Genomic DNA, 61770 nt, shown 5'->3' on the forward strand with positions numbered 1-61770 from the left:
GAAAAGAGCTACCAGCTGAACTGTTCTGAGCAGCCAATCAGGGAGTAGACCAGTGTAAACAGACTAATGAAATGAGCTGCTTTTGACAAATCTGCAAATTAACAATATTATGAAACTAATCAAGACTGTTAATGGTGTAACTTGAATATAAAGTCCAGCATGGTTTTAATTTCAACAGACATATGAACAGTGACAATGTGATGACAGGCCTTCTTACAGTGTTATTTTCCATAAAACATTTTTAATCTCAGTTTTAAACAATTTAATAATCGACAAGCATCTTACCACTTAGCTTGTACAACACATAACAGACTTTATTTTCCCCGAACAGATCATATTTCACAGCTGGTTTAGTTACACCTTTAATAACACTCTAACATGCATCAAGACAGCTGTGATGGCCCCAGTAAATAACATCACTTTTACATGAGTAGAAGCTTGTTTAAAATGGTGGTAATCCAGACTTTCCTGAAGCTCCATTGAGGTTTGCATCACGCTGAACTGTTGCAGTGGAGACAGCAGAAGGCTTTCGACTGATCCGAGAAGAAGAAATCCTCTAAAAACGTGTCAGCCAGCCAAAACAGAAACAGTGCCTGACGAAACACCTTGTGTAATCCATGACAATAAAAATAGTCTGTTTAAACCAGGCAGGTTTATGATGTCCATTTATTTTGGTGCATTGTTAAATCGATCTGATCTTCCTCTTCTCAAAGAATAGGACGTGCTTGTTCACTGCAAAGACAGAGAGCAGATTTTAAAGACAACACCTGGATGAAATAAAAAGAGAACTGTTTTACATAAAAGCAACACAAAGGAGAAATGGGTGGCACAATAAGAGCTGGAGTTTGTAGCTGATGATTTAGACAGATGGCAATTTAGTGGAAGTGTTGTCAACAGTTCTCTTCTAACGAGTAACTCCCAGTGTTCATGTCACATCTGTCTGCCTTACTGCTGAAATATTTATTTAATTACATTTCGGTCTGTCTGACCTTCATCGGGTACATGTACAGCATGACAGCAATTCCATATATCTCTATCTTCTATCCATATATCTGAGCTGCCTCCATCATCCAGTCAGAGAAATGCAGATTGATTTGACTGAATTTTAAGCTAAAATTTATTAGTATCATCATATTGAGTCATTTTGTGTCTTTCTAGTGTTTTAATACCGCTGTCTGACTGGTGATGCATATACTTTGAGGGGTTCAAGGGGATCAGTCAAACTAGTCTCTGCTGTCCTCTGATTGGATGATTTTGGTAGCTCCTTTGTATAAATAATGGGATATGTGGTGATGGTGCCCATGTAAACACTGAAACACTGTAATCAAATAAATATTTCATCAGTAAGCAAGACAGTGTGCAGTTGTTTTTTCTCACTGGTTTCAAGGTACCTATACCAAAAAATTATAGACTCTCAGAACCTCTGTTATCATACATGGTAAAATGTTTGCAGCCACATCAGTCAATCTAGCTCCACCTTGTGCCTGATGTGAGCCAAGAGACAACAAATACGACGACAGAATTGTTTCATTTTAAATACTACTAGATTTTTGCTTCACGTGAGTGATTGTGTAGATGGAACACTGGATTATGTCGAAAAGCAAGAATCTTTCAAGAAGAATTCAAACATTTTCCTAACCTTGAAAACATAACAGATAAAATAAAGCATTTTACAAATTTTCAAGACTTAACCTCATTTAACATTTATCTAAGGTAGTGGCACAAAAATCATGGACAGGGGACCAAATCAGTGAAATCTGAGCAAGGAAACAAAATCAGCAGGGCAAAACGGTCTGTTGTAGAAGCACTTCTGAAACACTCCTGGTAGGGAATGCAGTTGTATGTTGACTGGATCAAAACTGTTGTGCAGACATGACAGTGGAATCAATGAGTGCATCATGATAGTTAAACTGGATTATTCTGAGTTTAGAACAAATATGTTTAAATACTTGTGTTCAATAACATTATAACCTGGTCTTACCAGATTCATGGTCCACTGGAGTGACTTTATGACTTGAAATTTGTGATTTAAGTTCTTAAATACTCTGTAGTATGACAGTTATTACATATAGTTATCTACTTCAGTGGTTTATAACAAATAAATGAATATGCATCAGTTTCGACACAGTGACCTGAATACAGTTATTACTCATGTATTCTTTCATGTCTGCCAGTTTAAAACGAGATATTTTTGATGAGTGTATTTTAAGTATTCACACTCCTGCAAAAATACAGATATATACAGTGGTGCTGATGTTGCCTCGCTGAGAATCTAGGTGGTAGTTTAGAGTGGCCAGTCAAGACATTAACACCTTGATATGGTTACCATAAACACGGATTTATCCTTTTATCTTGTTCAGCACAGACTGATGCTTAATACTTGTGTGCATGTTACAGGTGCACAGCACGAGCAGCTGCTCAGTCATATGTATCTTACCAAACGGATCGTGTTTTCGCAGCACCAGCTTGTCTCTGAGACGGTTCCTCTTTGTGTTGAAGAAGTAGCCTGTTCCTGCAGCGCTCACCATCTGCACCAGGATGGTCCTGATGGAGAAGAACATCAGGGATCATTGCAGTGACTGCACCTCACCCTGTACATGGTATTTGGTCCTGTTTGGCTAAAGTTTAACAACTTACTTTGATTTGGCCTTGGCCACTGATGAATGAAAAAGAGCAGAGGACTTGTATTAGAATCAGACACGTTAACACGATTAAGCTAATGCTTCACAAACTAGCCAAATAACGTGAATATGTACGTTTGTAGTTACGTAAACAAGTAAACGGGCTAACACTTGGTCAGCTAGTTACTAGCTAAAGCTAACCGTTATATCCACCACAGTAACAGCTAAATATGACAACAGCTGAAACTCACAACACTGTCACTAAATGCTGATAGTTAATACATGAATAGGTGGTTAAAGACAAACTTCTACACAATGTCACGTTGGGTTGTGTTGACACCGGAGAATTACCGCTAGCAGCTAACGTAGCTAACTCTAGCTGTGAGTTAGCTACGTGATTGGTTACTTTAGCTACGGCAGCCCTGCTTGTGCACGTAACCCACTCATACAATGATGAAAATACTCACAATTGACGGTGGTAAGAAACATTTTATACACTTTAAACTACAACCAGCAGACAGTATTAAAGCATAACAGTCTTAGCCAGGGTAAGTCACATTGAGAGGTCTGTACATCCGGTTTAACAAGCACTTCCGGGTCCTTTTAAAGGCGCAGTTCACCTGGAGTCAAAACCTAACGTTTTCAAAGTGGTGATACATTCAACAACAGCCAGGCTGAAACTAACAAATGTATTGTACACATGATGTCTGCAAATGACTCTGACCCCTTTTTTAAAACTTTATTCATGGATTTTAAATAATACAAAGCAGACATTTTCAATGCAGTCAAGTTAAGATGAAATAGTAGGGTAAACACAGGTGTTATCAATGATAATAATTAAGGTACCTTTCCATCTGATGCACCAGCCTGCACAACAGCAGCACCCTGACTCTGTCTGACCACAATCAAACAGGACCTGAATTAGTGTTATTGGTAACTCCTGTGTTTACTATTTCATGTCAAAATTGCTGCTGTGAAAAAGGACTGTTGTGCATTTAATGGATGCAAATTGCAAAATGCTCAAATTAGATGAGTTATTGCTACTATATTAAGGTGACACAAAACCCTCCAATGGTACAGAACACACTTGATAACACATCACTACCGAAATTACAAAATATTGATATTATAGTCTGTGAATGTATGTATTTATGTATGCGTGTAATACATTTCTGAGGCAATATTTATCAGATACCTTGGTTTAAGGAGGAGGTTTAATCTCAAAAAGTATGGAAAACCTGAGTATTGGCTATTAGATCAGAATTCCTAAAAATTCTCCTAAACAAAAATAAATACCTTTTAAAACTTTAAATGAAATTTATTCCTCATATGATTTAACACAAATATAGAAACAACTGAGCACCTATTTTATACTTGTGATACAGTCCAAAGCTCATCCTTGATCCTTGCATTATTGCGCTGCAAATCCATAAATATAAATTTCCTCTCTTTCAATCGATTCAGGATAATTACTAGTTAATCATCATAACCAAATACTGTATTGATAGTGTAATAGAAAGACCAAACACTCAGTCCAGGAAACTCTGTGTATTTAAGTCTGAATATTGTTTGCTCAATCATATTTTAGGGAATATTGAATTAGTCACTTGGCAGGACATCATATTCAGCAACATTTGTGTGTTAATCCATGTCAGTCTCTTTCTCCAGAATGTCCACAATTCACGTTTTTCTCACTCCAAAGTAGTGCACAATTTTCTATCATCTGGACCTACATTTCAACACAGTCGAGGTACATTTTAGGTGGACTGAATACATTCTTGCATTTGAAAGGGACTAAAGCAGGTTTAAGCAATCCTTTAATCTGATTATTCCAGAAGAGACACTGAAGCAAGTGATTGGTGTGACAGTGGAAAATTTCAGGCTCTTGTTTAAGAGAGAGAAAATAGCTTAAATTCACACCCTTTCTGACCAAAGTAAACTAGTCAGTTGCTCCTGTTCCTTTAAACTGGACTCAAGATTTTGCAGCTTGTGTGTGTTTAAACATTAAAGGCACTTAAAACTATAACGTAATATTTCCACATTAAAATGTCAACAAGACCTAAATGCTCCCAAATGTTCACAATAATGTTTAAATGCAGAGAAAACTGTTATTTTATTCAAGTGAACAGCACATTTTATTTGGTGACTCATTGCTGGTAGTGAATTTGGACATTGTGAAAACAAGCATGTAAGAGAACCTGCAGTGACTGCAAAACGCACAAAAAAACAGAAAAGGTCCGATCTAGAGCCCGTTTGGTTGGTTTTTATTTTTGACTTTACAGAAATGAAAACATACTAATAAATATCATATCCCATATCCAGCCAAAAAAATCACCATAAATGTTGGCCTTTAAAGGAAACATTCTGTGCTTTTCATGTGGATGTCCAGTCAGTGTTGATGGTAACTGTAGTCAATTGAAGCAAGAAATTCCTCAGTGCATGATATACTTGCAAAGAAAGCTGAGTTCTCCTGCTCACTGAGCCGCACGACAAAACAACAGTGGACATTTTAACCTACTTCACAAATAAGTAGTAATGCATTTAGATGGAGTTAACAGGCTCTTGTTTTTTCCCCTCATCAGTACATTAAAACACACGTTTTAAATGGTTTATAAAAGGTGTATTGCAGACACAACACAAATTTCAAACAATATTTCAACAAATATAATAATAATAATTATTAATTCCTACGACACTCCTGTGGGTCCCAACCCAGTCTTTGGGAATGACTTTAGACAGTCTCAAGCCACCAAAGAAATCGTTTGTTCCAAAGGTAATTAAACTGTTAAACTGTTTAAATAAATACACAATCAATTGTGCACTTGAATCATCAAATTATTTAAAATACAGTCAGTTGCACAGGACTGCCGACTATCTTTGCTGACTTTGTACAATTGCAGAATTTTGTACCCTTTGTAATAGGCTTAATGAACTGCACTTAAATTGCAGATCAAAGATTAAACTCCAGCTCTCCCACTTCACTGTTTTTCACTATTGTTTTTTTTTTTGTAATCTATGTTGAACATGGTGAAGCTAAATACTTTCCACATTGTGGATGATTAATTGTTTTTTAATATTGTTAACTGGACTTTTTTGTGCTACTCTCTTGTTTGTAACCCGCGCTGATTGTGGTTAAGCCAAAGACAATTTTCCACATCCTGGACAATAAAGTTCAACCTAACCTCATCTAGCAACGCACTGCATGCAAGCTTCCACGCACATGTTGCTGTATATCACCAACTTTGCCTACTTGTTGGCCAGAACATAATTCCAGGTGACAGAAATCCTCATCTAGACAACAGATTCTGTTGCACTGGAACTCTGTCTTCAAGATAATTGCTTCAATTGACTAAATTTACTACATGAAAAGTGCCAGATTTTCCCTTTAAGGTCTGAGCTGGGTGCATAAATGAAACTACTATGATGATTAAGAGGGGAGGGTTTTTTTGTTTTGTTGCACAGCCAGTTATACCTGAGCATCTCCATTTTTATCCTGTTTGCGTCTAATAAAACCGTATCTGTCCTTACTGGAAAAAGGGGAACTGAGTTCTTCTAGTTCATGTTCCTTGTGTTTCTGCAGTAAGACACTGGCAGCTGCCAGGAGAGCAAATGAGCATCTGCTAAGAATTTCTGACCAAAATGGGATTGTTAGATTCAGTTGTGGCGAATGTGTTCGTGTCATATTTTTTTCTTTTGATATCTAACAGAGAAAGTCTGTCCACAACTGCTGTTTCCTTCTGAAACAATGGTGCAAGTGCTGCAGCTATTTTCGTTCTTCGCACAAATTTCGCACTCGACTTAGCTTCATCTCATTTCACTTCAACTTAATTAAAATGGATTTAGTCCCGTGCATAAACAAAATGATTAAAACCGTCGTGGAAAAAGATGACAGTGTCGCTCGTTGTTGTTGCTGGTCATCATGTCTGTGGCCTCAGGGAAGCAGCAACTCATATTTCATGAATGGGCTGTGAGGAAAAAGATACACTGTGGAATGTCCCAAAACCTCAGTGAAGGCCTTTTATTCCTCTCAAAGTGCTCAGACAGACAGATGAATAGCTTAGATACCAATAATGTCACCATGGAAGTCCCCTTAACTCCTCACAAAGTAGAAATTTAATAGCCTTGTGTGCACTGGTGCAGTGAGAATTTATCCTTGACCAAATAGAAACGTTTTTTGTCTTTTTTTTTTTTTTTTTTACAACTATGTAGGAATGGAAGTAGTTTCCATAAAAGGGCATGTTCAGAGTTTCATTACTGATAACTGGTTTCACTCTCATGACGTTTTACCTCTCTGTGCACAATGCAGACAAAAAAACAGGACGTCTGGGTAGCTGGTGTCATGAACTGAGATAATATGAAAATTTGTAGTTAGCAGCGTCACACTTTTCATTTAATTCTACCCAAATCTTTTCTACAACTCAGTATGCCAGTACCACAATGTAAAGATATTTCATTACAAGTCCTGCATCAATATTTTTACTGAATATGTGTAAGTATTACCAGCAAAATGTAGTCAAAATATAAAATGAAAAGTATTCACTTTACAGGCAAAACAACCTCTGCCAGTGCCACGTTCAGGCTTGGGGAGTAACGGATTACATGTAGCAGGATTGTGTAATTAGGATACAAAAAAGGTAACTGTATTCCATTATAGTTACACAAAACAAGATGTAATCAGATTATAGATACACCTAGTGAAAATTGGGGTTATTTAGCAGGATTACGACTTTAAAATACATTTTAAATTGAAGAACAATAAACTTACGATAAACTGCAATAAGTTTATGGCAGTTTACTTGAAGTTTAAATGTGGAGTGTGAATTACATATTTAACAAATGGCATTTAAATGTGCATAATTATTGATGTTAATCTAAATATGTGTGTATCTGGCAGTGGTGGAGGTAATTTTACCAATTTTTTTACACAGTGTGATGGTTTTATTTACGTAACGATGCATTGTAATCCATATCATCATATCAATATTTAATTTGCTCCATATTTTGGTTTATTATTCTTGCAAAACGCTTTGTGTTGCTAATTAGCTAAAGTCAGTCAGCATGCTAACATGATCACAATAGCATTGTTACACAGTGACTGATCTTTAGCAGGTAAAGGCCCAATATTTACCACAATCACTGTCTTCTTTTAGCTTATTAGCATGCTAGCATTAGCTAATTGGCACTAAACACAAAGCTGAGGTTGATGAATTCTGTAAGAATTTCAACTTAATATCTTAAGGTTTTTGAACATGTTTTCTAAAGTACAACTAAATTAAATATCAAGTTTATTTGACTAAAAAATGTATTTGTTTTGAATCATTCCAAAATTACCTCAACTTGTCTTCACAAATTCAGTTAACTTAAAAATTTAAAGGCAGTCCAGACACTCACTTATTTAAGTTAAAACAAATATTTATATATTTGTACAGCACAGTCAGCCTCACAATGGCTGTAGTATTGCTTGCCTTAAACCTATATGATAATAATCTGCAGTCACAGAATGTAAATCATTCGTCATATCAGTAATAATTTCTCATAAATATTACGAGAACGTGACCACATTGTCTGATAACCCTATTCTTGTCAGTATTATTATTTGATCCATTGTAAGACACGGGGGTGGCTATTATCAAAAGAGGAGGTGGCTTGGCTCTGAATCCACTGAGGGCCCTCCAACTACCTCTCGAGTATCCGGTGTATTTCAGTCTGTATGTCGTCACTCAGGAAGAACAATGCCTGAGACCAGTGGAGTAACAATAATGGCTTATTTTTCTCCAGAGCCTCTTTTCATCCAGAAAAGGAGCTCCAGTGTGAATGCGACACCGAGGTCCCACTAGTGCACAGATTAGATGGAAACATAAAGTAGTAAATGAACATGCACTAATGAGCCTAAATGGAGCGGCATTGGTAAACCCAGAAGGGGAAAGCCATGCATTAAAGCGGAAATGAGCCTGAATGTTATTGGACAGGCCGAGGAGCGCTGTAACCAGGCAGGGAGCAGCTGTCAGGATGTGAGTGGAGGAGTTTGCGTCACTGAGGGATAATTCTGAGAAGGAGGCTGAGACCACTAGCTCCAGCTTCGGCTCTTCTCCTCCTCCTCCACCTCCTCCACCTCCTCCACCACCCCACCCACTCAGCGCTCTCCACAGCCACTCCGGACGTTAGCTACTCTTTCCTTCTCCCACTTCATCGCACTTATACTCTTCACTCCATCTCACATGCTCTTTCTTTTCATGTATGACCTATTATTTTCCAGATTCTCTATCACTTAGGCGCTAATTTCTATTTTAGACACTTGAGCTCAGGATCTTATCCAAAGCAGCTTACAGTAAGTGAACAGGTATGGCTCAGAGTCTTGTGGATTTTTGAGATTTGGCAGTTTATTGTTAGGAAAACAAGTCAAGGAGCACAAATCAGATCTGAGTGGTAGTTAATTTAAGATTTAAGGTTGAAGACATACAAGGACATACTTGTAAATGCAGAACAAGTTTTAAGAGCAATCCAGGCCAGAACTGTGCTCAATGGATGTTTTGAAGTGCCCTGTAAATCAAATGACAAAAATGAGCCTTGTTTCCTTTTCAACACTAGTTTGTACCTACTTTAAAGTTGCAATATGTGAGAATTTTAATTTGAAATATTCATAAATCAACTAAAATTATCAACAGAATGTGAAGAAATAACAGTTCTGACATTACATTAAAGACGTGTAAGTTTTTTGTTGCAGAGATATCTATTGAAGTTAGCATGCTAACCAGCTAGCCCCAGCCTGTCCTGCCTAGTAATGTCATGTTGTGCTTCATATCCCTGGTGCTCAAGCCTCTAGTCCAGGCAGACCCAGCCAACAGTACTGCTAGCTGCATGGATAACTGAGCTAATTGGCTAATGGCAGCTACAGTTAGCTGCACTTTGTTACTCCAGCAATATGTATATATATATGTATATATATATATATATATATATATATATATGTATATATGCTGCCCCTTATTTGAAGCATGAATTAGATACATAGCCAATTCTTCATATTGCTGAAAGTATTTACTGTCTTTTTGTATAGTGTTTAACGTAAGCAATGCTTGCCAGTTAGCATTGCCATCTTCAGTCAGTTTCAACAGATGCAAAATCAAACTCAGTAAAACCATTTTGGTTTTGTTTCCACTATTCCAACAATCAATGATCCCAGTTTGGACAAAATACACCACAAATTTGCGAAGTTTGATGTAAAAATATTCTGTCTCCGCTCCTCTCCCGCTTCACTCTTCTCCTGTCTCTGCCTACCTTGTACTGTACTTTTAGCCTTTAAATGTAAAAGAGGACACTTGCTGTGATAAGGACATGTCACTCTAAGCATCAACCCCACATACACTGACCTGGAGCTGTAAATGCCTGCCAGAACATCACAGACTGTAATTATCAATCCATGGATAATGCAGTACAGTGTTTACACCTGTTTGAGTCATGATTGATAATGACTACACTGGCTATCAGTTTTAGGAAATTACTCAGCCTGTAACATATATCTACATATCTGTGACCCGTTTTTTAAGATTTATGTCTTTAATAGGAATGATGGGGCTTGTGGGTGAAAAAACACTTACTCACTTACTCACTTGCTCAGTCTGTCTCTCTTACTCACTCATAGATTCACTTGGTCACTCATATATTTCTGTTATTTAACAGACTGCCGTACTGACCTATTTAATGTTTGCCTGAATAAAAAACTGAAAAAGAACATAAGCAATTCATTCATCCATCTACGCGTCTGTCTGGAAGTTATATGAAGCTGAAAAACAACCTAAGATTGGAAAATAAAAAGTTGAATTAGGATTGCTGAAACACTGTATGAATAAAGTTGACAATTACAATACAAAGATATACAACAACATACATTTATTATGTATATATTTTGAACAGTGTATGAAACTTCGTCATTACAAGAATCAACCAAATCACACTAAAGTGTCTGATGAACAAACAAACATAACAAATAAAATGCATCTGCCCTTAATGTGAAAAGAAAAAGGATTCACAAGAGCAAATTAGTATTTAGTAATATCTAGTTGATCATTTAGATTTTGTTAGAGCAAACAGAGAGCAACTGTAGCATTAATTTGAAATTATATTTATTTTTCTCTTTTCATATTGAGGTCTGACTTGGCAACAATCAGCCCACATGTTTCCATTTCAAATTATGAACAGAACCTCTTTTTTTCATAGATTTTGAAGTTTGAGTCAGGGACAGGAGCAGCTTTGCAACATAATGAAAAACCAAAACAAATTTAAAAAAAAATGTTTTGATGACTTCACTTATGTAAGTGCACTATAAACCCTTCTTTTAGCTCTATTCTGGTCTTATTAGAGTAGTTAGCTCTTTAGCAATTAAATGCTTAATACTTTCACCAGCTGGTCTCTAACTTTGTTTCTGTTCAGTGCGTTATTGAAAACAAATGCCATTAGCATCAAATAAAGTTAATGAGTGGTCAGAGTGAACTAAAACAGTAAAGTTTCTGGCTGTAAAACCAAAACAGTGAGCTGAAAGAGGCTAAAAATCTCTGTAGAGCTGAGAAGAACTGAGAGTTGGATGATGAGGATCTGTGGGTTTGTCAGTAGGAGTGCAACTGTTTGTATTATACGGTCATTTGATCCATTGTTAGAATAAAAATATTGAATAGTGCAGCTTTAAGACAATACTTTAGCCCAATGACTGTTGAGCTGTGTAACCACAATGAGAAAAGAAGGAAAAATCTAGACACTACTAACTTTACATACATCTGACGTACTCGTTAATGTCGTTTCTAAACTGAATGAAATCTATTTTATATAACAACCAAAGCACTTGCTGCTAAAGTGCCTGTTTCCTGTGTCCACCAGCTGATTATTATTAATAGTTTTAAGCAGCATGTGTGCAGCTCCACAGCCCCCCTACACACACACACACACACAGACACACACACACACACACAGACCACCTCCTCCAAACAAGCCTCAACTTGCATATTATTAACTGTCACAACAACGGTTTGCTGTTCTTTTGACCTACCAACCCGATCGCAGTAGGTGACACGATGACTCACACACACACACACCGAGTCAGAGGCACCAAACACCACACACTGGTTCACAACTCCCCAGCTTGCGTCAGCACTATGCCCTATTAGCTATTATATAAAAGAAAGGAATACATAACAAAAGGTGATTTCACCACGTCTGCTATCTTTTTGCCAGTTTATTTCTTCTCAGAGTGTGTGGTGCAGGGAAGGTATGACCTTTAAAGCCGGGGAGGAATACTCCGCCTACAGTTCAACATCACTTGTCACATCGAATGCACAGTGGTGTTTGGACATTATCATAAGTGTATATACAGTGGGTGCACATAATGGAGACATCTGGGAGAATATTCTGCAGTATGAAACAAACAAAATGCAAAAAAAAGAAAAAGTCTAAACAAAACTTGGAGATTTTCAGTGCACTCTACTGACTGGATCATGGTTTTGGTGTAGAACCAGCATGCTTTGCACCTCTATTATTCAACAACCCTCATAATACAGAGATCTCAAGACTAACAATCAATGTTTTAAATCTTTTTTTTTGTTTTTCCACAGGAATCATCATCATCATTAGACTTTGATATCAATGTTCAAAAAAAATGACGCAGAAGAAGAAGTATGTTTTGTTGCTGACTCTGTCCGCAGCAGTTCATTGCTTAGCTTAGCTTCCATCTATTGTAAGTAATACACAGACTATCAATGAGTACCTCATACAACCCCACTTAAAATAATCTGAACTACCCCTTTAAGTGGAGAGGGTCCTGACAGGACCCTGCTAAAGGAAAGCTCAGTGGGTCAACAGAAAATTATGAAATACTGCAAATTTCATGGAAATGAAGTGATTAGTTTCCATGATACAGCACCTTATCATGTACTTAAAGGGGAACTTTAACATGCAGTTCAATTTCATAAGTAGTCCAGCTCAGCCTGTGAAAACAGTTGTATAATTTCTTCTGTGGCTCTGCAGAGAGCTTTCCAAAGTTGGAAAAAAAGGCCTGGTGATGTCATCTGGCTTATTTCAAGTTGGGCTTCAGACAAGAGAAAGAAAGAAGGAAAACAAACCAGAGGTGTGGGGCTTAAAACGAATGAGCATTTAGGAGGCAGCGGGAGCAAAGACACCGCTGAGCTGTATTATGGGAAATGTATGATCCAGTGTTTTTCTGGAAGTTGACCCACAGAGACTAGACGCGCATGTCTCTGCTGCTTCAGTTTTGACCTTTGTTTCTTAAAGGTGCAGCAAGCGATTCTGCAGAAAGATGGTTGATTGTTATCTTCACTTTTTTATGTTTAGTCACGTTCACCATCTTCCTTCTTCAGTATCTGTATCTGGCATATTACATGTTTTCCCTGAAATTATGGCAACTAGCAACTAGCTAGCAACAGCTAGCAGGAAATGCACCATTACAGTACATAAATTTCAGATTTCTCTGTGTTTGAACATTATTAGAAATATACTCTACAAGGACTACAAATTCACAAAATATATAACATGTATTGCTTTTTTAGACATTTTAATGCAGAAATGTTACATATTATAGCTTCACTTTCGCAGGACATCAGATACAAACACTTTGTGTTGGGTTAATTTTTGAATATCATTGTTTTGTTGAGCAGCTTGAGCCTCCAACACAAAGCATTTTGTGACTCAACCGTCAGTTATCATTCTACAGAATCACTCACTCCACCTTAATGTGTCTCTTGCTTTACAGCAGAGCCCTACTAAATTGGTGGAGTTTATTGTTTTTCAAGAAAAAAAAAGAAAGAAAGAAAATATCAGAACAGAAATGGCACAATAAACAAGACAGCAGATTTTTTTACTGCCAAAGGAATCTTGCTCATCAACGGATCTATCATGTTTAGTACCCCAGACAGCTCCAACATCCCTGGTGGTGCCAAGATCAGCACCTTGGACAGCTGTCGTGACACACCTTTGTGCAGACTGTTGGAAGTGATTCAAGCTTTCGGTTCAGCACAGCCTTGTTGTGACTCAGAAGCCTCCGGACAGATAATGTCACATTAAATCGATCCCCTACGAAAAGATAAGATCACAGGAGAAAAAGTGATGATCTACCTTTGTGGGAAAATCTATTACCAAAACTGTGGTTCCCATGGGTTTGTACTGTGGTACTGGGAACTATGGATAATCAAGACAAGTTCTGTAACAATATATAGTAAAGTAAAACAGTTATAATACATCCTCAGGCAGCCTGTTCTCACTCCTAAAACACACACAGTATGGCAGGTTTTCAGTGCTCCTATGGGTCAAACAATGATCCTGTTGGTAATCCTCCAGCATTATGTTTTCACATGCAATCCATGTCAGGTGACAAAGAACAAGAAAGGTTGCATATGGAGGAAAAACACTGGATTTTAAGGAATCCATATGAATCCAAAGTTTAAAAAAAAGCAAACAAACAAAAGCAAACAAGAAAAATCAAAAAACAAAAACAAAAACAAGACTGAGAAGCTGAGGTTTTTTGGGGGTTATATGTCGGACTGTTTTTCGGTTATGTTCACAGGCCTGAGAAACTCATGGTCACCTAACAAGACTCCAGATTTTGTTGTCATAAGACAGAGTATTGCTCAAAGTTGTAACTATTTATTTATTCTAATAAGTATTTTCTTACCAAGTCAGGTTATATGGAGTCATAGGAGTGCCATAAAAAGAGAATAAAGCTGGAAAATAATAAGACAATCAATGCGGAAAGCAATTGGGAAAAGAAAAGAGATACAAATAAATAAACATTTTAGAAAAATAAATCAATAAAAACTGCAGAAGAAAATAGAGTAATTTATATGCAATAAGCAAATGTATTGTTAAAGATATATAAATAAATGAACAAATGTGGAAATAAATGAAAATGCTTATAATTATATTTTGTTATTTCTCTTTATATTTCCACTTTGTAATTTACTTATTTATTCTGTTTTTGTTTCTTTTTTATATTTCCACCACTATTTTGTTATTCTCATACAGAAGCTTTATTTTATTTTTTATGACACTCCTGTGACTCCATACCACCACACATGGGGAAAAATCACACCAAAAAAGTAGTAAATTGAAAAACACATGATTTCCTAAATGTCACATAAAACAGCTGTTTTGATTTTAGAACTGAATTATTTAAACTTTCTTAAACTTTCTGTACAAATTGGTGTTGATTTTCAAGATTGTATACGTACATTAATTGATTGCTTCTATATTTTGTGTTAAAACCCCACAGCTGGATATAATTACAGATTTGGTGTTGAAGATCTTGATCAGTTAATTTAGCAGCTCTCATGATGCTGAAATCAAGCTCCACTGTGGATCTGCACTCCTGACAAGTTGTAGGTGGTTGATTTTGTGGACTTTTAGAATGTTTCATTATGCTTTTACACCCACATCTTTACTTACATTGCAGCACTGATCCAAAAGACATTCTCGCTTACCCACAAAAAAAAAAACAAAAAAAAAAACACCCTGGGTACTGTCATCGTGTCCTCACATTCTGCCTCTAGTTCATTATCAGTGAGGCTGTTCCAGAAAATGCAGCTTGATCACATCACACACTGCTCTCCGCTCTCTCTGGAGCTTTGTGAGGCAACTTGTCTCCCGTCTGTGTATCTTAATCCAGCTGTCCGAGATCACTGGGAATTCTCTCCCAGGGTGGATTTCTGCCTTTTCAGCGTGACCCAGATTTGACTGTTCATGTTCTGCTCACGATGATCAGATCTAATCTCTTGTGTACGCGACGGTACAAATCTAATTATTGTTTTGTTCTTGTGTAAATCCAGTAAACAGCATTTGCATTTGAACATGCTGTGTTACCAGTATCCTCTGTGCCATTTATAAAACGCTTTTTATTATCACCACTTGCAACCAGAATCTTATGCAATGCTTGTTCAAAGTCATAGGCAGGAGCTGGTACGGGAGAAAACAATAATAGCAGAATGGTCTGAATTGTCTTTCCACTTGCGTAAATGGCTATGATTGTGTCAGTTATGATGTCACGCACTGATGTGCATCAGGTCGCTATGGTTACACCAATCTTGAGATAGTGAAGCCCTCAGATTGGATTTCCACGTAGGCAACAGGTCTGTGCGGGTGAGTTTATGGGCTGAGAAGCTGGATCCGATCAATAAAAAATAATAATAAAAAAAAAAGTCAAAATAAAAATGTTCCTCAGGCTTGTTAAAATCATTATGTGTGAAATAAAACACACATGAAAAGGTTAGAATTCTAATAAAGCACCTTGGATGTAGCTTTTCAGAATAATACATGCACCTTTTAACCTTTCCCATAGTGTGGGGACATTATTTCCTTTTCACACCAAAACTGTCAGTTCCTGCTCCTCTATATTCAGCTCAGTCCTATATTTAGCTCAGCTTGATGAGTCTACAATAGCCTGCTACTTTACATAGTCATACTGTTGACCACAGCGTTGTTAGGAGTAATGTTATAAAACAGGCAGCCAGTGTGTCCTCCTCCCATCTGTTCTCTCTCCTCTGTCTCTATTTCTCTGTGTTCCATGACGCAAAGCCTGAGTGGGAGTGGACAAACCTTCTGCTCCCTGAGAGGACTGAGTGGGCCGCCGCCATCCGCTGTGTGCGCACCAGAGATGGAGGCAGAGATGGAGGTATATGGTGGAAAAGAGGGAGAGGAGGGGGGGCAAGGGAGAGTGGAAGCCTGAGAGAAGAAGGAGACGGTGATTGATACAGGAAAGTAAATAATGGGGATGAATGGGGAGCAGGAAAGAGGAGAGAGTGAATGACAGTACGGATAGTAGCATGGGTTTTATTGGAGGGAGGGAGACGTAGCTGAGTGAGAAAATGCAGAGAGGGAAAAAAAAATATATAAATAAGAGGGGTGGGGAGGAGGAGATGAGGGGATGAGATGCTAATAATGGGGAGATAAGCAGAGAGGAGCGGAAGCGGGCGGAAGACGCAGACAAACCGGGAAAGGACCGGTTGAAAAGACAAATATAAGGAGTTGAATGATTGAATGACGTCTCGCAGGGAGATTATTCTCAGAACAAATGCTTTTCAAATGAACAGATCCAATAATCAAATTGGTGCCGCTGGTCAGGGTGTCCAGTCAATGGGATCATTTACAGTCACATCATAATATGATACAAACCTTACCAGTACTCAAAACAGTGCAGTTGAGTCATTTGTGTGATTAGTGAACTTACTTAGCATCTTTTCTGTCGTCCAGTCATTTCACACTATTTTCTCACTATTTTGTGTGAAACTTTTGAAATTATACTAAACATTCATGTTATAGGCTAGTATTTACTTCATTTACTTAAATCTGTAACATATTTACTGTAATAAATCATAAAATGATGCTGCGCTCTTTTGAAATGTCTATTCTGTAGCAAAATATCTGTTTTGTATGTTCATTTCACATTAATCAGAGTTCAAATTAAAGCCGAACCTGAAATCATTAATAATCTGGTAGACGGTGTAGCTGTTTAGAACTCTTAAATTGAGCAAAATGTTAACAGAGTTTGGCAGGCAGTGAGACAGGCAGCCACTTAACTCATAATCCAGACTGTATTATTTCAGATTCACAGACAACTGGCAGTTATAAACAGTTGATCAATTTACAGGGTAGGAGTAGTCATTGTTTGTTATCATTTTATGAGACTGTGCACATCCTGCAGAGCTCCTGCAGAGCTCCTGCAGCCTGCCTTTTCCTGCCATGTCCAGGAAGGAGGGGAAGCAACTCACTTCCACTGTAGATGGTATATTAAACAAGATTACAACCTATTAAATACACAGTCTATGGCTCCAAGTCAGAGCCCGACCAATATATTGGTTGAACGATATTATCGGCATGATATTGGCCTATTACAGCAGTTTTGGTCAATATCAGCATATATGTTGTCTGATATGCCCCAAAAATCCAGTATTGTCCTTATTTTGTCAGCCCTCTCAGATACATTTGTGGCAATAAAAATAAAATGGACTTGTCTTGACTTAAGCATTTGAAGGGAAAGTGAAGTTTTTTTTTTTTTTTTAATTCATGATAAACCGAGCATCGAGCTTATAGGGCAACTTAGCTCAGTTGTTAGCTACAGCTAGCTTACATTCTAAAAGCTGAATGTTAAATCATTTGTGCACGCTAGCTGAGGATAAACAATTTTTACTGTTCAAACAAAAATGTAACTACTGTAAACCTCTATCGCTCACATATTATGTCCTTATAGAGTTAATACGCTGAGCATATTAGCAAACAGTTACCTATTGTCTACTTGCACAACATGATGTATCCATTTTAGAAGCTGTCATCTGTTTATTTGCTGTCAACACTATAATAACGTTGCCTTCACCTGCAAACTTAGTGATTTTTTATTTTTAAATGAGTTATTTCACTTTTCACAGCTAGCTTGTGCATACTTATTGATAGTATTTACTGTTTGTTTTGTGCGTAGTGTTTAATGTTAGTAACTTTAACTTGCTAGCTAGCATTGTCATCTTCATTCAGGCTCGACAGGAACAGGAAAGTTAAACTCACCAAAAATATCTTGGCTTGTCTTTCCGCTGCTCCAACAATCACCAGCTTTGGTTTGGTCTAAATAAACATTTATATATACAAAAACAACATTAGCAGTCATTTTGATTCATGTGTTGAAAAGTCTTGGCACAGTAGTCACCTGGTCTATATAGATAACACAAATGCAAGATATTCAATTAAATAAAAACCCTTTTAGCTTACATGTTTTGTCATTTTGTGCCAAAAATCTCCACATTGTGTTAAGTACTGCAATAAAATCATATTACTTTACATAGTTGCTTTCTTAATAATAATAATCATAATAAAATCAATCTACAGTTGTATTTTTTTAGATGTGTCCAGTAAAACAGTTACAATGGTCCTCACAGTGACCCTTGTCTATTTTCTGATCCCTCCCTCTCCTCCTGCCGTCTGCTTCTTATCTTTAGTAATTCAATCTCCCTCATGATCCATCGGTGGCTATTTTACAATTTGGCTAAATCCAGCTCTGAGGTAACAAGTGACACCTTCTGTTTCCATGCTTCCGGTCGCTAGGCAACCTCAGCAATTATGCTACTGCCAAGAGAGGGAAGGGAGGAAGTAGCACCCCGAGGCCCCCTGCCTCTGTTAATCTTGGCCGTGGCTGGTCAGGCTTCATCCCCTCATCTAAGTGCAGTGCCTCCATACCAAGCCAGTGACGAGGGCCGCTGGAGCACGCTGTGTTTCCCACTGCTCTCATTAAATCAGCTCTCTTTCCTGTGCTACACAGATACAGTTGTCTCATAAGGACGTCTGTGAGGGGCTCACTGATTGCACCACGACACTCTGCTGCCATCTGTTGTTCTCTGCAGTTTAATCATCCAGAACTGAATTGTTGAATTGAAAATTATTCTTATAATAATGATCTTTATTTTCAGAGCACCTTTCAAAACCCAACTTACAAAGTGTTTCACACAATGCAACAAATTAAAATCAGCAAAGGGTGATAAAAGCATTAACTAATCAAATATGTCAAATAAATTCCAGCTCCCTCTAGTCAGCTGGGAACTAAAAGAGTATAAAGTGACCTGCTGGTCAGACAGTCATTGCAATTTCATGCTGTCAGGGTTGTGTCAGATTACTTTGAAATGTAATTAGTCACTGAATAAAAATTACATTGCAAGTTTTGTATTTAGAAATGTTACAAAAAATTTAACCTACTCTGAATTCTTTTGGATTACCTTGGGGAGTAGGAAATGATTTTTTTTTGTCTATTTGATGCAATGATGTGCCAGTTTGTAACATACTGTATGTTCATCTCATAAACACGGTGAACACGATCCCATTTGAACGCATCATTATATCATACTGTCAGCAGTGGTGAAAAATCATTCTGTAAAAGAAGCAGTACCACAGTATACAGATACTTTTATGAATAAAACGTCCTGCATTGGTAATTTTACTAAATGTACCAAAAGTATGATCAACAAAATTTACTGGTTATAATAATAAGTACTCATTATACAAAATGACACCTCAACATGTTATTATTAGTGTTATATTATTGGCAGAGGTGAAGAAATATTTTTATTATATATATATTTATATATATATATATTTTTTATTTTTATATTATATTATATATAATATTTTTATTATTTTTTCATTGTTGCTGTTCAGGAGGGAGAAAATTTTGTATAACGTATAGCAACATATATTCTATAAACCCATTGTGTGTTTTTATCTACAGCTGTTAGATACATGGAGTCATGGACAGATTATGAGACAATGGTCTGTTGGGCACAGACATGTAAAAATCCACCCACCACTCCTTTACAGGAGCACACAGAGACTGAACAAGACACAGCGTCCTTTTGTAGTCATGTTGTGTCTCTGTGATAGCTTTGTGTCCCTTTGTAGCTGTTTTGTGTCTCTTTGTGATACTTCTATGTCTCCTGTCATACTTTTGTGTCTCTGTAGCCGTTTTGTGCCACCTTGTGGTAATGTTGTGTCTCTTTGTAGTCATACAGGCCTACAGGTACATATGTAGAGGATCAAAACAGTCATTTTATATTGAATTCATTATTAAGAAAATAACTGGCTCCAATGCGGTATAATTTTACATCCAGTGCCAGAGCTTTTTCACAAAACAAGACTTCCACCAACAATCAAAAATCAATTGTACTCTTTCGGGTCATCATGACCCAGTGGAGGATACACATGCTGACACAATGATCCACTGTGTTGACGTAGTCAGACAGCAATTTCACATTGATTTGACTCTTGAATCCAGCTCGGACATAGATCAAGGTTGTGTTCCCAGAGAGAGATGCTGTATTTTCCATTCAGTGTTTCACCACGCTTTGTTCCACGAGAGTGACCATGACTGGAATAATACTCAAATAGAAACAGAGGAACGGAGGCGGAGGAAAATGTTCCTTTAAAGGCCAGCATGGTGTGGCTAACATCTTATGGAAAAGGTTGCACATGTATATTTAAATCCCCACCCCTGGAGAGATTCCTGCTGTACCAAGGTGTCACTCACTTCATGGGTTTTGCTCAGATAGCTATGGTTTTGCTGTATTACTGTAAAACTGGGGTAAAAGGTTGTTCCTCAGTGATGTCATGCGTTAAAAATAACATGGTTTAGAGCACATGACCAATTTGCGGTCAAAGAAGCTATCTTTAGCAACAGTGTCTGGATCAGCTGTTTAACCTGCAACTCACATCATTTCTTCTTTTTTCCTCTGTAGTCATCAAACATGTTGAGTCATGTAGTGTCTAAAATAGTTATTTCTTATCTTCATATGATACCGTCATGCATTTTTGTCATCACTGCAACCCTGAAAAAGCACATGTTGCATTTCTTTTTTTTTTTTTCTTTTCATGATCTATGATATCTGAGCATCTATTCTGGGTCAACACACACAGTTTTGATTCATAGTTTGCCAATTAATATGCTGTGCTTTAATGTACTATTCATACCATACTGTTGATTTAAAGTCTGCGTAAAGGAAAAAGAGAGGTTTTCTTCTAAACACATCATACATGTTAGAAAATATTGAAACTATCTTCCTCCCCTCACCGTCCTTAACACTCAGTTACAAAAGTACCTTCAGTGACTCTCTCAGTCCAAATCAGTCCAGCAGCTCACTTCAGTCCAACAACCTGACACAGAAGAAAAAAAAATACCATCCTGTCAGCGTCATCCTGTCTCCTGTGACTCTGGTGGATCAAATATGTCTGGACATGTCCAATAAAGCTGATAGACAGAGCGTCCATGTTTCAGGTCGTTTTCAGGTCATAGTGGTGTTTGACACTGAGACAGCAGTTACGCCCCCAGCTTTTCAGAGCAAAGAAAACTTCTCATTTTTCCACGATATTAAGACTTAATTTGATAGTACTTTAGTAGTTTTTTGTCATTTAATCATTCTAATTTGGCTGGGTGGATAATAACACCTTTCTGTGGTTTTTCAAACTCAGAACACACATTTGTTTTTGCTTTACATGATCTTTAAAATATCAGTTATCATTTTTGTTATCGCAGAACAGAAACAGAAATTTGTTGTGGCTTGAATAGCTTGACTTACACTTACACACTATTAACATATTGTGTCTGTGTCTGTTTTTTTAAATCTGTATACAACCAGAAATGTAGACACATAAATGCATGATTATGGTGGGGGGAGTTATAAGTATTTCCCAGCAAACTCTTACTGGGATCAGATTTTTCCAAAAAATTTTAAGGCTACATAAAAGAGAGAATGATATTGCCATGTATGTGCTAAACATTGTAAAACAACCCTTTAATGGCATCAGTTCAGAGCACATTATTTTACACACACATATGGTAGCAGTGTCCATATATTAACCTTCTCACAGTACACCATGAATTTCTTGTTTGAAATGTCATTGTGTCGCTAACTTTCAGATCTCTTCAGGGCATTTGTATGCATGCGTTGACCCTGTTCGGGTTAACTGCAGGTTGTACTGTTGTTGTTTTGATGGATTTTAATTATCATTTTTCTGGCCATGCAAGTGGTACAGCTCTAGGTATAACCATGGTGGTCATCAGTCATTCCACCACTTTGATCCTGACTGAAATATCTCAGGAAATATGAGATGGATTCCCATAAAATTTGGTGCAGGCAGGAATTTCAGTCCCCAGAGGATGAATCCCACTAATTTCGGTGATGCCCTGACTAATGCCATTAACATTTTTGTCTTTAAAGTCTTGATGATTATTGGATGCATTTCTATTAAAGTTGGCTCAGATATCCAGCAAAAGAAGCCATTCCTCTGACTTTTCCTCTAGCGCCACCAGCAGGTCAAACTTTTAAATTATCCAGTCAAACATCTCAACAGCTTGATGGATTCACACAAAATGTTGCTCATACATTCATGGTACCCAGACAGTGTATCCTAAAGACTGGTGATCCCCTGACTTTGAAAATTTGATTAAAACTGTTAATATGACTGAATATCTGCCGAACTAAAAAGGCCAAGCATTCCCATCAGCCTCAGCTGTACTTTCTGTGTGATGCTAGTTAGTAATTGATATCATGCTAATGTGTTGAAATAAGATGTTGAATACAATAAACATTATACCTGCTAAACATCGGCATTAAGCATTGTCAATGGTGAGCACCCAAATGAGGTCAACACAGAAGTGCTAAAAACTGCATTTCTGCAAGTGGCCACTTCAGGCTAAAATGCCCAACTTTACAGCAGAAATAAATCAGTTTAAGTTATATTAAGGGCGTGCCTCCTTTGCATGAGAGGTGCAACATCTCAGATGGTTAACTGCTATAGTAGCTGCTTCGTTCAGCCGCCTCAGCTCCACTCATGCGCCACCTCATGCTCCATTCCTGGATTATCCAGGAGTTAGACGCATTTTAGCACTGCCAAGATGGTGACCGCCAGAGCCACCATACTGTAGTCAGGACACTTTAGCAACCCAAGTCATCAGTATCTGATGACCTGGGAATGAGACTCAACAATAAACTGTCTTTCTAGTGCTTTTCCAAAGAGCAACTGACAAATTACTCTACCTTTAATTAGCATCATTGATGTAGTGACTAGGCCCTATACTTTAGCCGCTACTGGCTGCTAATTAGGCTACAATTGTTCAGACGTGTATTCGGAAAAACAATGTCCAGGCTCACCAGTTCGTTACCGTCGTCACACTGTGTTTATTTGTTGTTCTGTATTCAATAAAACTGCACTTTAATTACCTTAAAAACAATGATGTTGACTGAGCACAGTCAAAATCTGATTGCTTCCTCACAATTGCCAACACCTGTTATTGATGACATTACCTCAAATCTACTCTGGCATACAGCTTATCCAATACACCCCCCAGTGTTTGGAGGAATTATTACACATTAAACAAAAATTGAGTACATTAAACAGAAATCAAATACATGGCTCCTACAATTGGTAATACCTTATTTCCCATCAATGTGGATGCAGTCAAAAAAGTGTATTAATAAAACTGAACTGAAACAGGTTTAGTGGTAATCATAGGTCGGACTCAGAATAAATCATTACATTTAAGTTCTTCACAAGTCCGAATATCATGACATCCACTAGTTTTTTGGTGTATTGTTGCACATAAAATGTAAAATTAAATAACTTAAAAGTTGAACAAATTTGGAGAATTCTACTGGGATACAATACAGCTCAAGTTTGTCCAACAAAATACATGACGTTCTTTGGCAACAGTTGGTAAAGATGGCACAAGACAGACAAGGGTGGACACTGTTCACAGTTCAGTGGCCTATGTTCTGAAAGGAATACAGAAGCCTATGTTAGTAGGTATATGGTACTATGCCGCACGCTATATGAAATACAGTCACCTTTTTGTGGGATAAGACAGGATTTACATGGGTTTACGTGGTTTACATGTTTGAACTGGAGTTTATGGTTTTATATATTCCTTGGAAATGGATAAAATGTGATGATTTGATTGTGTTCCCTTCTTTATATTACCTGTGATTTCAAACCATTTATTCCTTCATTCAGCTGAAAAATTCCACCTCATGTCTACATTCGACATTCTTCCTGTAAGGGTGTGTTGCCACGGGCCAGGTGGACTGTTGTGTAAACAAGACCTGTGAAGCAATGGGAGAGCGAACCAGAGAGTGAGACGAGTATTGCATAAGTGAGCCTGTGTGTGCCTTTATGTGTTTTTTTAAAAAAACAGTGAGGAGAAAATAGCAGGCTGGGAGACTAAAAGTAACCTCTCCAGCACAGATGGTCCCCACGCTTTCCGCCAGTGGGTCAGTGGGTGAGGGAAGAGTGGAGGGGAGTGGAGGCGAGAGGAGAGGCTGTGGCCGTACGCCGCTATCCAGGGGAGAGTGTGGGCGACGCGGGCAGCAGGAAAGAGAAAGACAAGGACTTCCAAGGCCAAGTGGGCCGAGGTTTGCAGGATAGACTGCTAAAAACAGACGTGATGACGCTCAGAGGTCAGCCGGCCGATTTGTCATCAGCTATTTCAGCAATGTTAAACAACTGACGAGGGAGAGGGAAAAATGTTGACATCACTGCTGCGCGCTCACATCACTTCTTGCCCCCACATTCTTCCGCTTGTGCAATCATCAAGGCACAGGAATCAAACACTGTTTCCTGGATTTCAGATTGAGCCATATTTGGTAACCAGCAGGACCATACTGGGTGAAAACCAGTGTCATAGCATCACCTTTAGGTGGTCTCTGGTCCTGCTTCTCTTCTCTTCTCTTCTCTTCTCTTCTCTTCTCTTCTCTTCTCTTCTCTTCTCTTCTCTTCTCTTCTCTTTAATAGATTGCTGAATCATTTCCCTCTCAGTGTAGAGCTGTAGTCAATGGCAGGAGACAAATTGTTTTTTGTTTTTTTTAGTGCCACAAATCAATGTAAAAGAATTTTACAAATTAAAGAAGTTGCCGTTTGTTGTAAAACTGCTCAAATATCAGTATCAGACAATGAAGATTCGTAATGTGTAAATAAACTATAACACTATTTAGTTAAATGAATTATTTTTATGTACTTTTTTGTACATACTTTTTTTTTGTAATGCATGTGATGCTGATTGCTTTGTAATATATATTCTGATGTTGCCCAGTGTCAAGTGTCTATTAAATCATGTGATAACTTTGACCGGCAGAGCTCTATCTATGGTTTTCATAGCTTTCTCCTTGACTTCTCTGCTTTCTTAGTACAATATGGCTGGTAATTAATTTGACTGTAAAATCCAACACATTGTTAGTCAAATATGTGCCTAATGTGTGTGTGTGTGTGTGTGTGTGTGTGTGTGTGTGTGTGTGTGTGTGTGTGTGTGTGTGTGTTCTTCCTACCTAACTAACATGCACTAGGGCCTGTCACTATCTTACACCACTGAGTCTCGTATGTACTTGAAAGGGGAGGGTGAGATATTTGATTAGTTGCAATCTATTACCTCATTGCTATATAATCCTACTCACTGCTCCTTTAAGGTGGCCCCTAACTAAACCTGAGGCTGTGTCTACATCTAGATTTACTCCCTATTTCAGGTGATATTATGCTCATGCATTACATATTTCAAACAAAATTATTGTTTACACAAATTATCATAAAACTGACGATAAGAAAGGTGGAAATTGATTTTTATGCTTAGCCTGGAATTAATGATGTTGGTAACACAGTGTCTGAATGCTAACATTAGCTGCTGTCTCATGAAAATCATAATGATTTGTCAGCTTCTCTACATTTACACAACTTGCAACATGGAACATAGCATTGCGACATTCAAGCTTCCAAACAGAGTCTGACGTCAAAGGAAAATGTGAATCTGTCCTCTCAGAATCACAGAACAGTGTCCATTCTGAATAAATTAACCTGATGAGCCAATTAGCAACCATGGATAAGCTGTCAGCCACTGCCTAGCTAACGTTACCATTTCATAGTGCGACATGATATGATAGGTAGACATGAATTAATTTTGAAATATCAACACACTTGTTGGACACATTTACTTAATGCTAAGCCTGGAAGTAAAACACACTGGATGTAATCAAACTTGCCATGCAACGTTTGCAAACTGTCCTGCTCACTCTTCACCTGACCAGAGAAATGTTCTGGTGAAATCAGTAACATTGTGTGATACTTTGGAACACAAATTTCTGTGTAATGTTCATACAAATTATATCCAAGACAAGTGTGTTACAAACACTTAAGTGAGTATGTGTAAGTGTGTGTTTTGTGTGGTAGTAATGAAGTCGATAATGTTAGCTAGGCAGTGGCTGAACGCTTACATTAGCTGCGGTACAGTTATAAAATATGTTGTTTTAGCTTGAAATATGGCCCAACATAACTCTAGATTTTCACTATGCATTGTTTTTTCAGTTGCTGATCAGTCAGGAAGCGATAAAATGATAACGTATTGAATGAGAAGTCAAAGGAAAATGATCTTCTCTGAATCTGAAACTCTGAATCACAGTGTCCATTCAAGCCTTCATGAAGAAACTGATGAGCCAGTGATGAACTCTGCAATGAACTCTGGAATTATAATTTAGACACAAACCTACGGTAAATGACTAAACTTCAATTGAGGAAGAAACATTTCTGACTTCTCTTAACAAGAACTGAGTGTTTCACCCTGTAGCGCAATGTTAGGATAAGCAAATAATGTCTTAAAGTGACACAGAAGAATGAACAAACACTCTCACGCCCCTGCTCTCTACAAACACTTCTTACGGTAACATGCAGAACCTGCTCAGCCTACACTGGAATAATGTGTGCAGTATCGGTGAGCTGCCAGCAGAGAGCAAACAAGGCTTCTGCTCACTCACACTGGAGCTGTGTTTGCTGGCACAGGAAACATGATGTCATTTACAGTGAAAAATCTACAGAAGATAAAAATGAACTATGATTAGTCAGTCACTCAACAAAGTCACTCCTCCAGTACTCCATTGCTATTTGCAGTGATGCGTTGGATGTGGGTGAAGTAACCGTTAAAACACAATGTAAACTGGAACATAAAGGACCTTAACTTCCCATTGTGTACAGTTTATGGGGGTTTATTGGAAGAATATGGTCAAAAGGAAATATAATATTCTTGAGCATGTTTTCATTGGCATAATGAGCTGAAAATAAAGATTGTTGAACTTCTGTTGCCTTAGAATGAGCCCTTTATGTCTAGAGAAGGTGCAGGCCCTCCTCTATGGAGTCTGTCTCGTTGATCCGCCATGTTTCTACAGACAAACTGGCTCTATAAAGTGCCTTCAGTGTTTTTTGTGAGTTTCGCAGCCACCGTTGGTTCTCCCAGGGGCGTAAATATTGACAGTGCAGGCAGTGCAGTTGCACTGGTTCCCCCGTGGGTTGGGTGGGCCATCAGAGACAGCAGACTCTCCAACTGTGTGATGAACAGTTCAAAATTCAGAATGCCACCTCCGAAAAACTCCTGTGCTCAAAGTAGGATCGTGCCATTTACTTTATATATCCTTAAACCAGCAAATGCATCTCTATTATGTTTTCTTTTTCTGGAAAATTGTCAGTAGAAATCCATCACAAATGTATAAATAAACCATAAAACTATTCAGTCAAATGAATTTTGGTATTTTTGCAATCTACAAACATAAAATGCCGATTGCTGTGTAATATATATATGCTGCTGTTGTCCATTGTCAAGTGTCTATTAAATCATGTGATAACTTTGACCGACAGAGCTCTATCTGTGGTTTTCATAGCTTTCTCTTTGACTTCTCTGCTTTCTTCATACAGTATGGCTCATTCGACTGTAAAAACCAACACATTGTTGGTCAAATATGTGCCTAATGTGTGTGTTCTTCCTAACTAACTAATATGCATTAGGGCCTGTCACAATTGCCTGCACTGGGGCCTGTCACTACCTTACACCACTGGGTCTCCTATGTACTTGGAAGGGGAGGGTGAGGTATTAAATTACTTGCAATCTACAGTCTCACTACTATATAATCCTACTCACTGCTCCTTTAAGGTGCCCCCAACTAAACTTAAGGCTCTATGTTTACATCTAGATTTACTACCTTGACTATTTCAGGTGATCTTATGCTCACACACGACATATTTCAAACTAAATTATTGTTTATACAAATAATCATACAACTGACAACAGCAAGTTAAAGGTTGGTTTATCATGAGGAGGAGCACTGGTTAGTATTTGGGGCCTCTAAGGGGAGCTCACAGCTCAGCTTTGACTGATGGCCTCATCGTGGATTAATCTGACCCAGATATAAACTGGACATTTTTGAATAACTAACTCAAAAGATATCCATTCTTTAGAAATACTTGTAAACTCTGGAAAAAATGATTCTTAAGGTGGTGGTGAGATGTTTGTACGTCATTGTTGAGAACACAGAAAGTAAAAGAATTTTGCAGAAAAGGACAGTGCATCAGTAAACAAACCTGATGTAACTGCTTTTTGTATGGGAATTTGTATTATTTCCTCTTTTCAGACTCTTTTTAAAAGCATAAACAATAATGTTTAATAGTGTTTACTTCAGGATGACCATCATCCAAAGGTCAGAGGTCATAATAGTAACTCTGAAGAAGCCACTTCAACACACCATCCGCCTCAACCACACATATACACTACTGTTTAAAGGATTTGTAATTCTTTGCACAATCTGGGACTTTGCTTTGATGTAATCCATTTATTACTCACCTCAAATACAATACAAGTGCTGCCCTCATGTGGCCAGAAATGTCATGACAAGACAACACAAAATGAGTCAAACAGCCTTTTAGTCTCCTTAATGATTTGACACTACTGTGCATCATCATAACCATGATGCATTTTTTCCTTTTCTCATGATTCTGGACAGTTTATATTCATTAGAACAATATACACTTGTGACACACTGTAACACAGGTCACACAGGCCTTGTGTATTGTTGGCTTGTTGGCTATATTCAGTGGCAAATTGGATTTGCATTGAGCTTGACCTGGAGCCAAGCCACAGGTTCCTTGGAAAGTTTACCAGGTCATTGACCGGAGGTGTTAAGTGAGAAAGCCTCTCGCAGAAAAAGCAAGAGACACAGAGAGCCTTTAAAGGCATAGCACTGTTTGTGTGTTCAGCAGCAGCAGTGGACATATGAGCATGGGGAAAGGTGAATATAATGCACTAATTTCACTTTTACAACAGCAGGTTTTGGAATAAACACAGTAAGTGCCGGGTATGGTAGCATTCCAGTTATGTTTGGAATATGCTGACTAATTAAAAAGATAATTTTGGAGTGATTCATATCTTGCAAGTTGTTTTTATGAGCATAAATTTAATGCAGAATATAGTTTTTGGAGCATAAAACATATTTCTTATTTGTATTGGTTGAAAATCCAGACAACACACACAGCTGCAGTGCAGGACATGCATGTGTGCAACATACACACACATGCAGCAACATCTTAGAGTAGACAGTGTTTGCAAAGAATGACATCACTGAAACTGGATGCCCCACTTACACCAATTATACCTGACATACTCTCCTTCTTCACTTCTCCCTCCGTCTCTTGTCTGTCTCTCTGGTTTCATCAGAAGGTCTGGTTGTTGTTGGCTGCTGGAGTAAAACAAAGAAGGACAGCACATGATTGAGATCACCGCAAATGGAAATGTTAGTTTCAATTCAAAAGCTGATAGATTTTCTGTCCTTGCAGCTGTTTCAAGCATTCAGTGTTTACATTCTTCAGTAAAAGGAATGATCCCTTTGCTCAGCTGTAAATCCTGCACAACATCAGTTAATACAGTAAAAAACTACCCAAATGAACACATAGCTACAATTGTTTTTTAGATTTTCGTGTCACAGGTTGCAAAATGCACGCACTTAGTTCCATTTTACGTTTATGACCCCTTTATCTGTGTTGCTGTCTACACTGTGCCACTTCATGTTTTCACTTCTTGGGGTAATAACTCTGAATGAAATTATAGTGATGATACAATTAAAAGACTTAAGGAACAGCAGCAAAACAGTTTGCATAGCATCACAGAAAAGGAAAATGTCATGTAAATATATGTAAGACAGCAGTGGAAAGTACCACGATTCAGTTTTTAACAATAAATGTTCAAAGAAAGCAAGATCAGCCCAGTTATTTAGGTCAATTATTAAGGTTCACCTCATATCAAAAGCTCACATGTGAAAGATTACAAGGCTGTAAAAGTTTGCCTTTATTAACCTGATTTAATAATGAATCAAATCAAGCATGTAGCACTATTAACCACTAACAATAGTGCCTTTTTCTTGACCAACCAAAAGCTCCTATGTGGTGAACTGCAGTGGTGGAAAGTGCAAATCTAAAGTACTTATACTTAAGTATTTCCATTCCGTGTGACTTGATACTTACAAGACACTTAGTGGGGAATACTGTAGTTTTGAAAACTGATCATTTATTTGACAAGAACATTTATGGACCTTTTTCTCTGCAGCACAGCACAGCATTCTGGCATGAAATATTAAGATAAACACAGGTGTTACTACTGATCAACAATGTTGGCTCACTAGAAAAGGTTCTGATACACAGAACCTTAATTAGTATCATTTTTAACATAAAATGAAATGTGATGCATAGAATAAACTGCTAATTGGTGTATAAAATACAGAATATTAGCAGCTCCACCAAATGTAAAAGTAAAATACTACTTACACAGCAATGCATCAGTAATAATAATACAATAATATAACAGTTTAACACTCACATGGGCCATTTTCCTGCACTGAGTACTTTTACTTTTGATATTTTTAGTACATTTCATTAATGATACTCGCATATTTTTTAGACCTTGACTGATATAATGGCACATCACTGTTGCATCGGCCCATATTGGTTTCTATCTATCTATCTATCTATCTATCTATCTATCTATCTATCTATCTATCTATCTATCTATCTATCTATCTATCTATCTATCTACTAGCTATTATAGTTAGTTTCAGTCATTTTTAACAATAAAGTTTATTGTTGAACTGTAAAATATCCTACCTCCATTAAATATGCAATCTTTGTCTAAAGTGTTGATAACCACACTTGAGGGATCACAGCACAATATATGTGTTTATACTCTATGTACTTTATATTATAATCTGTATAAAGAATATTGGACAATGTCAGATTTTTTTTTTTAATATATTTTATATTAATATTTTTACATTTCAGTGCAGGACTTTTACTAGTAATGGATTATTTTTGGATCTGGAAAATGTTTTCACCACTGGGTCAGTTATACTGTAGTTTGATGTCTATATCCCAATAGAACATAAACATACTAAATAACATGGCTTCAATTTCACCTTGTCAAAAGTATGACCTGATATGTATTTCCTGATATACTTTCTATGATGCCCATGTCTATAATGCATTATAAACACACTCATAGTGCATCATAATCTGCTTGCAAAAAAAGAAAATAAAAAATCAGTGAGTGACCAAAAATTAAGAAGTATTACAATACTTGATCTTATAAGTCATGATAAAATGCTTTGTGATGTGTTTTGATTATTGTTATAAAGTATTATGAATACTTCTGACTATGATTATAGAGACATATAAGCAAATTATAACACATTATTCATATTTATAGGGTTAGGGTTATTTTATTTTAGATTTACTATTATTAATATTGCTTGTTAACTTATTTATTGCTTTTTTAATGATGCCTCTTTCTATTTTGCTATTCCATTTGTGGGATTAATAAAGGATTGTTTTATCTTATCTTATTATAACTATGTTAATAATGCATAGGTATCATAGAGAATATGGCTGCAAGTAACGATTATTTTCCATCATTGATCAATCTGTCTGATTTGATCAATATTCAAGTGGTTTGGTCACTAAAATGCGGAAAAAATGGTGAAAAATCACCAATCACTGTTGTCCAAAACACCAAATGTCTTCAAATGTCTTGTTTTGGCCAAAACACAAAGATACTCAGTTTACTGTCATAGAGGAGTAAACAAACCAGATAATATTCCAAACTGAGAGACTGAAATCAGAGAATTTAGACTTTTTTTTAAATTAAACAATGACTCAAAGGATTAATTGATTGCCAAAATAGTTGGCGATTAATTTAATAATCAATTAAAAATCGATTAATCGTTGCAGCTCTAATGGAAAGTGTTGCAGTGTTGCCTTCTAAACACAGACAGTATTAAGAGACTGTATCCTTCCACATGGTGCACATTTTGACTTGCCAGCGCAGGTGTAGCTAATTAACTAATTAACAGTGACTTCATTCCAGTGTCCACCTGGAAAGCATTACCACCAAAATGAAACACAGCCATCACTTGCGTTATCAATTACACCTTCATTAACTTCAGTGCAAGTAGGGATATTAAAAACACAACACTTCCTTTTAGTTTGTTAGAAAACTGAATGAAAGTAAGGATATAACGGCTGCAAATTCACTTGATCAAACGCAGGGGCTGCTTTACCAAATCACACATCAGACACACATGTTTTTAGTGCACATAAATAATTATCATGCTATGAAAAAAGGAAGTAAACAGACAAGATAATGTGGCTTTAACTCTCAGCCCTCCTCCTCGGGAGAAAAAATATGACATCACTCAGCCGCTCAGCCAATCAGAGGGCGATACGCTCAAGCTGGAGGAGCTGTGCTGTGTGTTCGTGGAGCTGCTGGTTGTGTCTGTCTGTGTATGTGTGTGAGTGTGCGTGTGTGCGTGTCTGAATGCGAACAAGTTGACATTATTTTTAATTTTCCCCCAAACCTCTTTTGAATTAAGCTCTGGAAGTGAAGCCGGGGCTGCGCTGAGTGAGTGAGCCATCTTTTTCAGAGCCGACTGAGGAAAAGAAACAGACTTTCCACAACAACGGAGACACTAAATGAAGTCGAAAATAACAAGTTTGCTACGTTACAGCCTCTGAAAACAAGCCACATCTACGCAGTTTAACGAGATTCGCTGTTTCATTTCTTTTGACAACACTAAGTTAGCTTAACCTGAAGCTACAGAGTACAGCTGCTCGCGCTGTTGCTTATTGGTCAAGTGATAGTGTCGCGTGCCTTCTTTTTAAATGTGTAAAGTCGCTCATGTTAGCTAATGAAGTTGCAGTGAACGTCTTATAAGACAGTCATAAAAACGTAATTGTAGGGGATAAGCCATAAGCTACTCAGAAGAAAATGCTAAAGACGCTGACGAAGAAGCTAAGAAGACATTCACTCAATGAAATACATCCCTTCCACCTGAAGGTAAGTTTGACTGAGTTACTTACTACTGGAATACTATGGTACATTATATTATGCATTATTTAAAGACAGGGGTTGAAATGTAAGTACATACTGCTCTAAAATAGTACAGCAGAAGAAGAAGAAAATAGCTTGTTTGTGAAGTGCGTGGCTTTACTTTTGTCTTGTGACTTGTTCATTTGTAGGCCAGCTCACTACGCAGCTTAAACACTATGGGCTCACACACACACACACACACACACACACACACACACACACACACACACACACACACACAGTAACCTTGCTTGAATGGGGTTATGCTGAGTTCATTATCACACATTCCCTTTCTCTTTCTATTTCACACACACACTTATACACACAGTTACACACCATGTGACAGGCAACTAGGCCAAGGCAATATATCAATATTATATCAATATCGTGATATCTAGTAGGGTTGGGTGTTGTGCAAAGATTTTTCATACTGGATAGCTTGGCTTTGATACTGGTCCCTAAATTATTTACTTTTATCAATACCAGTTTTATAAAATCCATTTTAGATATGCAATGATTAATCAGTTATTAATAGATAAAAATAAAATAATCATAGCAGCCTCAAGAATCTGGCGATCTGATACGTATCACAATACGGGTGTTACGATTCAGTATTTTGTGATATATTGCAGTAGTGTAAGCAAGATGATATATTGCTATTTTTTTAATCGAATTTTAGCAAAATTGTGATTGTACAGAAAACACACCACCATACATGTAACATCTGAGTTTGAAAAAGTTTACTTATTTATGCAGTCAGAGCAGGGAAGGTGGGTAACAGTGTTGCTATCGAGCAGTTGGGGGTTTGGACACAAAATCAACTACTACCACAAATCTTTGCATGTGTCACAATATCACAATACACTGTTTTGAGAATCGGTACAGTATCACAAAACTTGATATTTTCGATATTTTCTGACACCCATACATTAGGGTGCAATTACTCACTTTAAAAGAATAAGCTGTTCAAAGGCCTGGGAGCAAAAAAAAGTAATCAGATATAATAAAACAAAGTCAGGGCATTTAAAATACATGTTGTTCTTATTTTATCTGACCTACTTTAACAGGTGTTACACCATGTTAGGTGGGCTGTCACATTAGCAATAGCATGAATCTGGCATCGTCACAATACAGGGGTTATGATTTAATATATTGTGATAATGTTAGCAAGGGCATATTTTGCTATTTTTTAAATCTAATTTTGTGAAAACTGTCATGTCTAAAGAAGAAAACCACCATATGTATAACATTTGAGTTAGAAAAGTTTTACTTTTTTATACAGTCAGAACAGGCAAGATAGATAACAGCACTGCTATCTAGCATTCAGGGGTTAAACACAGTTCAAAATTAACCACTGTCATGAGTCTTGGCATTTATCACAATATCACAGTACTGTGTTTTGAGAATCAGTACAGTATCACAAAACATAATATCGCAGTACTTGATATTTGCGATATTTTCTTGCACCCCTCTGTCACATTAACACAGAAATGTATCTTATATCTAGTCATCTGTACAGTTAATGTCAGGAGTTGATCAGAGATGCGATTGAAGGTTTAGGTGGGCTGCAGAAGATTTTCAGATTTCAAATTAGGCCCTGGCATTCATAATTTTGGGAATGGCTGCTGCACAGTATTGGACTATATAAAAAATATAAATTGTCAAAACTCCTAAGGTATTATAATGACAGGGCATTTTTAATGCGTGATAATAATTTAGCACTTAGTACCATTAGTAGTCGTAGATTTTGGATATTGTTGTATCCTGATATGGCATATTTGTTGTCTTTTTCTGGTGTTAAAGGTTGCATTAGAGTAAAGTGATGTAATTTTTGGAACTTATAGTAAGTTTAAGTAAGTTTACCACTTAGTCATTAAATACACATTACAGGTGATTATGTATCACATAATATTTTGTGAAAGCACAAATGTCCATACCTCCTAGCCCCAACTACTTAAAGCTAGTGCACGGAACTTCTCTATTATGATGATTTTGGTAACCACAAAATATAATGTCAAAAATACCTCAAATCTATCAAAATCTTCTTGGGGACTGTCTTGTATGTTCATGTAGGTCATATGGAGGCATTGGTGTTAAACTGAAACTGTTTCATAACCAACTAAAAACTCCTTGTAGTAGCTTTAATCTAGTTTGGGGTTGTTTAATCTGCAGCAGTGCATCTGAAGTGTATAGGATCATCATATATTTGCATTATTTGAGAATTTGTGTAGTGTTATTTTTGAGAAAATTAGTATATCAATATATCCATCATATATTGCAGAATAGCCTAAAGATGTTGAGATATTTTTAAGCCATATCATCCAGTCCTACAGGCAACACCGTGCACAGCTCCTCTGTGGAAACTGTCAGCTTCTGTGTTCTGATATAAGCCTATGTTGTGTTGTTTTGGAGGTATTTTCTGCTTCTAAGCACCTCGACCCATTCATTACCATGTTAAAAGGAATTTACCCTTCGTGGCTTACAGGACCAAGCCAGATGTTTACAAGAAGAAACCGGAGATCCACACTGCTACACAAACACATCAGCAAACATGTGGCATGTCAACAAACTCTCCCACTCACAGATGGACACTGGCTGACTCATAAACTGCAGTTTCAGCTGTTTGTCATTCAAGAAAAGTAAATCAGAGGGTAATGTGTCCACTAAACTGTGTAGGTGTGGATATTTCTTAGATGCCACGTTTAAAACAATACAATATCCATGAATTATAGTATGGAAGGTGCTCTTTCAAAACCTCAGTTTTGTCTTTATTGTCCTCTCTAAAATTTGGCAAACAGCATAACAAAACCACAGTCACAGCAACAGGCTGTTTAAAAAAAGAAGAAAAATTATCCTATTTTGTGTGTCTACAACTATCTTTTCTTTTTGCTGTGGTATCAAGTATCATTTATGTATCAGACTTTAAAATTGTGGTATACATGCTTGCTGTCCAGAGTTCTCTTGTATGTAAGAGAGGATGTTCACATTCATAGCTGTTAAACCAGTCCAGGTTTTCGTCTACAGAGAGAAAGGATATAGTTTCCAGGTGGAAACAGCTGCAAGGGGGTGGCAATGGAAGCTCATCTTGATAAAAGTATAAAGAAAACAAACATTTCAGTGAAAACCTTATTGTTGTGAGTTATTGTTGTACCCACATTTACATCTTTACCCTCCACTTTTCCACAACAGCATCCATGTAAGTGCTCCACAATTGTTACTGCCTGCTCAGTTTGCATAATGCCTCTTTTTTGGTGAGCGGAGGGGTGAATTGTATCCTGCATGGGTCACTAACTTGCTCCATCCACAACAATAATGTGCGTCAACCAACTGTATAGTCGCATGGCAGCCATTTTGTGCCAGAGTGCCCCTCTTCAAAGGCCTGGCTGAGGATACAGGGGAAAGTGTGCCATCCCTGTTGTCTACTTTTGTTTGTGTTTGTTGCTCTGTGCAGTGTTCAGCTAAAAGTTGTTAGTGTGATGGGAAAAGTGGACTGTGAGTACTGATAATGCCTGTTGCTTACATCGTAGCCTGATGGAGAAGATTTCCTATCTCTGAAACAGATACTCATACTGTTGACAAGGAATTCCCCTGGAATCAACACTGATAAGTCAATATATGAACACACAACATGTCTTTGTTCATTCTGCCAGATATATTTGGCTGACCTGTGAGTTTGTTTACAACCTGTCTGATCATCTGACAGCTCATGTTTCTTGCCACATCTAATTCTCTACAGGTTTGTCGCATTTCCAAATCTCCACAATTACATAAGTGAGTACAAAGTTATTGTTTCTGATAGGAATGAAAATCAAAGCTATGAATAAGCTATAAGACAGAAATTATTAACTGGAACTATCCTTTAAAAGAGTTCTCCATGGATTTTGCAGATAGGGGTGGGCAATCTAATAATTTTAGATCGAGATTGTGATCTAATGCTTCCACAAACAACTTCTCAGGGAGGATCTATATAGGTCACAGCATTTAATGTCCTCTCAATTCTGCTTCCAAACTTCAGATGATCTCATGGCCCAGCTGACATGAAAAAAGCAATAGAATAATGTAGCAAAATAGGTGGATGCACAAATAAGAAGAATTACTTAAAGTGGATCCTCTTTGAGTGACATGTTGTAAACAATGTAGTGCATCTATGAGTACTGAAGTGTCAGTTTATAATTTTATTAGTGTTATCTTTTGGCCTCCAGTTAAAACTTTAAAAAATTAAACCCTTGACAACTTGTGAGAGACACCCTAAAACAGGAATGGTTCAAATGCATGTAGCAGGGACCATGTGAACCAAATTTTAAGTTCCCAGTATGAGTGTAGTTCCAAAAATGCTGGATCCTATATTTCCCATAATGCATCTCATCCCCGTTGAACCCATCACCATTTTGTTATAGGGGCAATAATGTTGGAGGGACTTGTTTTGGTGGAATACTTGCACATGGCGAAGTGAGCCCTAGCATTAAAACGTCTATATCCATGCAAAAGAAAAAGTAACAGCTGCTAGCTTGTTTACACTCTTGTGTGTGACCAGGTTAGGGTTAGGGTAACTTGCCATTTTCAGCACGCAGGTGGCTATCTCAGAGGCTGTTGTTGTTTCATGCAGTGACTGGGACTTTGGAAATGTTAACATGCAGATAGCAGAAGGAGAGAAGAATGCCGGCTGAAAAAGTCGGCCAGTAGCAGGCTTTTTCCAACAACCTACTTCCTGTGAGTCAGACTAGACATTTTGCAACAGTAATCAAAGGCTGAGTAGTACTTCTCATGACGAGTAAACACATCTTCATGTGTCAAATTGGTGGTGTGTCCCCATAAAATCACCACTATATCTCATCTTCATGTTTTTGGTTATTTTTGGTTTGCTGTTCTTGAGAATTTCAGCAAACCATGACTGGTTTGCGTGTGTGTCTCCAGGAAACAGTCTGCAATTGATGGCCCTGGTGTGAACCCTGTTTTCATTATGGCTAGATATCCACATCCATTGTTTTGTATGTAGATTAATAAAGCAAATTCTGTTTCTGGTGGATCGAGTTTAGGGAATGGTTGAAAGATGATTTTTAAAATTACTTTCTATACTGGCACATGGATTTCCCCTCTGGTGATAAGTAATTGCTTGTCGTATCTTTTTGACAAGTTACTCAGATAGTATTTGAGCCAGCTGCAGTGCTCACTGGATTAAGGGTTGAATGGCCATTTCAGGATAGTTGTAAAGAGGCTAAATGTCTCTTAGGCCTCGTCACAGTATCTATCTCAGGAGCTTACACTGATCATGACCACTTTCGCCACACTATGGGTTAGATCCACTGGTGTGAGGGGAAAGAGAATCAACCATCTCTGACCTTGTGTTGTGTGTTTTCATGAGAGGGGGAATGGACTGTGACAGTGTCCATGTCAGTGAGGAAGAACGCAGCAAAGCTGATATGTGTGTGAACTGGGTGGTGTGTGTGTGTGTACGCTGTGACATTGCCATTGATCCAGCTTAGCAAGCTGCTCAGCGATGCAAGGGACTGACAAGGATTTCATTCAACTGTTCTTGACACACAAACACACAACTCTTTGTCTGTCTTTGCATGTATGCACAAAGGCAGTTTTTTATGCTTCATTCATGCAATCTCACTTTCACCTCGCATATGTGCTTCAGCTTGTATCAAGTAGTCTGTAATTACTGGAATAATCATATTATGACTATGATAACACATATTAAAAATGATGATCAAAGTCTGTGAATAATGAGGCTGTTAATTTTTCTATAAAAAGATGATTTCTGCACCTCTGCAGTCTTGATATTTCACATTGGAGAAAATCTGTAGCTTCATATAGACTAAGCCTGCCTAATTAAAAGAAGTGGCATGTCATTGTGTCCCCTGACACTTTTAGTGACAGATAGTTCAGATATTTGAAGTGAGGTTCTATGATGTAAATATCCACAGTCAGTGTATTATCTACAGTAGATGGTGGTCAGCATGCCCCTCAGTTGAATAAGCAGGAGTATGGGTGTGGGAAGCTGAGCAATGTACTGCTGTGGACGGGCAACAGCAAAATGTATTTTAGCCACCTAAAAAAGGGTCCACCTAAATAAAATCATTATCACATCATATATGCTATATTTAGAATATTTTCACAGCTTACCCCCCTGTCATACAGCCTTTTCTGACAGGATAATAAGCCAAATATTGCTCTCTGCAAAGTCACCAAACTCCATTGGCAAATGGAGTGTTGTTATTGTGTGACTTGGGTGTTTTAAGAGGTTAGTTTGGATTCACCAAAGTCAGACAATAAGACAACAACACAACTAAATGGGTCAAGGCAGTAATAAACCATTATCTACTGTGTTCCCTGAAGTACAATTTCTGTTTTTGTCCATGGAGTTTGGTGACTTTGTAGAGAGCAATATTTGGCTGATATAACAGTGTTTTTCCATTATAAAGGGCTGTCTGATGACAAAGTAAAGCTGTTAAAATATTCCAAGTATAGCGTGCACTTAAACTAATCTGCACTATCCCTTTAAATATTGGACAAGGTATCACATTGCATCATTGTAGACTTGATTAGCATATCAACTTTAAAGATTATAACCATGAATATACTGTACCATTCTTGGGTCAAGTGACATCTCAGACTTCTAAATGGACTCGTTCAGTACTGTAAAACTGGGACAGTTGGACAACTGTGTGAACAATTAACAATTGTGAGAAAAAACTGGAAAGAGGCTCCCAGCCAGTTTGTTGGAGGTTTTCTCAGGTGTACTGCAGAACCATCTTGCTCTGTTAGCAGTCCAAATCCTCACTTCAAACATCATTTGAATATTTGTCATGCAAAGTAGCAGTGGAGCCAAATTGGGTAGTTGGACAAGATGGTGGAAAATACCAACAGTGATTGATTTAAAGATAATATTTGCATGATGTAACTGCAGATACAAGTTATTATTTTTCGAAGCTATTGCAGAGATGCTTCTAGTACACTAATGTGGAAGCAGCGTTAAAGGGTCATTTAGCTCTTTGAATGTCATTTTCACATTTGTTTTGAGCTTAACACATTTCCTTTACCATGGTTTGTTTTCACTGTGAAAATGCAATGCTAATGACTAATAAGTGTGTGGGGAAGGGTGTGACTGTGGGTGGTCCTGATTGGGATGTGTTTGTACGCTTCATATATACATTATGTGCTGTCTCCTTTGCATATAGCTCCTCATCTTTTAGCATAAATATGTTGCTGGGTCTGCTGCACTGAGAAGAAGAAATGCTGTTTGTGTTGTGAGGTTCCAGCTTACAACAGTGAATGTTCTGGGAAAACTCCTGGAAAGGCAGTATCAGTGCTTAGCTGCAGGGATTATAGTATAAGGCAGCCTATCCAGGTTGGAGTGGTGCAATCCAGGCTTAACCACAGTGTTATACAGGAGCTGGAAAAAGAGAATGAACAACTGGAAGTGACAAGAAACATAAGAAGAAATGTTTGTCCCATGGTATAAGGTTTTATAAGCACATTGTCATCACATACATCAAATAGCCGACTTTTACTTCCAGCTGCTAAACTTGTGTTTAACTTGTGATGATAAAAAGCAGACTACAAGTGCGTCACTGACTCCAGATTTTATTTACTGCACTTTTAAATCATAGGATATTTGTTTAAAAAAGCAAGATTTGTATTTTTTGTGATTTGGAGCCCCCAAATCAATTCACTTGTACACCACTGTTATATATATGGACAGCTGTGCACCTGCTTTGGTTACATTTCTTATAATCAAAAACTAGCAAGTTGACAACTTTGCTAACACAGCCAAACATAAAGCAAGTGCAGCAGCAAGCCGGCTAATATTACTGACTAGTCCAATAGCAAGAAAGCCAGCTTGGCGTCTGTCTTGCAGCCTTTTACTTTGCAAAGTTCTTGCCAACGAGTAAAAGCCAGTTCAACATTTACTCATGTTTGGCGACCTCTTGCCTGGGTACTCTCTTTTTCTCATTTTAATTTCCTCCATCAATGTCCTGGAAGGCTCAAAATAAGCTATTTTCACATTTACCAAACTGAAGTGAATCTGTAGGCATATGGAAATGCGTATGAAATCTACATAGATGATATGATACAATTGCTGATGGTGTCTGAGACTGGGAAAATGCATACTCGGCTTCCCCCAGGTCTACTGCTGCGAGCTTGATGGACGTTCATGAGCAGCTAACATTACATTTTGAGATCATATAATGTTAAATTATATGTTACATGGATGCTTTGTGGGGAAAGTGTGCTGGACCATTAATGATTAAAAGAGCTAGCATTCACTGTAGGACTGTTAATATGTCGCTTAATTAAGTTTAAATACTTTTTCAGGTGAGAAATTAACCTTGGTCAAAATGACCTTTCAAGCTGATTAGTTAGATAACATAGCATTGCTTTAAGGAGAAATTGCACAATTAACACTGTATTTTGGAGCTGCAATGATGGTTCTACAGTAGAACATGATGGTGAAACCCTGTTATTGTTCATCTTTTAGCAAAGCCATGCCACCTTGTTTAACCATAAACCAAACATCAGTTAGTCTGGTATTTGTTGTAGCCATGCCTAAGCTGTAACCATATCAGATTTGGTTCGTTGAAAAACAGATGCAAAGTTGTCTTGCTCTTTCTCACACATTCACACTGCATGACATACAGATGCTATTTATGAGAACAATTCCTTTCATTCTGATGACTGATAACAAGTTTCCACTGTCTAGAAATCCCATGCTTGACTGAGGGTCTAAAACAGAACTGGGAGTGAAACGTCATCAAAAACTTGTACATGCACTCAGTCTTTTTTGTCCTGCACACCCCAGATGAGATTTGCATGTTTGTTCTGTTGAAACAGACCTGCTTTGTCTAGTAATTTCTAAGATAGTGTACTAGCTATTCAAGTGGTGGTTAGCGTTACAGTGATAACAGTGTGTCTGGGTGCAAGTGAAGTTAGGAAGTCGCTAAAAGTAGAATGCTGTTGTGTCAGCTGCGAAAACCCACAAACGCTGTGGTGTCACGGTTCAACGCACTGTATGTGTGTGTCAGTGTGTCAGTGTAAATATCTAAGGAAAGCATGTAGGACTTGAAATACATTAACAAGTCTTGTACTTCATTTTCCAGCCCGTATCCTACAAGTGTGCTGCACATGTGCTACATTTCTGCTCTCTGATCATCATCAACAACAACCTCTGAGGCTGTCCCTAAGGGGAAGGAAAAGCCAAATCATTACTGTCAGCTTATATTTTCCTCTAGTTGCACAGACAATGATAGCTCTGTGAAGAAACCTCAGACTTTGAGGTCAAAAGAAGAACATGAATTGAAGTTGCTAACTCTGTAGTTTTAAAGGGTAAAATATCTAGGAAAAATGATTAATCATCTTGATGATCTCACTGACTGTGAATACACATTTAAATGTCTCAGACTAAACTCATGTCTCTTTTGAGTACAATTAAGAGATTAGGTTTATGAACCAGCAGCATCACTTCATTCTTAGTATCCTGCAGCAGTAACTTTTAATAGGATTTCAGCTGTTTCGTGGACGGTGCCCAACAATAATTCACTGAAGTGTGTGTATATGGTGTAGTTGTAGCCCCGAGCCAGCCACTTGCCAAAATACATTTCCTTCCCACAGTTATTCCTGAGTGTAATTTTCCTATGGAGTTCATGAAGTTATGCTGTTTAACTTGAGACTCCTCGAGAGCCAAGGATTTTTTTTTCGTCTTGTACACTGGCTCTGGGCCTGTTCATTGAGAATCTGTCCCACAGTACTGAAAAGCAGCAAGGCTGCACTCAGGCCTTTTCCAAATATCTTCAACTACACTGCCAATACTGTGATCTTACTCTGGGAAATAGGATATTTATTACCTTGAAATACAGTATTTATACTATGTTGGACCACAAGACTATGGGAAGAGTATTTTCCAATGTTTTGTGAGTGCTGCAGGGATGAGTCCTAAAACCTGGAATATTAGCACTTTTCTCTCGTTTGAAATCAGTGTTTTTTTAAATGTTTTTTTTGCTGATTTGCCTAAAATCAGGTCTGTGGTTAACAACAAGCTTCATGTTTTGTTTTACAACATAAAAAAATGATTGAATACACCCTTTGTGAATTCTGAAGCTTTTTCAGTTGCAAACAAGTGACTAAATGAGACTACAGAGGATGTTGAGGACATTAAATGTCACTGGACTGAACATTAGTACCTTTGTGGGGATGACGGTAAAGTCATACAACTGTAGTGTAATTCGTTTATAGCCTAATGATAACTTTTTACTGTAGGTGATTATATTTATGCTTCATAAATCACAAACATGGTGTTTATTTGCGACGTTACCTGTGAAAATCCAGTAGCAAAATCCCACTGGCTTTTTTTGTGGAAGAAACCAAAGTGATGGTAAGATTCATCCCTGCAGCACTCTATAGCTAATCTCATGTGAGAATTGAATTGAATTGAATTGAATGTGATTATTTCCATCATCGATTAACTGCTGACCATTTTCTTGAGTAATCAATAAGTTTGGTCCATAAAAAGTCAAAAAATGGGGAAAAACATTGAAATCTGTTTCCCAAAGGTGATGCCTTTTTTTTTTTATAGACAACTCAAGGATATTCAGTGTCCTGTCATAGAACAGAAAAGAAACCTGAAGATATTCATGTTTGACACAATGAAATCAGAGAACTGAAAGAATTTTCTCTTTAAAAAAAAAGACTCAAAACAATTATCAAAACACTTTACGATCATCTGTAATAAGTAACTGACTGATTGTTGCAGCTCTATTTTTAATACAGCAATTTACGTACATGATTTATGTGAAAAAGTGAGATACAGCTATGTGATGTAGCCTTTTGATTTTTATTTCACCAACATACACAGTGAACAGTCTGTGAAATTATACATTGGAATTCACACTTAACATGAATTGAATATTGTCTGCCCTTATTGGGTTCAGAGGCCCTGGCTCTTTTCTCCCTATTCCCTCTTTTTGAAGAGCTCCAGCAAGAAGAGGAGGTGTGTGTGTGTGTGCGTGTGTGTGTGTAGAGAGTAAAAGGGAGGACACTGTGTATGTTTGTGTGGATGTACGTGTGTAAGCATAGACACACACACACACACACACACTCACACACACTCACACAAGCACAGATGGCAGCTGCTCAGCGAGGCCTCAGAGTGGTAATTACTGAGTGTGAGGCGCATTACTTAACTCTTAGCGTTGCAGTCTGCAGGGTATCTGTATTGTTGCTACTGGAGTGTAGACGAGGAATTGATTTTAAAGAGACAGACTGGTTCAGCTTGGAAAGGAAAGTAGAATGAACTTCAGGCCACTACAAGGAGTTTTTAATCGGTTATGAGACATTCTCAGTTTATTACTGATGCCTCTGTAGCTGTTTCTGTATGGACTAGTTATTCTTAATGCCTGCCACTAGGTTTGATTGTCCTTGAAGTCACATGGATTTAGCCTGTATTTACATTTTCCCTGCTAAAGTTGCAATGAGTATTACACAAGTTAGTTAAAAAGAAGCACTATTCATATACTTTTACTTGCCATTACATTATGTGGTTAGTATAGTGGAAACACTACCATTTTTGTCCAAAGGGGCCCCAAACATCAACACAATGTGAAAGTTCCTTGTATTAGCTTTAACTTACACAGAGCTGTACCATCTATACTGTGTGCAGTGCCACTGTTTGGTTTTAGAAAAGAGTCAGACACTGTTTGCATTAGAAGCCCATGTCACTGTTACTGGTTAATTTGTCACTATAATTGGTTAAAATTGCAAAATGATACAGACCTCTGAATTAGGAATTAGTTTGGATTAAATCATTTAAAAGCTTTTTAATTATTCGTACTGTGTGACTGATACTAAAAATTAAAAACATTTCATTGATCCCAAGGGAATTTTGACTTTAAAAAAGAGAAAAGATGAATATTTTTGGGATGTTCAGGGGCTGCATCTAATAATTATTTTCACATTGATTAATCTGTCAATTATTTTCACTATTAATTAAGTTGTTTGGTCTATAAAATGTCAGAAAATGGTAAAAATGGTCATCAGTGTTTCCCAAAGCCCAAGATGATGTCCTCTAATGTGGTTTTTGCTAAAAGACATTCAGTTTACTGTCACAGAGGAGTAAAGAAACAAGAAAAGTCACATTTAAGAAGTTTAAATTAAAAAAAGTATTAGTTATTAATTTAATAGTTGACAGCTAATTGATCAACCAGTTTATTGTTGCAACTCTGGAATGTTCTCCAACTTTATACCAACGTAAGGGTTAAATGTTGGAGGTGTTACCATATGGCATATTTGACCTACAGTGTGAGCTCAATGCTTTTCCCAGATTTCGTACCATGGCAGTGGAGAGGGAGGGGAGAGTGATGACTCAGAGGGGGAGAACCAGGAGCTTGCACAGATTGACAGAGGTAAGTACCCTCTGCTAAACAAATTATATTTCTTGTAAATAGATGATGATCTTCTCCATCACTTACCACCAGTATAATTAGATGTTTCAAGTCAACAGATAATGTGCTTGTAAATAACAGTATTTAAAATCTTTTGCAACCTTACTGTAGCTGTGTTCCAGTTGCATACTTATTCTTTATAGCTTTAGTAAACACTGCAGCTGCTCTTATTTATATATGTCCCAACTGTATGCAGTATGCACACAATTGGGACATACTGCTTTTTTTTTATAACATTGGGCCTTGAACTTTGACCCTCTTGCTCATCCTATATCTACATCTCTCTTTAGTGCAAACTTTGAAGTAAAAAGAAAAAGTGTGCAATTTGGAATGCAGCTAATGAGCTTTCCTCTGTCTGTGGCTCAGTCATTACAAACAGAGCAGCATGTTGGCTCACGTGCTGTAAAATGCAACCAGATGCAGTAGGACATTCTGGTATTTTTGGCATACTGCATTTGACGTACTTTATATTTGGACACACTAGATCGTTTACTGGCATTCTAAATAGTATGGTGGTATGGGTGTTGGAATGCACCCTATGTCTTCTCCTTCTCTTGTGACTCGATTTCCTGTTTGTTGGCTCCTCCAGAGAGACGGAGAAACTGTGCCCTCACCCCTTTGGCCACCAGCCAGCAGCACAACCAGGGTCCGCTCTCTCCAGCCCGGTTACGACGCCTCCGCCTCCTTTTAGATGCCAATCTGGATCGCCACTCCTCAGAGGAAGAGCTCGAACGTATCAGCTGTGGCGACAACAGGAAGTGGGTGTCTGCGCTGCCTCAGCGCCACGGCGATCACCACAGCAGCGCCTCCAGTGATGAGGAGGTGCGGGACCTCTGTGGCTGCGGCTCGCCGGCTGCCTCCGCCAGGCCCCTGGTGGAGCCCGGCGCCTGCCTGGCTGCCTCCCCCAGCCCTGTACTCTTCAGCTCCAGTCCACCACGTAGCCTCAAGCCGCCCCCCATGCGCTTTCAGCTGCAGGTGGTGCAGCCTGTTGCACGGCCCATCATTCTGACCCACTTTGACCAGTCAGCACCTTACAGAAAGTATCGGCACAGTTTCGGCGGGGAGTCGGGGAGGCCCAGTTTGGACCTGGAGAAAATGCAACAGGTTAGTAGTCCAAGTTCATGACTGTTTCTTACTGGTAAAAGTGTGTGGCACGGTGGTGTTTGCAGAGACCTTACCCTCTGCCTGTATTTTCTTATTCTCCTGTGCTCAGGACACTTCTAGGTCTCAAACCTTGGGTGTTGGGTGTGTTTCCCCTGACCAATAACATATATCTCTATCTCTATAAAAGCGTAGTGACCAGGTGACGGGCCGTAACCACACATCAAAGAGGAAACGATGGAAATGGTGGATACAGTACTGAAAAAACAAAAAACAAAAAAAATCATGGCAAAAGGCCAAGTGGACAAAGCTTGTTCCAGAAAAAGAGTGAATCTGGGGTTGGCTTTCACCCATTGGCAAGCAATGAAGGAGAGGATGGGGATAAACAGTGAGGCAGAGTTGGCCACTTTCCTGTTGGACAGGTAGATGTTGGCAGTTAGATTATGCCGACTTCACACTACAGGATTGTAGCCTTGAGACTTTTTGGAGATCGCTGACAAAAGCCCCCAGATCGAGCGAGTTTGGTGCTCGCAAAAGATTTGCATGATTGCTGTGTTCTCTTGAAAGATGCGATCCAAGAGCTTGCCGATGCCTCGTAGGGTCCTGAAAGATGTCAAGAAGGCTTAATATATGCTTACATTGGATACAGGTCGGAGATCTATGCAATGAGCTACAGCCAATTAGAGCAGACACGGGCCAGGGAAGAGCGGTGTCAAGAAAAGAGCAGCAGCCAGAAAGTCCCAAATATAGAAAAAAATGAGCAAAATATAAATAGTAATAGTTATATAAAGTTGGCAGCTACAACATTATGCACACTGATGCTTCAGTATTAATAATCTGTTGTCACTTCTCTGTCACTGTTTCTGTGACGAAATGTAGTTTGTAGAGCAAAGAGATTTGTAGGGGATTCCAACTGGCCGATGATCTTGTAATGTGTGACTCCTAGTTGCTGATCAGTTATGTAGTTTGCAAACCACAACAATTTCAAGATTCCTGATTACAAAACAAAACCGTGTGTACTATGAAGATCTGACAACTTTGAAAGTCATGTAGTGTGACCAAAGCGTTCTTTAGCTTTTTTAAGTACGCCTCTGGTCCTGTTGAGCTGGAGTTTAGGGGCCAGCTTTGAATGTGTTTGTGTTTACAAACCGCAACCGACAAATCCTACTCATTCTGCCATTAATTGGTAAGCAAAATTTTCGTTAATTTGAACTACTTTACACTCTAAAACCCATTTCATCTTTAGTTGAAGTATATTTTGTAGCATTATCAATACAAATATTACATGTGATGTGATATTGCATTTCTACTATAGCAATATTTGTATTCCACTGAAAATTTATTAAAAGTACCAAACAACAGATGAGCCTGAACTCAAACAGTTATGTTGGGCTGAGGATTTGGTCCAAAAATACATTGATGTCCCTGCAGTCTAACTGGCTACCCTACACGCACACACAGCCACACAAATGTGCACGCTTGCACAAGCAAACAAAGTCTTCCCTTTCCATAGCCGGACGCTCGCCACCACGGTGGTCTGGCTGGAGAGGGATGAAGGAGAGGGAGGCACGGACGGCAGATGTCCGCCCTCGTTTCTCACAAAGGCTGGCAAGCGAGGGGAAACGATGGAGGGGTGGAGGCAGAAGGAGAGGATTAAATAAACAACAGAAAAACGACAGCCACTAATGAGTCATGGAGAAGCTGGTCCACTAATCATTAAAATCCAATAGACTTGTTGGCCCACACCATGGATGGGAAAGAGTGTGTGTGTGTGTGTGTGTGTGTGTGTGTGTGTGTGTGTTTGCAGAGAGAAAAACTGCAGGTTTCAGGGGTCCATATGTCCATGGGGTTTTTAGAGGGAAAGAACAGATGATGAGAGACAGCGGGCAGCAATGACAGGGGTGAAGACAAAAAAAGAGGAAGAGTGTGTGTGCGCGTGCATGTGTGTGTGTGGCTGGGGTACGCGTCTATCATCCTGCCTGTCTTTTTGTGTCTGCATGTGTACATCCTCCTGTCTGTGAGGTTATTGCTGTATCAGTGTGTGTGTGTGTTGCCACAGTGTGAGTGTGTGAGAGTGTGTGCACACTCAGTCAAGTGGAATGGGAGGTGCTGCAGGGAATACAATAGGGGGCCTACAGAGGTAGCTAGCAGACACAGCTCCAGTCTCCCATTAACCCTTTAGCTGGACAACTTCCATCTGCAACGTCTGCCTCAGCCCCAACACCATCGCCATGTCATTTCTGTCATATATGCTGTTCTGGTGTTTAAACTTAAGAAATAAAGATGGCTGAGCTGGTTCCCTCAAAAAGGAAATTGAAAGGGTCAAAACCAATTGAATATTGTGTTATGTGTGTGGAAAGTAGAGAAGCAGTGCACAACTGCTATTCAGTGTGGACTGTCAAACATTTTCCACACCATAAACCTATAAAAAAAAGTTTTATACCACAGACTCCAGTTTAGAGGTTGACTGATATTGATTTTTAATGACCGACATAATAACAATAGTTTGGAGCAGGAAAAGTTGAGAACTGATTAATTGGCCGGTATTTCCCAGCCCTGCAAACTGAAAAAAAAATTCAACTCTGAACATTCTTTAACTTGACTAGACCCTAGATAAATGCTGAGCTGAACGTTTAAGTCAAAGTCAAATTTAAGTTGTGCTTTGCTTCCATGTGTGGCTAGCCAAATTCTAATGACCATGCTTGCAAGCAAAAGAGAGACAGCATGCTTTTGGCAGAGCAGCAGTTATCTTAAATCTAATCCATTAATAATTACAAAGGGCTCAAGGATTGCCAGGTTGCCCAGGGCAAGTAAAATGCCATGTCGGGCAAGTAAATATGGCAACTCACTTGCCTGACTGGGAAAGGTAAAAATAATTAAACAACTTTAATAATCGATAAATCATCCAGGTAATTTTCATGCAAATATGGCAGAAAGATTTCCAACTTTTTCATTTATTATCACACAAAACTGAATATCTTTGGGTTTGGAACTGACACAACAAGACATTTAAAGACATTGGACATTGGACTTTGAAAAACTTTTTGGGATGGACATTTTGTAGACGTTGCAGTCCTGGATTAAACATGGCATTTAGTTAGTCTCCGTTTAATTAATAATAGCTAATAAAGCCAAATGTTCAGGGGCAAGTAAGTCAGGCAAGTAGTTTCTGACCCACTTGCCCGGTTGAGCTAAAAATATCAACATTGAACCCTGAACTATAACCAACACACTTATCATGCTCATAATTTTTGGATAAAGCTGTCTTATATAAAGCTAACCTTTACTGAAATATAAATGATTTCAGTTCAGTCAATACCTATAGTTCCTAATTTGTCGTATTGGCTCTGATTAATCAGCCAAATTGAAGTCATTTATTGATGAGTTTATTTATATGTGCGTTAATATCCTGGTTTTGGTCCTCATCCAGTTTTCGATTGTATTCTGGATATTGTGTTTACGCGGAACATGAAAAACCTGGTTATTCAAAACTGGGATTAGATCTTGTCCATTTTTCTAAAACCGGAAGTTGTTACATGTGTAGAACAAAACTAGGATACTCCAAAAACCTAATCACAACCAGGACACCAGTGTGCATGTAAATGCACTCATTAGGGATGTAACAATATCTTGAATATTGTGATATCACCAAAGACAGTTCATGCCAATGTTTGGCATATCCTTAGGTCATGGTGACTTTTCTTTTATTAAAAACAGAAAGCAGAATCGCTTTAAGTTAAAAGGAAAAAATCTATTTTATATGAACAAAAATGCTGTACAGATTTATTTATTATTATTATTTATTATTAGCATCATTGTTTGTTAGCCTGATTATCATAAAAGAGCAACAGTTTGTGTGGCAGATGCTGATCACTTGAGAAATATGTCAGACCTCTGCCCTGTACACAAATGGTGCAACTCAACAAAATGTAATAAAATAATACACACTGCAAACTTGCTCAGAGGACCAAAACAGTATTTTTACATGATGTAGTCAGTTTCTTAGTTTACCTTACTTGCAGCCATTTCCCAGGCATAGCATTGCTATTGGTTGCTATTCATGTCTTTACTGTATAAAAATCAACTGGCTGAGGCCTAAAACTTTCTTGTGATGAGTCATCTGCCATATTGGACATCACGCTCAGTTTTATTTTTGGCACTTCATGTTTTTAAAATAAGATTACAGTCGTGTAGTCACACATGTAGTGCAGAAGTGTATTGATGTTTCAGTGAAAAGCTTCAGCATCTGAGAAAACTGCAAAGACGAAGACAAACAATAGTTTCACACAACAAGAAGGGCTGCAACTAACAATTCATTTCATTATCAACTACTTTGAAGACCATTTTCTCATAGTTGTTTGGTACATAAAATGTCAGACAATTGGGACAAATGTGGATTGCGGTTTCCTTTTTTGTCTATGACCCAAAGAGATCCAGTTTACTGCCATAGAGGGGTAAAGAAACCAGAAAATAGTCACATTAAAGAAGGCAAAATCAGAGAATTTAGACATTATTTCTTGAAAATGACTCAAAGGTATTATTGGATTATCAAAATAATTGATGATTAATTTAATAGTCAACAACTAATCATTAATTGACTAATCCCTGCAACTCTAATGACAATGTTATTTAAATTCTGTCGTTCAAACAGACAACATGTCAGCCTCCCTCAGTCATCCATCCTAAACAAAAATCATACAAATAACTTTACTCTTTGTTATCAGTGACAACAACACTCAGCCAAAACAGTTAGCTAGTTGGCAAGGCACGACCTGTTGGATGTGTGTGTGTGTGTGTGTGTGTGTGTGTGTGTGTGTGTGTGTGCGGTTTAAGAGGAGGGTGGTGTAGAGGGGTGGTGGTGGATAGAACAATTATGCTGGCAGAGTGGTGTGGGATGAAAAGAGAAAAGGACAAAATTATGAATCATAATACTTTTGATATGATGTAGGCTCATTGAAGGTTCGTAGGGAATGGCTAAATTGTGAGTCAAAGTTTATGGTCATTTTAAAGTGATCACATTTTGGAGGATTGAAGAATATGCATTTCACAGTATTAAGAATATATCTTTTTTGAGAGGCTGAATTAAACACAGTACAACTTTACATTTTCAGTTCTTGTTCACGCCGCATGCACCCACATGGACTGTAGTATCATTGATTGAAAAAAAGATAAGGGCTGGCAGGAGGTGAGCACGAGGGCAAGTGCACACCAGCTCTCTTCCCACATCACAACAGCAGGAGTCTTGTGTTTCCATTCTTTCCTGTGCTCCCTTCCCCCTTTAGAAGCTACCTCCCCAACTCGAGACAATTCGATGATTGTGTGGTCCCTCCACCCCCACTGTTTTTTTGAGAATAGTGGAGCTTGCGTGGACATGGAGGGGAGTGGGAGACAGGATATTGCATAAGCTTCATTGACCGACTGTTTAGTTTCAGGAGACAGCTGGATTTGCCTCACTGCCTTGATCCTCCTGAATCGACGTTAATTGCCGACCAATTCACAGCTCTTACCACGTCAGATCTCGCTGTTTTAATGTAAAGATCTCTGGTGATAATAATGGTCCTGAAATGGTCAAATTTTAGGAGTAGGCTTGATTAGCATCAACACTCACATGCACATAAACATGATGTGACTTAATCCAGACAGCTGTAATACAGTTACCCTGATGGGTTCACGGTTCAAAAAGTTTATGACATATAAAACAAAGTGTGCACATTTCACTACTCCATTTCAGAAACTAAGAAGTTATAATCTACTGATGATTGATGAGCAGTTCTCTATGTGTCTTCACAACTGGCTAAAGTTTTGGTCGTTAAATGCTGCTACAGAAGTTTTGCTCACATTTTTTATAAAGGTCATATTTATAAAGCATTATAAGCACATTCATAAGACATAATTCTTATAAGCTTTATAAAACCTTTTTGAACTGGAATAATTCTTATAAACATCTATAATATGTTTTTAAATGCATTATAATGTCTTATGAATGCACATTGATCTTTATAGAGTGTGTTTTTTTTTTAGTTTGTGCTCTTCCATAGCAGTCACTGTGAATTCTTGTTCTCCACAGAAAATGCTGCTGAAGAAGAACTGTGGAGGGAAGACGCGGACTATCAAGATTCGGGTGAGATTTTATTTTTATTCAGCTTCCCACAGTAAATATAAAAACAAACGAATCCCTCTTGTCGTAAATGCATCATATGTTTAAAAATCCTCCTGTTTATGGCTGTCATAAAGATAAGTCGATGCTATGAGAGCTATTAATTTGAATTTACACACAGACATTTGCATGCACAGCCTTTCCTTTAATGTAGATCCATAATAGGCGGTCCAGATCAGGGCGTCCATTAGAGCAGTGATAAGGTTGCAAGGTTGCTCGACCCCCGTGAACAGCCCGGCCTGCCTTGTGGCCAGCACCTTGATGTCCATCCAACTGCATACTGGGACAGCATCTGGCGACAGCGTTTGTTCCCATGCCCTGCGAGCAACAGAGCCATGCCTGAGATGTCTGAAAATCTGATAGCACTGTCAGACTCCTTCTCTGTGGAAACCCAGTTCCACCAACATGATTAAAAAAACAAAACAACAAAAAAAACAAAACAAACAAGATTCTGCAAGTCATCATAATGCGAAACTTTCTCAAAATAATGAATTAGTATCTCATTAGTTCCTCTTTATAATGACTTAATGGGGTCTTTCTTTAATCATTTTGGTGCAAATGGGCTTCCATACTTTTACAATTAAGTATCCAGCTCAAACAGTTTACAGCAGGGATACTTGGGACAAAAAACAAGAAGAAAACTGTTCTCTTTTCTTTTTTCAGGGTTGCTTGAGCTCTTGATCTCACTCAACAACCTTTAATAGCTGAGCTTTTCACTCGTCCCATTGCTGCTCTGAGACCTACACATTACCTCACCTGAATAGCTTTGTTAAGTCTAAGGTGTTTTCCCAAGATTATATCCCGACTGATCTTCCCATAAAGTGGTTTTCCAAACACAACCTCCAATAATCATCCACCAGATCCATCACTGCAACTGTGCATGGGTTGATTTAGTTTGTAGTGAGTAAGGGAAGCGTGTTGGACAGTGGACTGGAACAAGCCCGGGCATCTTGGCACGGAGCAGGGTACTCCAGAAGGATGCACAGTGTGGTGAGAAAAGTGACGTTATTATCACGTTGCGTGGGATAGTGTCAATGGAACCTTATCACACTCTTGTTTATGTACACACACACACACACACACACACACACACTTATACCAGCTGTAACAGCATCTCCAGTCCTCCATATAGGTATGTATCATCAGTACAAATATGTGAAAAAACACGGAGGACGGTCTTTGAGAGCGGTTTAGGAAGAACAAGCGAGCGTCGATGAGAGATGGAGCTGAGGAGGAGGAGGAAGAGGAGGTGGAGTGTTGTGCGGTTCCCTTGTGGTGTATTTCCAGGGATGAAGTCATTTTCCATTTATAGCCTGGCCGGCTGCTATCTGTTTAGCTCCACTGATACATAGAGATATTGCTCATTATCCTCTGTTCTTGCTGGCGGACTCGGTAGTGTTGTTGTCCCTGTCAGTGACGTCTGTGGGCACTGGCTGTGTTCCATTTCATAGATTTTTTCTTGAAGTGAGTACACAGCAAGTCTTTGGATTGATGAGCCATTTTGGAGGCTTGTGTTGACTCTGTCTACTCTTTGTGCCACTACGCACCGTGATCCACCCCATCTCTCCGTCTTTTCTCTGCTTGCTACCTCTCTCTTTCTATCCCTCTTTCTCTTTTTTGTCTGTCAACCCTTCCGTCTCCTGGCTGGGATCCAGAAGAGACACTGGATCTGGATGGGGCCCCAGCTTTCAAGCAGTCAAGCATGGGAGTTGTTATGGGAGTTGAGGAGGTCGATGGTGGTGGTTGACTGTGTGTGTTTTAAGGAAGGGAGGTGGGGGGTCATGTGGAAGCTGTAGGAAAACACAGATTTGGCTGCTGACACCACCGCTGCTGCTGCTGAGGCCTTCCCCTCTAGGGGTTGGAGGTGAATAGCAGAGTGGGGCGATGAGAACTTCCCAGGCTGCAGCAGGCAAGAGTGATGGCGTCTGGTTTCAGCCACCGTAAAGAATGGGCGGAGAGAAAGATGAAGATTGATTGAGGTGAGGGAGAGTGGTGCAGATATGGAGAGCAGAGGGGAAAAGTAAAGTGAGGGAAAATGTGCTGCATACCCCTTTGGTTTTTATTAACATGACATGTTTAACAATCACCTCATACAGTACAGAGGCTGTATTCAGGGCCCCTGTGACCCCTTGGGCCCCTTACCCAATGCCTGTGATGCATCTATGTGACAGACATTTTTCAGGCTGGTAAAAATGATGTGGAAACTTTTCAAATGTGCAGCACCTAAATTGATGATCAACGGGACAAACTTAAAGGACAGGTGACTCCAAAAGAACACTTTTTTCCTCTTATGTGTTTATCCTTTATCCATCTAGATAGTTTTGGTGTGATTTGCAGAGTTTTGGGGATATCGGCTGTAGAAATATCTGCACCTCTCTCAGCTCTCAGCTTGAAGTGCTCAAAGCACCAAAGAAATACATTTGCTAGCATCGTACTAGCTAGATCAGTGGTGCTAGCGTTGAAGCTAAGCAGAGGGAGGATGCTATTAATCTTTACATACCACACCATGATGAGCACTAGCCTTTCACCCATGAGTGGATACACTTCCTTTGGCATGGTGAAAAAGTTGGCGGGTGAAGTTTGGTAGAAAGAAGAAGTATTGTTTGGGTTTTTTCCAATGCTGGTGCTAAAACAATACTTTTAAAATGGTGCAGATGAACTGATATTTAAAAAAAACAAAAAACAAAAAACAAAAAAGAGGCACAAAATGATAATGAACAGCATTAAAGAATGGCTTTTTTCATTGCAACAGCAAAGTTGAACAATATATGAATTGATAAGAGTTTGACATATTCTTAATGGTATTCTCATGGTATTCTTGGTATTATACAAACTTCAGCTTCAAACTTAACCAATTCTTCTGCAGAAATATGATCACGTGCACACCTGAGAAAAGACTGCTGTCATCCTCATCATCATCAGTGGTGTCCTCATCGTGGATAGAAACGACAAATCATCATGACATGTTGAATGTAGTGTTTTATATCTCTGCTCCTCATCACCAGGGCCAGGGATGCCCACGCTGCCAGCTGATGTGCTTGGCATGGGGTCACACAAGCAGTTGAGCACAGTGCATCCCTCTCTGTACAAGTGTATCTCTATATGTTGCCACATGCCTCTCCCCTTTTACATACAATTCTTTTAAAACATTTGCCTGCTGGAATCCTTTCAAGTGAAGTTTGGCCTCTCTTAAGACTGTCCAGCTTGGCTTGTTAGCTGTGTTTAAGTTAGCTACTAGCTAACTGAAGGCTGAACGTCACCTGCTGCCAGAGCTGTGAAGAGAGAGTGGTGCTGTAATGTTAACTAGCAGTTTGGTGATATGTATTTAATGTCCACACTGGAGGGCATCTATGTCAATAGACAGCTGAAGTGGCACCAAAATGAGGCACCATAATCTGTGTTGTGGGTTAGTTGTATAGAGACTGAAACCTGGTGCTACATTGGCCCTGGGTTTCAGTACTTAACCCTACTCACAACAAGGTCTGTTGATTACCTTGAGCTACCGGGTCATGCTTTCTGGAGAGACTCATTGCTGTTTTTTAAATCTATTTTTGGTGTTTTAAGCACCATAAGCTGCAACGTAGTTCCGTTATTTTTGAGAGAAGGCAGACATTTCTCAGCTGATATGTCCAAAGTTCCACAACTCACACCAAAAGTATCAAGATAGATGAATAGCATTACAAGTAAGAGGAAAAATATGTAGTTTTGATTTTGGGCTGATCGATCCCTTTTAAACAATAATAAATCTCTAGAAAGAAGCATTTTTGTAAAACCAGTTCAGCTCCAGGACCAATGAGATACTACTCTGTGCTTTCTTCTGCTTTTGATGTCTGCACAAACACAAACGGACAGCTCCGTACTTTGGGACTTGTACTCTGTCTGACCCCTCTGGCCCTAAACATCCTCCATACTGCAGATGTGACCACAGGACAGCTCTGAGGGGACTGCTAACGGACTGGAAAGGGAGTCATCCCGACGCACGATTCTCCCCCCACAGTTGGACTTGACTCTCACTTGCCATATGGAGAACATCTTAACACTGAACATCTATCAAGTTTACTGTAACTTGTTCTTTGGCTCCGGTTTGTTTTTCCACTCCTCACTTTTTGCCTGTTTATATGAACATTGGTGGATAAAACAGCTCTAAGTGGAGTTGGGAATTGTTGCCGTGTTACTGTGGCTCAGTTGTCAGTACTGAATCCCTTAAGATGTTGGCTGAAGTCATAGCAACACCTGTAGCCTCACATGCACCATTAATGGGCCCTTATTTTATATGCACTGATGTCACTGGGTACTTTTCCAGTAGCAGTTGGTACTTTTCTCAGCATCTCAGTGGAATCAGTCGAAGTTCTCAGAGAGATGTTCAGTAATGGCCGCAGTGAGATTATGCAGCTATCCATATAAACACACACTGGAGTTTTTCCCCGGGATCAGCTCCTAATCACAGTGAATCCTTCTCAGGGTCCTAATCTTTCTCAGTCCACCTTCCTCACAAACTTTCTCTTACTCCCCCTCAGCAGGCTCTGGAGAAAGTGCTGCCTCACTGCCAAATCCAACAAAGTCATTTCCTGTCATTTCCTGTAGGGAGGAAAATGACCAGGGCTAATTTTAGACAGAGGGCTCGTAGAGCCACGAGAAGCCAGGTTCTGCTCGGAGGGGTGGGGGGGGCAGCTATGTGAGTGGAAAAGCATTTATGTCACCCAACCTGCAGCGTGAATGAAAAAAAATCAGTGTGAAAATGTTCTGACGAGGTGCAGGCATTTTCCCACCACTGCTACTTAGGTTTTCAAGTCACTTCTCTCAGTCTTATGACACAGCCACACGTTTATGCTGCAGAGAGATGACTGTCACTATGTGTGTGTTTTACAAACTGCAGGTCTGTTTACTTCTGTCAACTTGCCTCCAACCTTTAGTGATCACTATACAGTGTTTTTTCATCCATATGTTATTTACTTCACTTTTCACAGTGAACTTGTACATATTACTAATAGTATTTACTGTTTATTTTTGTGGATGTACTGTTTTTGACCATTTTGATAATCACCTCTATGTCTTAGATAACTTTTGGTGGTGTTAGCTCGTCACTCTTTGGCCCAGTTTCCACAGGTTGGTTAATGGTTGCTATGGCCATACTTACCAACCGTGAGACCTCAAAAATAGGGAGAATTTTAAAACCAAGGCAGTGGATCTGAGGGTCTCCCACTTGATTATTCCTTTCTCTTAGTACTCTTCATTTCTCTGTCTCACTCATTGAAGAGGATGAGATGCAAGCTTGGATGTATTAAATGTGGATGTATTCAGATCTGCAACATATGCAACAGATCTGTACTCCTTAAGGGCAGTAAACTAAATATCATTGAGTTGTGGACAAAACAAGGCATTCGAACATGTCGTCACTGATCCACATTTTTCACCATTATTTGATGTTTTAAAACAAGCAACTACTAATCTGTTAATCGAGAAAATAATCGACCAATTAATCGACAGTGAAATTAATCATTAGTTGCAGCCCAAGATGTATTAAGGAGAGAGGTATTGAGGATAAGATCCTGTAAGCCTTACTGCCAGTACTCTCCACAGGTAATATATATTGACGTATATCGACCTATTCTGGCATATGAGTGTATGTTGAACAATTTATAAAACATCAAAAAAATCTCATAAAAGATTTTCTATTTGGTTATTACAGTTTGACATCTACACATATTCTGATTTCTTTGCAAACATTTGTTTGAATTTCACCGGTGACTTCAGTTTTAGAAATACGAGGTATATTTTGCAACAGGTCTACAGGTCAAACAGCGACGCGCAGCTCCTTAACGCTGTTTATTTTTTTACTTGCTACTGACAGATGAAAGAAAACCACTAAGACTCTTCGTACCGACTAACAGTTTAGTCGAATATTAGGAGGCAGCCCTAATAAATACTATAAACAATATGTGCAACAGTTGAGTGTAACATTTGTAAAATGGAAGAGGATATATGTCACATTACACTGTACAGGTTAAGAACTGACATGAAGTGACATACTGTAACTGACCTATAATACCATAACCCAGGGACAGCAGGTAATCCTCACTCAAAAGCTGGATTAACCCAAAAACGTCCGTGTGACAGGCCTGTTACTCACCACGACCACTCATCTCTCTCTTTCTGTGTTCTCAGAATCTGACCGGCAGCCGCCCTCCGCCCAGGTACACCTACGACCCGTCCATCTTCGCCTTCCGCTCCTTGAGCACAGTGCCCCCCTGCAGCCCCTTGACCCCGTCCGAGGATCCTCCCTGCTCATAAGAAAACTCACCCACTGCCAGATAATCCTCTCCTCCTCTCCACACACTCTCTCTCTCTTCATTCCCAGACGGCTGCTTTTTTTTTTTTGTGGCTTCTGCAGCGAGACCAAGGAGTGACTGTTCTGAGAACTGACCGCTTAAAGAAAGACGTTCGCTTGATGGTCAAACTATTGCACACTCAGGTAATCCCACCCTGTTAACGCTGTCACTTTGATCACTTATCTCCACACAAAATCGACATTTTGGAGAATAAAATGGACTCAACACAACACTTGTTAAGGATACTTCAGGTTTTGCTTGGATGTATCTGAAAAGATCCTGCGATCGGAAGAAGACTGATTGAGAAACAAAGACGAACTGGAGGTGGTACAAAGGGACAAGGCCAACCATTTTAAAACCTGGATTTAGATCCAGGTTGGATCGATATTGAAGGGAAATAATGCATGTAAGACAATCAAATTGTTCCAGGGGTTCTTCCTTTGATGTCATTGCTGGACATCTTGTAAGGTTCTTGGTAACTTTATATCCTAAACACGGCGAGGTGAGTTATCATTTTATTGTTGAGATGAACATAGACAGTGGTCACATTCATCTGTCTGAAAAACTACTTCTTTGGATGTGTCATTGAATATGCAGGTCATGACGAGCTATAACAAACATGTATGACATGTATGTAGTTGAATAGTTGACCTTGTTGACGATGTACAATGTTTCTTAATGAATGTCACTTTTAGTCCAGGTCAGAGTTAAGTACTTGTATCCTCTTTCCTTGCATGAATTCCGCTGTTTTTGCAGAAAGAGAGGTATCTATGGAAATAAGGAAGTATGAGAATAGTTTGCTGCACATTTGGCAAGTGTAATTGGTGCTATGTCATGCATAGCCTACTTGTAGTGTGCCATTTTTTTTCCTTCCAATATTGTACCTCATTACTTTCTAGGTAGAAGAGGACCGCTGGTGTATCTGAGACATCCCAGTGTTTTCTAAAGATCTCTTAATGCCTTGAAATCACATTCCTGTTGTGTCGAATGAAACTTGAGGTAGTTCTCAGCTCCTGAGACGAGCTGACCAATTGATTAAACGCGATGTCACCACTGTAACTAAGATTTCGCCGAAGTGAATGTAACATTGTGACATGTTTTCGTCCACTGTTGCACAAAATGAATCAATAAATGCCCTGTGGCCTCTTGTTTAGGAGGTGATTTTTCTTTGGTTCAGTTTACAACATATGGCAACGTCAACACCTTTTTCAAAGTCAAATTCAAGCACTTTTCAAGGTGCATTTTCAAGATTTCCCAGGACCTTGACATGCATATACATTTACATGTCATTTATATTCATATATATGCTCTGAATGGTTATTTCACTTCTTCATCACATTAAATTATATGTCACTGTGCTATTAAAAAACAAAATGATGTTTCCTGACATCATTCTACAGACAAACGACAAATTAAAGGAAAAATTCATGTTTCAAAATGTCACCTTTCTGTACACTTGGCGTCCTATATAAACTGGTTAAACAAATTTATTTCTCTATCTAAAAAGTGAACTATTCAGTCAGAGTGATTAATTATTGAAGTGATGGAACTGTAATTTCAAGCAGTTTCATGCACTTTATCCAAAAACCTTAAACACTACATTAAAAGTGTTTTCAAGGATTCCCAGCACCCGTATGAACCAGAAGTCAAGGGAAAACCTTAATATTTGAGTCAACATACATTATGCTGCTTTCAAGTGGAACTTCTGGTTACGACACAGGAAGTTGTGTGCACGATTTGGCGTTAAAGTGGATACGTTGTGAGAACACTGCTGCTTGGCAAAAGCAACATGGATGGCAAACTGTCAGTAATTTAGCAAGCTAGGGAGTGGGTAATGTAATGTAGGAAGTGCAAAGTCAAAATGAAACAGTGAGGCTTTTGGGACTCTCCGCACTGTCCTCAGACTATATTATGAAACCCTATACTTGCAGTATTACCTACAGTAGATGCCAGTTGACATGCACCCAGTTAGGAGGCAGAGAGGAGCACCAACTAATCAGTGTACTCTTATGCATGGAGTCATTAGCAGAACATATTTTAGCCACCTTAAAAAAAAGACACCTAAATAAACATAATCAGTATCAGTTAAAGCACTGTTTCTCAACCCTGGTCCTCAGAGCTCACTGCCCTGCATGTTTTAGATGTTCATCTGCTCCAACACACCTGATTCAAATGATCAGCTCGTCATCAAGCCTCTGCAGAAGCCTGACAACAACCTGATCATTTGAATCAGGTGTGTTGAGCAGGGAAACATCTAAAACATGCAGGACAGTGAGCTCTGAAAACCAGGGCTGAGAAACACTGAGTTAAAGTGTATGTTATATTTAGAGGAAACTGCTGCTATATAAGCCAAATATCACTCTTAGCAACCTTTGGTAAATTAACTTCGCAG

The 61770-nt window shown here is 38.6% G+C and overlaps 3 protein-coding genes across 4 annotated transcripts in view; 2 read left to right on the top strand and 1 right to left on the bottom strand.

The window, feature by feature from the left end:
- The window catches only part of rbks (ribokinase), a 54733-nt gene extending 54558 nt beyond the window's left edge, over nucleotides 1–175 (top strand). For both annotated transcript variants that reach the window (XM_084743189.1, XM_084743190.1), the window contains exon 9: nucleotides 1–175. This exon is cut by the window's left edge and continues 145 nt beyond it. In XM_084743189.1, the coding sequence (XP_084599315.1) occupies nucleotides 1–29 (29 nt within the window). In that variant the 3' untranslated portion in view covers nucleotides 30–175.
- Nucleotides 176–293: 118 nt separating this feature from the next.
- mrpl33 (mitochondrial ribosomal protein L33) lies at nucleotides 294–3228 on the bottom strand. The gene is made up of 4 exons (XM_084743191.1): nucleotides 3089–3228; nucleotides 2638–2656; nucleotides 2438–2544; nucleotides 294–732 (listed from the first exon to the last, which is right to left on the bottom strand). Exons 1-4 carry the CDS (start codon nucleotides 3108–3110, stop codon nucleotides 683–685), a joined length of 198 nt encoding a protein of 65 aa, XP_084599317.1. The 5' UTR covers nucleotides 3111–3228; the 3' UTR covers nucleotides 294–682.
- Nucleotides 3229–32720: 29492 nt separating this feature from the next.
- LOC146310422 (uncharacterized) lies at nucleotides 32721–60531 on the top strand. The gene is made up of 5 exons (XM_084743012.1): nucleotides 32721–33318; nucleotides 45671–45752; nucleotides 46381–46895; nucleotides 52960–53013; nucleotides 59215–60531. Exons 1-5 carry the CDS (start codon nucleotides 33250–33252, stop codon nucleotides 59338–59340), a joined length of 846 nt encoding a protein of 281 aa, XP_084599138.1. The 5' UTR covers nucleotides 32721–33249; the 3' UTR covers nucleotides 59341–60531.
- The last annotated feature ends 1239 nt before the right edge of the window (nucleotides 60532–61770 follow it).

The sequence above is a fragment of the Lutjanus erythropterus genome, chromosome 18 (genome assembly GCF_056507025.1).
Source record: "Lutjanus erythropterus isolate fLutEry1 chromosome 18, fLutEry1.hap2, whole genome shotgun sequence".
Classification (NCBI taxonomy): domain Eukaryota; kingdom Metazoa; phylum Chordata; class Actinopteri; order Lutjaniformes; family Lutjanidae; genus Lutjanus; species Lutjanus erythropterus.

Bases quoted from the DNA above. Each gene is read 5' to 3' on its own strand.
- mrpl33 (XM_084743191.1), bottom strand. From the start codon at position 3,110: ATGTTTCTTACCACCGTCAATT. The intron at 733-2,437 runs GTAAGATACATA...CTGTCTTTGCAG, and splicing joins GCGAAAACACGATCCGTTTG to TGAACAAGCACGTCCTATTC.
- LOC146310422 (XM_084743012.1), top strand. From the start codon at position 33,250: ATGCTAAAGACGCTGACGAAGAAGCTAAGAAGACATTCACTCAATGAA. The intron at 45,753-46,380 runs GTAAGTACCCTC...TGGCTCCTCCAG, and splicing joins GCTTGCACAGATTGACAGAG to AGAGACGGAGAAACTGTGCC. The intron at 53,014-59,214 runs GTGAGATTTTAT...CTGTGTTCTCAG, and splicing joins CGCGGACTATCAAGATTCGG to AATCTGACCGGCAGCCGCCC.